This window comes from Quercus suber, unplaced genomic scaffold (assembly GCF_002906115.3).
Source record: "Quercus suber isolate HL8 unplaced genomic scaffold, Cork oak 2.0 scaffold_690, whole genome shotgun sequence".
NCBI lineage: Eukaryota > Viridiplantae > Streptophyta > Magnoliopsida > Fagales > Fagaceae > Quercus > Quercus suber.
Window position 1 is genome coordinate 124399 of NW_027070131.1, and position 54358 is coordinate 178756.

Here is a 54358-nt window from a genome sequence, read left to right on the forward strand (position 1 = left end):
ATGCCATTTAACATCCTCTTCCCCTTCAACCAATTTTCAACCAATTTCATACACAAAACAAAACGATTCATAAATGGCCTATAAATTCTTCTATTATTCTTGCCTCCAAGTCAAGGAAGTCAATACCGTACCGGAGGCTGTACCGGTTTGGCCAACAGTACGATATATTTCGGGTACCGGTCAATACCGGTGTACTGTTTCGGGTTTACCGCTATATATATAAAATTCTATATATATATATATATTTTTTTTTTTTTTTAATTTAAATCCTATCTCTTTAAGTATATTTAGGCCCAATTCATTATTATCTTTATCCTTCTACAATGGCCCAATCCATCACATATAAATCTAAATTATTTAATCATTATATAAAAAAAAAAAAAAAAATTGTAAAAGGTTCAAACAGTCAAAGGTCCCACTAAACTCACGTGAATTTTGATAGAATTCAATGCCTTACTGCCTTACTTTAACTTTTACCACAACCACACGTTATTTTCAAAGAGAATAAACACAGCCACATGTTTTGAAAACACATTGAGAAGCCAAATGCTCAGAGACAAGAAGGCTGGTGTTAAGCGAAGAAGAGGAGAAGAAAGAAAAAAAAGTAAGAACGAGAGATGCAAATGAACAGAATGAGGCCATGATGCAGCGGCAGTCTCCGCCGAAACTTCGTCATTGTCTCAGTGTCACGAATCTACGGGTTTTTGCAGTGGTAGGCTCTACCGGAACTTTCAGCCCGGTATCCATTTACCGGCCGAAACAGCCGGATTTCGCCGGTACGGCCGGTATTTTTTCCGGTATGAAACAAGGGAGGAATTTGTACCGGTTTACTGGCCGGTGCGGTATATACCGGCTGTTCCGGCCGGTACAGTACGAAATTCACCACCTTACCAAATAATAAACGACAACATACCCAATTTTGAAATTTTGATGATGTTCCTAATCCCAATATGATCACTCTCTCTCCAACATCACCAGATAGTGCAGAAACAGAATAATTAAATTCAGAAATAGGTATGCATCTGTTTCTGTGTCCTGCTTTGGCCTTCTTGTGTTTGGTTCTATGCGGGTGATTGTTTTTCGTTAATTATCTATACTTCTTGTGCATTGTGCTTGTGATATATTCTTCAGAATGCATGAAACCAACAAACAAATATGCTTTTAAAATAGATATGGCGTTGTAATTAAATTGAAGATGCACGTACAAAATATGAGTTTAATAGATAAAATTTCGGTGTCTAAGAAATTACAAGAGTTGGGTCAATATTAGAAATCTAAAGTTGAGTTATCCAAGGACCACGGTCGTACATAGTTATGTATGTATTAGTTATTTACTTAAAAATGTGAGTAAATTATTAATATTTTGGGAGAGATAAATAAAATAATGCCTGCAAAGAAATTTTTAATCTAATTTCTTTTCTTAGATTTTTTATATCAACATTTTTGTTTATATATATTTTATATCATAAAAAATTGAATAAATCATATATTATTTAGTAATTGAAATATTCGCAAGTGTTATATAAAAAATTAAATTTAAATAAAGTATTTATGCGGTATTAGTCATATATTTTTTTACTTCACTGAGATAATCTTTGCATTATTCATACTTTTAACTGCTTTTTTTCTCCAAAAAAAAAAAATCTACCTTTTTAAACTTAAATTTTTTTTAAAGAAAAAATTACGTAATTTACCACTTACGATACTAACAAACCTGGGGAACACACTAAATGATTAACAATATGTAACAATTATTTGACCCACAAGTAACAAAGCAGTACAGCAATGAAGATTCATTTGAGAAACTATCATTCTAATTGATATCTAAATAAAAGTAAAAAAATACTATAAAATAAGAAAAATAATAATCAATTGAAGAAAAAAAAATTTACTTAAGAAAATTATTATAAAAAAAAATAAAAAATAAAAAAAACTATGCATGTTAAACACATATTTTGAAGTGATGAATTGTTGGAACTTAATTAGTAGACAAAACTTAAAGTTAGACGATATTTATTACATGCAGGGACACAATTTGTGGCCCAAACCCAAAGACGAATGGGGTGATGGCCCAATGAACCTAATACAATAAATTTATAGAGAGTGGGATGAAGAACTAGGCCCTAGTGAATTTAATAACAGCTAGTATGGATTTAGAAGGTGATCAAGCAAGAGTGAGGCACATAAGACTGGGTAAAATTCACTGTCCGAGGAGATAATTTTGAGTATAAATCAATATAACTGTTTACAAGTACAACTTTGATTATTACAGTATTTTCTCTTCCTCTTTCTTCGACCCCTTTCTCATGGGAGGTCTCTCACATTATATATTTTCTTTTAGACCATCCTAGTTCTACACTTGTTAATCATCTAAACCTTCACTTGAGTACAGTCCCATCAGACATCCTCTTAGGCTTTCGGTGAATTGTAGCAACTGAGAATGCACTGTTCAGGGGTCTTCTCCACATAAATGCGGCCAAAAAAGTAGCTGCAATGCATTTAATGTGGTGATAGCAGTTTTTCCTTTAGATATTTCTGAGTTCTTATTACTCCTATACATGCATGAAGCTCATATTTATCGTGGAAACCTACTGGTAGGTCACCTAGGTTACTGGAATATAGATTTGAATTGTATTCATCGCGTTCGATGAGGAGTTACTCCTCGGACCGTTCTCCATCTGTTCCTTCTTTACGAGACTTTCAATTTGGAACCTTGAAAGGTTATTTATCCCTCCTCAGACATTCTCACGCCCTCGGACAAAGCCCAAGGCCCAATATACAATTTTGAACCTTTATCCCTACATTACATATACCAAATAAGTATTTTATTTTGGATTTAACAATAAATTTTTTTAGTTATACATTTAATAACATTGTATTAGAATCACTTGAGAAATTTCATGTATTTTTTTGCTTAAGTAATGATTTTGAGTGGGACTTTTATAAAATTTGTTTAGTTTATTTGTAATCTTTTTTCTTTTCCTTTTTTTAATTTTATTGGTGAATCTAGCCTTTTTTTTTTCTTATTTATTTATTTATTTATTTATTTTTATTTTAAGAAACAAACACACACAAGAGAGGGAAACTGGGAAAGGGGTGAATCTAGACTTATTGTAATGAAAAGGAAAATTCGTCTTCTATATCGGTCATTAGTGGATTTTTTTTTTACAAAGCATGGCTATGGAAATAACGATGCTGCTAGTCAGTCTTTTATAATTTTATTATTAAATAGAATTTCGTTAGTTGACAGCGAAAAAAAAAAAAAAAAAACTTTGACCAACTTGCTTCCCAACAAAGAATAGTAATATTCTTTTTTAAAAAAAAGTAATATTTCTATATATTAAAAAATAAAAAATAGAAAGATTTAGGGTGCGTTTGGTATACTGAATGGAAATTACAACAGGAATTGTAATTTTTATTACTAGTAATAAAATGTGTTGTAATGTAATAACTAAACCTATTCATTAGTTTGGTTGTAAGTTATAACATTAGAATGAAACTTAACATTTATTTTAGGAAATATCTTATTCATACAATTAAATTTCCTTAAAAATTGTTATTTTTAAATTTAAGAAAGATATGTGTTATTTTTTATAATTTTTTATTTTTATAATTATTAGATGTATATGGAAGGTTTGTTTATTTAGAAATATATTAAGTTTTGAAATTAATACACTTACTAAGGAATAACTAATACAACCTTTTAAAGAGGAATAATTATTCCTCATTTTGAAGAATAGCTATTCATAAGGAATGACTATTCCTTGTAATAAAAACATAACCAAACTAAAGAATAATTAAATCATAGGAATAACTATTACGTTATAGCGCCCATTACAGTTTACTAAACATGCCCTTAAAGTTTCCAAGTCAAGTGTTTGTGTTGAGAGTTTAATGAAAGAGTATTTGGGGTAATTACACTTTATTACCCTAAACTATATATCAAATTACACCCTGCACCATGTATGGTAAGAACTCTAATTAAATTATAATTAACTTGTGTTACACTTTGTACTCTATCGTCAATTCTACTTATGTCTTGGATGGAAAACCAAAGTTTAGAATGTAAAATGTAATCGGGAATATAGTTTAAAGTGATAAAAGTATAATTTCTTCTTTGTTTTTAAGGAATTGAGAGACGGGGTAATTGTGTCTTTTCACATGATGTCATGTTTTTCGGTCTAAGTTAATAGCTCAGTTGATGGCATGATGCAAAGTGTAACATGAGTTATAATTTAAAGTTCTAATTGTGCATTCTAAAAGGCTAATGTGTAAAGTATAATTTGGAGAATAGTTTATATATAGTGGTAAAGTGTAATTTTTCACAATGTATAGGATACATATATATGGGATAAGACCTACATATGTTGTGAGAAGAAGTATCACGAGACTATCTCATAAAATACTTTTTTTTAGCTTAAACAACTCAAGTTTGGTCAATATGACCAAGGGCCAGCTTGTAGCTTAATTAGTACTTTCTTATGCACAAAATGCTTGAGATTTAGAGAGAAAAGGATTTATGCTACACAATTAGTAGCATATTATAACTATTTCAAAAAGAAAAGTTTGGTCAATATGAACACAATCTTGATTTGATTTTTATTTTTTTATGAATAGAAATTCTCTACTGTATTTTGAGTGTTTCACTTCATGTTTTACAAACTACAATATCCTATGTGTCTAATTTTTTTTTATAAGAATTTATTTGTTTTAAAAGAGAAGAAAAAAAAAAAGGGTATTCAGCTGGCATATTTTTATTCATTTTTATATATGTTCATGTTCAGCTCAGCTGCCATTAAACTTGGGTACATATCAAAATGATGGTGACATCAAAGATAAAAAAAAAGTTCGGTACATATTTATCAAAAAAGAAAGTTTGGTACATATCAAATTGATGGTGACTTTAAAAAAAAAATTATTAATATATAAAAAAGACCGTGACTTAAAAAATAAAAAGTCACCATCATTTTTATACTTACCAAACTTTAATAGTGGTTAAGCTGACAATGACGGTGCTTCGCTGTTCAAAATTTTAAGTACAGAGACGAATAAGAAAAAAGGAAATGACACACATTCCATTTGCATCCATTTTTCCTTCGCGTTTTCAGGCTGGTGGTGGTGGGAGTAGACCAAACTTTTTCCCTATAAAAATCCACATTCCGGCTCTCCATTCTAAGCAGTCATAGACATTTCTTACAATCTCATTAAGAACTATGGTTTGCTTAATAATATGTCTCTCTCAACTCTTTTTCCTCGTGTTTCTCTTGCATTCTCAACCTACTTCATCATCATCTTTCTCCTCTTCTTCTACACTATCGTGTTCCCAAGAGCAAAGCTCCGCGTTGCTCAAATTTAAGCAACTTCATTCTTATCCAACTTCTTCTTCTTCCAAATATTCTGATCACTGTGATCAAAAGAAAGAGTCTTGGAAGGAGGGCAGAGATTGTTGCTCATGGGATGGGGTTACGTGTGATACAATGGGGAGAGACGTGATTGGCCTCGACCTTAGTTGCAGTGAGCTTCAAGGCACCATTCATTCCAATAGTAGCCTCTTTCTTCTCCCTAACTTGCAACAGCTCAACCTTTCTTTCAACTGCTTCAATTCACCGATTTCATCTGGGTTTGGTCTGTTTGCTAAGTTGGAAAAACTTGATCTTTCTTCTTCTCAGTTTTCTGGTCAAGTCCCACATGAACTATCCAAACTCTCCAAACTGTCCTCACTAGATCTCTCTGGCAATAAACAAGTTAGTCTCAATACATCTGTCATGAGGAGGCTTGTTCACAATCTGACCAAGCTAAGAGAACTCCGTCTTGATGGTGTTCAGATGTCCCTTGTTTCGCTTGATTCTTTGATGAATCTGTCCTCTTCTTTGACAGTCCTTAGTCTAAATGGTTGTGGATTGCATGGCAACTTACCATATAACATTTTCCGCCTACCGAGCCTGAGGGAGCTCAGTTTAATTTGCAATCCTGAACTCAGAGGGGCTTTCCCAACGACAAATTGGAGCAATCCCTTGATGTTTTTGGATGTCTCTACCACAGGTTTCTCAGGACCATTGCCAAATTCCGTTGACAATCTAAAATTCTTAAAGCATTTGGGATTATCTCAGTGCAATTTCAATGGCTTGATACCTGCGTCATTTGGTAACCTTACGCAAATTACTGAATTAGATTTATCAGGTAACAATTTTGTTGGTGAGTTGCCATCATCACTTTCAAACCTCAAGAACCTGTCTTTCTTGAATCTCCGATGCAACAACTTAAGTGGTAAGATCCCATCATCACTTTCATGTGGGCAACATCCAATCCTTTAAAATACTTTTGAATCTAATGGAATTGCAATTTTACAGGATCAATACCCGAGTCCTTTGGAAACCTCACGAAAGTTACTTATTGTTACCTTTCATCTAACAGCTTCATTGGCCACATTCCATCATCACTCTCAAATCTAAAGGATCTCACTTTTCTGGACCTCGGAGGCAACAATTTTGAAGGTACACTTCCAGATTTTTTGACCAAGCTCACAAAACTCACAAATTTAGACTTAAATTCTAACCACCTTATTGGTCAAATTGGTGAATTCCAAAATGCCAAGTCATTGGAGATTCTTTTGTTATATAATAACAGGCTAAATGGCTCTGTTCCAAAGTCAATCTCAAATCTGGTGAAACTTCAGAAGCTTGATATTTCTTCAAATAATCTGAGTGGCACTATAGAATTTGATATGTTCTCAAAGCTCAATGAAATCGATTTTCTAGACCTATCCTATAACAGTCTGTCTTTGAGCATCAACAACAGTTTAAAGTATACCTTCCCCAAACTCAAATACTTGAAACTAGCATCTTGCAACATAACTAGATTTCCATACTTTTTAAGAACCTCAGATTTCTTAGACACCTTAGACCTATCTAACAATAGGATCAAAGGCCAAGTCCCAAAATGGATGTTTAAAGTGCTAGGGAATTTGAAATCATTAAATCTTTCTCATAACTCTCTGACAAGTATAGAGCAAATTCCAGGAGAGAATTTAGAAAATCTTGATCTTCATGCCAACTTTCTTCAAGGAACTTTTCCTGTTCCACCATCTTCTGTGGTTTTCTTTTCTATCTCAAACAATAAATTGACCGGGGAAATCCCTTCTTCAATTTGCAATCTAACCCTCCAAATCCTTGATATCTCCTTTAACAATCTAACTGGTACGATTCCACGATGTTTGGGATACTTGAGTGATTTTCTCTCGGTGATGGATTTGCGAACAAATAGATTCCACGGAACCATCCCTGAAATGTTTGCAAAGTGCAAAAGCTTGAGAACTCTTGTCTTTAATCACAATCAATTGGAAGGGTCATTACCACAATCTTTGGTCAATTGTAAAAAGTTGGAAGTTCTAGACTTTGGAAATAACAAAATAAATGATTCATTCCCCTATTGGTTGGAAGCGCTTCCAAAGCTACAGGTTCTTGTCTTGAGGTGCAATAGATTTTATGGTCAAATTGAAGATTTCAAGGCCGACTCATCTTTTTCTATGTTGCGAATAATTGACCTTTCTCAGAATAATTTTATGGGTCATTTAACTTCCAGTTTTTTTGAAGGATTGAAAGCTATAAAAACAGTCAATGAAAATGAGGTTTCATTGAAATATATTGGGGAAGACTATTACCAAGACTCAGTAATGGTGGTATGGAAAGGGCATGAACGTAAGCTAGAGAGAATCTTAACCATCTTCACTACCATTGACCTCTCATGCAACAAGTTCCATGGGCAAATTCCAAAAGCACTTGGAAAACTTCAGTTTCTTCGAGAGCTCAACCTCTCCCATAATAGCCTAACTGGCTATATCCCATCATTGTTGGGAAATTTGTTGGTACTTGAATCCTTAGACCTCTCTTCAAATATGCTCAATGGCTCCATTCCAATGCAATTAACAAGTTTAACGTTTTTAGCTGTTTTAAACCTTTCACAAAACAAACTTACAGGACCCATACCTCAAGGCCTACAATTTAATACATTTCAAAACAACTCATACATTGGGAACAAAGGATTGTGTGGATTTCCATTGTCGAAGAAATGTAGGATTGTTGAGCCACCACCATCTGAAGAGGACAATGATTTAAAGTTTACAAGTGGATTTGGTTGGAAGGCTGTGATGATAGGGTATGGATGTGGATTCGTGTACGGGATAGCTATGGGATATCTTGTTTCCAAGTCTAGAAAACCTCAATGGCTTGTAAGCTTGGTTGGGATATCTTGTTTCCAAGTCTAGAAAACCTCAATGGCTTGTAAGCTTGGTTAAAGGAGAATAGTATCTAAAGAAGAGAGGGGAGTAATAATTAAACATCAAGAAGAAGAAATTAAAGTAATTAATGGTTGGTTGATGTGTTTTGAAAAAAAATTTCTCTAGAATATTATTGTACTATTGTTTTATATTTGCTTGTCTTAGAAGTTGCGCAATAATTTGTTTGTATAGAAGTTGTTTACTTCTTCATAGAATAATCGTGCTCATATATGATGAGCATATATATGTATATATATATATATTTACCGGAATTCCATGTTTTGTTTGTTTTTTTAGATTGTGTGGCATGTTGGAATTTAGTTATAGGATGGTCTTGCGCTGGCTTCTAATATTTTTCTTTATATAAATGAATAATTGATTTTATATCAGAAGAAAAAAAATGGAATATTTCAAATCATAATCATAAAAATACTAGAATTCAAAATGAAAAAGGGTTTAAACATGGAAATTAGATCTGGTCCTTGAACAGGCACTTCTTTGCCCAAGACCCATGAAGGCTTATTTTACCACTTCTTTGCCCAAATTCTCAAGGCCAATATAGAAGGTAGAGCTTACAAGTGTGAGAGATTATCGTTAGAACTATGGTCATTGAAACCTATTAAATCAAATATTTCAAAGGTATTTGGGATTATTTCTTAATGTGTTGTTTGAAAGATTTTATTGTGGTGAATTTGGTTTTTGTAGATATCATTGAGGTAAGCTTGTATTTCTCTTAATTGTAGTCTAAGCTCAGGTTGTGTGATAAAACTTGAGTAAAAGATCAATGTAACTTGTTGATTATAGTGGATCATTCCAAACACGACTTGTCTACGTAGACTTTTGGATGGAGGGGAGTAGAAAAAAAATGAAATATTGAGGGTTTAATAAATCTTATTTGGAATTTTTTAAATTGGGGTGGGGGGAGGAAGTATTTATGCCTATGTTGTGTATCCTCCCAATTTTCATTTTATTTTTTTACAGGGTACCTTAATTTTAATTTTTTAAATAGGAAGAATTTGGAAAAGAGGGTTGGGATTCCATTTATTTTAAAATTTTAATTGCCAATTTACCCCTATGTTGAATTAATAACATATATCAATTTATATGATCATTCTCTTCTGCTCTCCTCACCTACTTAATTTTTAATACAACTAGATGATCATCTGTTCTCATTTTTCTTAATTTTTAAAATATCTCCTATAAAAAAATTTAAAATATCTAATTGAGGGTAACCATTCCTCTCCCGTCTCCTCTCCTCTACTTTCTCCCTTACTCTTTACTCTCCTTTCTCTCCAAACTTCCAAACATACTAATGGTATTGAACCTCTTAAATATTGTATGCATTGTTTATGCCTTCTATGTGTTTGATAATTTGTCTCTAACGATACAAAAAAAAAAAAAAAAAAAAAAAAAAAAAGTCCTCTGTGAAATTGAAATCTATTAATAACTAAGATTCCATATTACATATGTTCTTAGCTTAGTCTTGATATTTCTTATCGGTAACTTCCATTAACTTTGTGTTGGTAAATCCATTTCTGGTTGACAATATTGATTAAGGCTCTTACCAAGAAGCGGTTTGTTTTAACCAACATCTTAGACACTTATACAAATCATCATCCATTTTACCTTCTCAACAATGTGGCATTTGGCGATCTGCCCACAGGTTTTTTGTCTTTAGTATGGCTTTGATGTTTCTACAAGCTGTAAGTACCCTAATTTATCGCTAGGATGCCCTTCCACAATTTAACTTTTTAGGATTTTTTGGTTAGACTAGAGAGTGTTGAAGGAGAACAACCTCTTACCTTTCCAAAGTCTTCCTTCAAGTTATTTTTACAACCAATCTAGGCAATTACGTATGGAAACTTGGGTTGTATCTCATGGTGCATACATTGAAATTGAAGTGAGTTGTAGCGATTTTGAGCTATAATGCCAAAGCCAGCAACTGACATTTGATATAAAATTAATGTAGGCTGCATTAGTTTTTCTAGCCCTTCTAAGTAACAAAAGAAAGGTGATCTCATGAGCATTAAATATCATTTGTGTATTTTTTTTTTTTTTTACTTCATTTAAGCTACCCCACAATTTCTTTGACCATTTGCTTGGCAGCTTGGGAGAGAGAGAACTCTTGCAAGTAACTGTATTTTGTATTTGTAGCCTACATATACTTATGTTTACAAGATCTGCAATTCATCTATATAATACATAAAACCTTAAGATAGTATTTATTATTGTTATGCTCATGTTGAACCACATCAACATAGAATTTCGGTCCATTCAGTTCATTTCAGTCCACTTCAATCCATTCATCCATTCGTTTTTTTCGATTCACTTCAGTCCATCCGGTCCACTTTAGTCCATCCAATTTGGTCCACTTCTGATCAATTCGGTCCACGTTTGTCTATTTTAATCTATTTTAGTCCATTGGTCCATTTCGGTCCACTCTAGTCCACTTCATCTGTTTAGTTCACCTTAGTCCATTTTGTCCTCTTTGATGATGCTTTAGGAGGAGAGGTGTATGTTAAAAGAGGAGCTGTTTAATTGACAATTATGTCAAAATTTTAGTGTAATATTGATAAGTATCTTGATAAAATTATATTTTTCTTATGTTATTAAAATTTTGTATTTTTTTTCCCTAATATTAGGTGATGGATTTGCTTATACATGTTTCCTTCTTTAGCCATTCAAGACGTATAAAGGATAAACTATTTGTATGGAGTACTAGAAAAAAATCCAACCACACATTAATTTATTTACAAAATACCTCGCATTATATTATAATTGAATGTAAAATATATTATATTTTCTTTAAAAAAATACAAAATTTAAAACACTTTCTAATAACAAATATATATATAGATAGCTTAATTTACAAAATCTAATATATATTGTATTGACTATACTTTATTAGAAAATAATCATTTCATTTTAAGAAGGGATTGAGACTAATACTTATAAGTCTCATATACTATTTTATTTTTTACTTAACAGAAAAAAAAAAAAAAAAAAAAAAAAAAAAAAAAAAAACATCAAAAAACAAAAAAAAAAAACAAATCGTCAAATTTTTTTTGGAGCATTGTGCAGATCTGCTATTAGTGTTTATAAAGCCTGCATGTAACAAAATTACAAAAATATTATTGAACAACCATAATTCACTAAGCACTTTTCTCAACAACAAAATAATAATAATAATAAAATCTCCAAGCACTAAAAGTGTTTTTAATGGATTAAAACGCCAACACCGCAATAAAGTAACATCTTACTTATCAAAATATCAGTGTACGTACGAACTTGACATAGGATCAATGGCAGAGCTGGGATTTAATTTCAAGGGTGGCAAAATTTTAAAAGCAACACACATGTCTGATGTACACATACACGCAAATACTTGATACCAATCTGAATAATGACAAATCATTCACGTGAATACCCAGCTATGTTTTAATGTAGACAAAGTTATAAGATAACAAATTTTTATATGATGTAAATTTGTTAGGTGTTTGTGAATTTTTTAAGTCAAAATTTTACTTATGATTCACATTAAAGGATTATTAGTAGGTAGACAAATCCAAATTATAGCTCTTGTTAGATCTGATATTTTGATTAATTAAACTCATAAAATAGTCCACTCCCAATATTTTTTAAGACTAATATAAGAGCAGTTTTAACTGCTGATACGGATGTTTAGAACTACCATCAGACTTGATGTTATTTTCAGTCTGAGTTGTCTTATAAAATTGACTTACCTTCTTTCTCAAAAAAAAAATATGAGACATTTAGAGTTTGTAGTTCAATTCTCTATTTATAACATTTATAAATTTTTATCCATTATAAAAAATAAAAAAAAAAAAATGAATATATGAGTCTAGTTAATGAGTGCCCTAGCGCTTTCATTAGGTTGATTTTTTAATTGCAATCAATTTCCTTTTTATAAGTACTCAAGTCACTTCAACCACTTCCTAATACAAGCATTCAGCCAAAAAAAAAAAAAAACACTATACAGTGGGATTCGTTTAAAGCCTCCTTAATAAGTGTACAAGAGCATTGGTTAACAAAAGCTAAAAAAAATTCACGAGTAAAATTTTTCTTTGAGAACTTCTCAAATTCACAAAAATTCACATGAATCCAGACTTCTTTCCCTGAGTTTTCGAGGCTACTGTTAGCTAGAACGGTATCTAGTCTTACTGCATTTCCATTATGCGTTTGGTGGTATCAGGGATCCACTCAATCAAAACTATTCTGCATCAGCCTCAACCATTTATTATAAAATGTTGAAGTGAATACTCTAGCTAAGTTAGCTTAAATAGGAAAAAATTGAGGTTTTAGCTAGTTATAGTGTACTAAATTGTTTTTGAGGCTGGTGTGAATGGGTTATGAGCTTAGTTACCGAAAAGAAATAAGTAAATGGGAAGACTTAAAATCAAGTACAAAGACTAAGACTTAAATTGTTAGTGTTTGTGAGATACCCATTTCATTAGTGCAGAAGAGGCACCCATTACATTAGTGCTTCTTGAGTCATTAGCCAAAGTCATGATAGAATATAAGAAATCAACGAACCTGCCCTAAGAAATCAAAGAATCTATGATGGCTTTGTTGAGAAGATAAATAAAAATTAAATAAAATTAATAAATAAAAAAAATGAAGATACAAGTACAACTATGAGGTAGTTATCGTCACCTTTTCATATAAAATATACACCTTCCAGCTCTTCTTTAAAGACATATATATTTACTTCTGATCTCATTTGGAATTATGAGGTGGTTAATATGGCTCTCTCAACACTTCCACCTCTTACTGCTCTTCTATTTTCTTTTTACTTCATCATCATCATCATCTTTTGCCTCTACTATGAAACCACCGCGCTCCCAAGACCAGCAGTTAGCATTACTCCATTTTAAGCAATTATTTACCTTTTCAGAATATGCTTCTTATGATTGTAACCTTTTGGGTTATCAGCATTCTTATCCAAAGATGGAGTCTTGGAAAAAGGGCACTGATTACTGCTCATGGGATGGGGTTACTTGTGATAGGGTGAAGGGAAACCTGATTGGCTTTGACCTCAGTTGTAGCTGGCTTCAAGGCAGCATCCCTTCCAATAGTACCCTCTTTCTTCTCTCTCACTTGCAACATCTCAACCCTGCTTACAATGACTTTTATTTTTCATTGATTTGCATCTGGGTTTGGTCAATTTACTAGGTTGAGATATCTTAACCTTTCAGGTTGTGTGTTTTCTGGCCAAGTCCCACTTCGTTTATCGCACCTCTCCCTATTGGCCTCACTAGATCTCTCTACTTTTTTTTTTTTTTTGTGCCTTCATAGGTAGTCTCTAAGTTTATTAATTAATCAAATTAACATGCAATTGTATGTGGCAACACAAACAAATCACCAATTAATTAAAATATATAGCGGAAAATAAATTGACATGTTGATTTATTTACGAATGGGGAAAACTTACACGGCAAAAATCCCACCAAGTGATTTTAAGGTCACCACTCCTGAGAATCCACTATTATCAAAATAAGCGGTTACAAATAAAGGAATCCCAGTACCTTATACGAACTTACAATTGAATCCTTACCCTAATACTCAATTAGACTTGTTCTGCAGTGGCAATCTCTCCTTTTTAATGCACGGCTTCCAGTACATAACTAACTAATTGCACGGATCTCAGTACGTGACTTGATCACTAACTAGAGAAGGATGTTGGCTGCAAAGTTCTTTAATTCATTCAGACGATGAAGATCATGAAGTTGCTTGGTCACAAAACCCTACAGTATACAAACACAGTAGCTTCTTCAAGAACTAGGGCAAACTAGGTTTCCGATTACACTCTTCTTCACACTTGTGAAATTGTGCTCTTATGCAACTTTTGTCACCTTTTACGGCCATTAAAATAATCCTTATATATGTTTAGGGTTGTGAGAAAAGAAAGTCCAAACATACATTCACGGATTGGATGAACATCAGCTTGAAAAACTGAACTTCATAAACCTCAATAGATACCCTATCTATCAAGCTAGTTGTCGAGCCACAAGTTTCAGCAACTTTTATACCTCGATAGATGCTAGCTGTCAAGTTTTAAAATCTTTCACTTCATTCCTTGATTCTTGGACAGACTTGCATGGTTTTAACACTTGAACTTGAAACCTTGTTTCTTGAAGCATTAAACACATCGTAGAACTATCTAATTACAAGTAAAATGCGTTTTGTCAAAAGATTAGCCAACTACATAAAATAGTGATGTATGTTCCTAACATTGAATCACATATGTCCTAAAAATATCACCAAAAAATTATTACGAATCTCTAAGCATCTTCATCCCTTTTATTTGAGGTAAAAATTTCGAATCTTTTTTGTGGGTTTTATACTTTTGATTGAGGTTATTTTAATGTAAGTTTTGATAATGATATTCATATGATTTACGAGCTTTGTAAGTGATATTCACGTGTTTATATGTATGAGTTTTGTCTTGGTGGATTTATTTGATGAGTGGGTTTATGCTTTGTACTAATGGTGGCTATCTAAGGTTTATTTATGGTGGAAATTTAGGTGTTTTGAGTTATATAATGTGATAGATGGTAAATATAATTTTTATTGATTATTTGGAGCTAGTTAAATATTCAAATTGTTTGTCTTGGGGGATATTATGATTTTGGTGTCATGGGTCTTAAGATGATGTTGTGTAAATCTTATGAAAGCTACTCATGAATTGTTAAGATTTTAGTATTAGGGAGATGATATTGAATGGATTAATTTTATAAATTGGAGCCTATGCCTTGTGAATTAATTTGTTGACAAACTTTGGAAGTAGAATACATTATTTGTGAGGTTGATATTAGGCTTGCCTAATTAAGTGCTAATTTGACAATTCCTAATTTGTAACTAGATACAATTTCAAGCTTTAAGCTTATTGTGATAGGTTTGATTGATATTGTTTAGGTTCTAACTAATCTCTTTTGAAGCTTGGAGAATTATGATTTTTGCGGGTTGTAAGGTAAGTAGCTTTCTAATGGGATTTTTAGAAAATAACCATGTCGCATAAATGTTATTTTTGGATCAAATACATTTTGGAAAATTATTTGGGGAACTATGTTTTACTAAAAAGTGCATCATATTTGGTATTGCATTTGGGGAAATACATGAACTATTGACATGGAAAATATTAGCATCTTTGATTTAATTTTTGATAAGGAATTCATAGATTTTATGGTATATTGGAAAATTTAAAGGTGTCTATCTTGTCTTGTATTACTTGGGAAATTGATAGAAAATCTTGTTGACAAGAAATGAATTTGGAAACCTTACAAACTTTGTGAAAGTTTTGGTTATTTAATGTTTTCTGAAACTACTTAGATATAAACTATGTGTTTCAAAGTACATATAACTGTGAGCTTCATGTAGTTTTAACCCTATGCCATGTATGATTTCTCGGTGATCACCCAATTTGATTTCCATAGTCTTTGTAACAATGGTGTCAGATCTAGGTTAGTGCTCTTTCACTTTGAATGATGTGTTATTCCCTGCTGCCCATGAAGGGAAGAGGTTTCTTAACTGTGTGTGGGTGAGGCTACTGCTAATGGGGCCAAAAGACCACATGTAAAAGAGGTCCTATTTGACACATTCTCCCTGTTGCCCATTCGGGGAGAGAAAAAACCTTGAGGGTATGGGTTAGGTTGCTTCCCAGAGAGCCAAGAGACTACATACCAAAAAGGACAATATCATGCCAATTATGAATGGATGGATCCCCTGACAAGTCTATGTGGGAGTGTGGTATCTTTGTGATAAATTACCTTATATTAAGTTTTACGGCTTTGGAATTATATTGTTAGTACTCACAGATTATAGTATATAGTTTCATAGTATTTATTTGAGAAACTTTGTGTTTCATTATTTAATTATTTTTGTCATATTATTATTATTAAAAATGATCTTGCAATATTCAGTTAGAAATTTTCCAAACTAAAACATGTTTTGTAAACCGTTCATCATCATGAAACTTGCATTTCCTCCACCCCAATTAATTATGCTACTTATTGGACTTTGTCTCATCCTATTCTTTTACAAACTTATTCAAAGTATGCAACAATCATTTTGAGACAGGTTTTTGTGGCTAATAGTAGTTAGACTAACTACTGATAGAGGCTGGACTTTTGTGATGATGATATTTAGATAATGTACATCCTATAGTGGGCTTGACTCATTCTTTTATATCTAATAGTGGTTATGACTTTTATTTCCATTGATAAAACAAGTTAATGATGTGTAATTATATTTATTTAGATCTCCATTTTTTTGTGGCCAATGGTTCTTATAATTATTACATAGAATTCTGACTTACTTTGAGAGTATCTTTAATGAAATTATTATGAAAAATTCTTGATGTTGGTACTTGGTATGAATTTTTTGGGTTGAATTGTCAAAAAGGAAAAATCTCTCGGTACTTTTGGGATGTATTTCTCATGCTTTAGACCCTTTTGGATTTGGGGCAAGGTATGTGTAATAAATAGTTAAACACTACCTTATAACAAGGTGTGTGCAATAAATAGTCCATACCATAACCGTTTAACAACCAAACAAGGGCAAACGTAATCTGCAGCAAAAGCCAAGAACACACACACACGTGTGTATATATATATATATATAGGGACATGGAATAATTAACCCTCGAAATGCATGCTTATTTACAATATAAATACTTAAAAGATACATGCATGCATTTTAATTTTCAGCTTAGAGCTTGGTGCAATCCGTTGGCTTGAAAGATATTGTTTTCTCCACAAGGTCATAGCCTACCAACAAGTTGGACTGGGCCAAGTAACCGAAGATGGATGGTTCACTAGCAGCGAAAGCTAAGCACACAATTCCATAAGTAACTGGAACGAAGGTGAAGGCTGGATTCAGCTTCCCATCTGCAACGCTAAAATGTGCTGCGATAATTGGAAAATACATATCATCTGAATTATTGTAGCAAAGACTAAGTTGGTGACTTGGGTCATCAATGCGCTCAAAATTAATTTCTTCTGCTACCACTGATTCAAACTTGGAGTAGAACTCTGTTGGGAACGATATCAATGTGGAACCTGAATCAATGATAATATTGCCCTTTGAACCTCCAGAGCCAGAAGTACCGCTCAACTCCAATCTTTTGCTGCCAACACTCATTGCTTCGAGTGTTAGGTTGTAGAAGGTGTCTGAGCGTTTGTATTCTAAGGGAGTCGACACGGTTCCAAAACCAGAAACCAACGCATGACTACCGAAACTCAATTTGCTTGAGGCATTGTCTAGGGAATAAATAGATGGCACCAAGCTGTATGAGAACTTCCCACCAATTGAAGAATGCAATTGGGACACAAGGAAAGCCTTGCCGCCTCCAAGGCCAACAATGCCAGTAGATGCTTTGCTTTCACCAGTGTCATTATTATCGTGTCCACACCCTATGATAGTTTTAGGAAGAGTCACAGAGTGGCCTGTAGTCGATCCCAGAGTGATAGTCTCTACAGCAATGTCTCCCTTTGAAAATGATTCATCTCCATACTCCACTGAATATTGGCAACGTGTTCCATCGATCGAGCAGGAATTATATAGAGACTTACATAGTGATGAAGTGCAGGAAACGGTTTCGTAGGTTGTGGACATTCAGGATCAAAATGTGGAGCTGTTTGATTGTAGCACTCAATGCAAGGCTTGCACTGTAGCCTGAATCACTACCACTATCCACAATGGCTAGTTTTGGGACTGGTGGTGTACCAACAGAGTAGTTCAAGAGGTATCCACCGGAATCTGAGATCAAATCTGTTTGGAGTGAATTGGGAGGGACTGAAGAAGTTGGCTTAAAACGATTGAGACGGTTAATGGAACAGCGCAAGGCCTTAGCTACGCGCTGTGAATGAGTTTCAGAAGCGTTGTAGAAGGGAGAGTTGGGGGAGTCACGGTGGATGAAATCCACGGTAAAGCCGCCATTGAGAGCCTCAATGGGAGAGAAGCTACAAAGCAAGATAATGGAGAACGTAGTTGCCAATGCAGCAAAAGAAAGAAGTGAGTGATGATTAGATGCCAAGATTGATTGATTGTTGGAGAGGTGATGATGAAAATGTGTAGGGATTAAGTGTATATATATTGTGAGCCTTAGACCATTGCCTAATTGGGCAAATGGTTTAGAGACTGTTTGATGTAAGAGGTTAAACACATATTTTTAATTTTTAAATAACATTATATGTATTTCTACACACTTTTTTACTTACATATATTTTTTTTTAAATACAAATAACAGTATCAAACGGCCCCTTAGCGGTTGCTTCTCTCAACATGTGTGGCCCCAAATCATACAAGAATTTGACTACTCATTTGATAATGGATTTTCATTAACGGAAAAAAGGTTGTGGTAGTCACTACAAATGCCCCTACTTTTATGAGTGAGAACAAGAGGTTGGATCCAGTAATAATAGTCTAATAGATAAGCATGCTTAAATAATTCATCGCCAGCATCTTAGTCCTCAAAAAGGTTTACGTTTTTTTTTTTTTTTTTTTNTGTTTGTTATGGGCCCAAAGCTTGCAATGATGTTGTAGCAATTGTAAATGAGTATGATGTGATGTGAATTTCATGGTGAATAGAGTCAGTGATTAGATTATTATTATATGGTATACGACCATCTTCTTTGGTTCAAAACATTTCTGGGTTTGTTACTGTGTCTGAGATCTGAGCTTTGTTTATTCTAAAAGCTACTTGAACGCTGATTGTTTTGTTCATTCTGTTCTTGAAACAGGGAAGCTGTTGGGTTTGTGATTAGGTAAAGTATGTGTATGTGGAGGGAGGAAATTACACAATTCGAGTTTTGGTATGTTATGCTAAAATTTCACATTGGGTTGTGAATCTGATGAAGTGGGAAAGCTCTCACAGTAGGAGAACTAGGAACTAGGAAGTCTGTGACTTGTTTTTTGTTAGTGTAAACTGTAAAGTTCATTAAACTCTGGGTGTTTTATCCTTTTTTTTTTTGGTACAACTGCTAGCAGCTGATTCAGTAACTTTAAAGTTGTGTTTTTGTTTTCCGTAAAAACTGAATTTGAAGCCCACTTTTGGATTACCGTTGTGTTGCCTCGGGCAAAACCCATCTTTAATTAATCAATCAATATATATATATATATATATATTTCCTTTAGAATCTCACTTGAGCTTGATAGTAAACAAAGTAGTTTACTACATTGCTCAATTATCCATCCTACATTTAACTCTCTTTTTCTTTTATTTTGTTCAGTGTTGTTGTATTTTAATAATATTAAAAATGATAAATAAATTGTAACTAAAAAAGGCACTGTCTTGAGAGATTAGTTGGGTTTGATAAATAAATACCTGAGTTTTAATTTGTTAAATAGAGAGTGAGTGGCTTGTATTTTAACACCTAATCTTTAATTTTACAAACTCACTGCATGGCAATATATGATATTTATATGAACAAATAAGTTATAATTCCAATCACAAAGGCACTTTCTTGAGAGAATATAAGGAAAAAGTATAATCTCAAATGACAAAATCATTAATTGGCAAGACCATACCTACTTTAAAATTTAAAAAATAAAAAATAAAAACCCTATATAGGGAAGTATTACTGTACAACTACAAAAGTCAGCTCTATGTACCGTTCTCAATAGAAAATTATTGAAGGAATCGTTCATAATTCAACATTTGAAGCATCCTCCAGAAGAAGAAGAGGTAAATTTCTAAATGTTAGATTCATAAAACAATTCCAACTAGGGTTCATAATATTAAGACTAAAATGCAAAACTAACCCTCTAATTTTCTTCAAATTTCATTTTAGTCCTCTAACTTCGCTTTCGTTCATTTCAATCCTCTTAGTTTCAAATTTATTCAAATAAGACATTTTTGTTAAATTTTTTTTTTAAAAAAAAAATTGGAAAATATTTTTCAATCATTAATTGAATTTTTTTAATTTAAAAATTTGAAGAAAATTTTATAAAATTGAAAAATTAACCACAACATATATCAAAAGTTGATGGAAAAGCCTTAATTAAATAAACTTGAAAGTTAGAGGATTGAAATTAACAAAAGCAAAGTTAAAGGTCAATTTTGTATTTTACTCAAAATTAATTAAGGGAAAAGCAGAGTACCAACATCCACTTATAAGAACCAATTGGCTCATACCAAGCAAGCATTACATTATAAAAGAGTAGGAAGAATAACAAAATGAAAAAACTGGTTATATAATAAAATACAAAGATTACGAGACCAACAATATTAAACATTAAATATCAAATAATGGATTGTTAATCATTCGTTCATGAGGACCAGGGACACCCAGAATCCACCTTCACTTCATGCTCAAATTCTTCTTCCGACCTGTTCTTCTTCCGACGCACATTTAGTTTTTTCAGTGCTACAACCACTCGTGTCATTATATCACTTCGATGAGCTCGAGACTACCAATATGAAGATAATAAATATATCAACAATTATCATAAGCAAGCAAATAAATAGACTAACAGTTAACATTCAAGTTTCAGAAAAATTCTTTCTCAAAAAAAAAAAAAAGTTTCAGAAAAAAAAAAAAAAAATCATTCAACATGGATACTTATTACCAGTTTACCACCATCCAATTGATAGTTGAGGTAATTTACAACTAAATCAACTAAAACAATTAAGAGAGAGAGAGAGAGTCACAAACCTTTTTTACTTGTTGAAGGGTATTGGGTGGGGGCAAAGTTAAATACCGTGGAAGATGTGCCTGAAACCACGGGTGCTCGCGAATCTTAGGAATTTCTATCCTCTCGAATGGGTTCCTTTCAAGCATCCTTGATATCAAGTCTTTCACTTCCGGTGATAAATGACTTGGAAGAGTGTATATCCCATCCTACAATGCAAAATTGTGTAAGTTCACATTACCTTTGATCTCTTTGCAAAAGCACGACTCTTAACAATTCGAATATAATGCATAGCAAGCAAAAAGAATCAACAAATAAACATAGAAAAGCGCACACACAATTTCTGGACTTACCACTCAACCAGTGATATAGGAAATAAATCTCAAGAATAAACAATAAAACCACTTGATAATGCTAAAAAAAAAAAAAAAATCATTCAACATGGATACTTATTACCAGTTTACCACCATCCAATTGATAGTTGAGGTAATTTACAACTAAATCAACTAAAACAATTAAGAGAGAGAGAGAGAGTCACAAACCTTTTTTACTTGTTGAAGGGTATTGGGTGGGGGCAAAGTTAAATACCGTGGAAGATGTGCCTGAAACCACGGGTGCTCGCGAATCTTAGGAATTTCTATCCTCTCGAATGGGTTCCTTTCAAGCATCCTTGATATCAAGTCTTTCACTTCCGGTGATAAATGACTTGGAAGAGTGTATATCCCATCCTACAATGCAAAATTGTGTAAGTTCACATTACCTTTGATCTCTTTGCAAAAGCACGACTCTTAACAATTCGAATATAATGCATAGCAAGCAAAAAGAATCAACAAATAAACATAGAAAAGCGCACACACAATTTCTGGACTTACCACTCAACCAGTGATATAGGAAATAAATCTCAAGAATAAACAATAAAACCACTTGATAATGCCGGATATAGAGAAATTAATTGTTGAAAGGTGAATTGAACTAGAAACAAAGAAGATAAACCCTAGGCAACCACATTAAGAAATGTGAAAGCAATTAAGCCCACAAAACTTGAGAGTAGTTGCTGGAATGTATATAGTTTTACTCTAAATTTTGAACGGTTACATTAAACTCTAATAGCAATTATATAAGGAACACCTAATCCTTTCCATCTAAGACAATATTCCCACGTAAAAAAAGGGGAAAAGTAACTATTAAACATAGTACAAAACAAAGCAGAAACGAACTTCAAAACAAATGTTAAACTAATAGGTTTGTAGAACAAACCAAATGAGATTTTTATGACATCATAATAATAACATAATAATAAACACAGCCATAAATACACCCCAAAAAAAAAAATCAGAAAAGAAAAAATAAACTTCAATAAAATTACATTTCCCTCCTAAAAAAAGAACACAAAAAAACATGTATGAGATCAAATACAAACTTTCAAGTAAGACAAACTATTGTGAATCACATATAAGAATGATGCACACCAAACATGCCAAACTGAAATTATGATTTAAAATAACCAAATAAATGATTGTTTTACCGTTATCTTCTTAAAAACGCTACAATTGTTGTCCGCAACAAATGGACGGGTGCCACATAGTAGAAAATATAGGATGACACCACAACCCCAAACATCTACTGGAGGCCCCTCATAGAATCCTCCCGAAATTACCTAAATAAATTGATAAAGATAGTAACTCATTAGATGATCAAGAAAAATTTAGCTAAATTTCCTATGCAAAAATGCCACACATTGATACCTCAGGGGCAAAATAGTCTGGACTTCCACAACTTGTCGTAAACTGACCATCAGACATTATATTGCAGATACCAAAATCAGCAATCTTCACATTCCGTTCGGAATCCAAAAGCAAATTCTCAGGCTTAAGGTCTCTATGAACCACCTTATTCTCATGACAATACTCTACACCAGAGATTATCTGCTTCAAGACACATGGATTAGCATACTTTAAATATTAGAGTAACTAAGAATTAGAGGAAATTTAAAAATATTAGCTAATTCTACCTGCTGAAAAATTTTACGAGCTTCTTCCTCCTGCAATTTTCCAATTGATTCCATGTAAACGGCAAGATCCCCCAACTTGGCATACTCCATCACAAGATAGATCTTTTTTGGGGTGTCTATAACCTCATAAAGTCTAATTATATGAGGATGCCTTAACAATCTCAATATTTCGATTTCTCTTTTCACTACAACAATTTAAAGGAAAAAATAAATGAATAAAAATTTTAAGCTAAAAACAAAGAAAAAAGAAAAAAAGAAAAAGCAAAAATTTTATATCTATAGCCAAGATTAAAGTAACCATAAAATAACCATAAGCATGGAGAAACAAAGTTAGAAATTTTTTAATTAATTCCCTTGGAATAAGTATAAAATGTTTGCTTTTCAAATTTCAGAAATAATCTCTAAATCCATTAAGCATTGTAAATATGATTGTGATTCAATACATCATCCCTGATTATAAATTAAGTTATTTGAAAGAATAAATGATCTAGCCCAATTGTAAATTCATTCAGATAGACTACATAATCTTGCAAGAATCCAAACAAGTAATACAAACCTCTTTCTTCCATTTTCTTTTTCTTCATCGTCTCGTGGACAAGGATCTTTACAGCAACCTCACATGTAGTATGGATATTTGTTGCAATTCTCACCATACTAAAGCCACCACAGCCAATTAAGTCTCCAAATTTATATTTTTGTTTAAACTCATTTGGACAATTGCCACCTTGTTCAGAGCTATCCATTTTCTACATAATAAGCACGGATAAAAAGTAAGACAACATAGAAATTTTAGAAAAATTTACCCACCCAGAAGATATGAAGTTTTAGGATTAGGAGCATTGTTAGCCCTGAATCAATTTATGAGAAGTTTTCATATCACTTAGTTTGTTGTTACAAACTTACAATCAAGATGGTAACATACAAACAATTTGAGGATTTTAATAACTGAGACATTTTATGTTGGCTAGGGTAGAATCCAACAAACTCGATGAGAAAGTAGAAAAGTGATAACTACTTAATTATATGGAGCAAAATTTGTACAGTTAGCTGATATGTAAATGGTTTGTGATGCTGAAATTATATGCTTACGTATGTTAAAATAATAAAAATCACCCCAAAAGAAAAACTTTCTTTGGTGGAAAATTCACAGCAAGACAAATAAATAAATTAGAGGGCCAAGCAACATGATCAAACAAACCCATCTGCAAGTTATATATAGTTTTGAGCACATTCCACTTAAAAGTTAAAACATATTTATATGCTTATAAGTTATATCTAACCTGTTAATTAACGAGATTAACCAAACTGCATACAAATATCACTTAGTGTAAGTAAAAGTAATAAAAATCACCAAAAAAAGAAAAACCGAGTAACTAGTTAATTAACAAAAACTACATTCAAACCGTGTAAGTAATATGATTTGTATATATATAGTTTAAAAATAATATAATGACAAAACAAATTAGTGGGTAGTTCAAACTTATATGAAAATCACAATTTCAGAGACAACCAACCATAAATCTACACTCAAAACTCAGAATAACTAACAAAACTGCATTCAAACATCACTTCAGGTAAAGTAAAATCAATGAAATCATAAAAATAAAAATAAGTTTTGTTGGTGGAAAATTCAATGAATCCACAGAGGGTGAATCAAAATCAAACCGACTATCCTAAAACAAAACGTGAAACAACAACAGATTACAGAGCTAAGAATTCAGTAATAAAAGAGAGAAAACAAAAAGGTTTAAGGATTCTAAGAATAGTTACCTAAGCTTACTCTCTATTCTGTCTATGTACTCTGTCTCAGTCTCTGTCTCAGCCTCGCTTGCTCGCTCTCTCTTCCTGACAATAAAACTTTTTTTTTGGAGTGTGTGTATGAATGATGGTGCTCTCTGCTGTTTATGTAGACGTAGATACGAGGGTAAATTAGGAATTGTGTCTTTTACATAAACCACCATGACCGGAATTAGGATTCCTATTCCTACTTTGATTTGGATTTGGCCCATAGTCGGTCCAACTAACCACACCCGTGTATTAAGTATTAAGTGGCATGCATTAACTTGATAATCTAAAATTGGAAAAGACTATAATTATCATCAATTTTTTTAGCTTACAAATTGGTGTGTCAATTACATAATTATTATTACTTATCAAAAAAAAAAAAAAATTACATAATTATTAAGACTATAAGAAATTATATATAAAAAATTGTCAAAATTGTTTTTTTTTTTTTTTTTTTGGTGTTTTTGTTTTGATTCAGTCTAAATTGAACTGTGTCTTTCTCACGGAATTCCAATTCCTATATTATTTCTGTTTCAGTTTCAGAAGTGCAAACCAGTGGTTTCCCCCTCCTACGAATTGTTTCAAAATTAATTTTGACGGAGCCATGTTTACTGATATAAGGAAGGCGGGTTTGGGAGTAGCTGTTCGGGACTGCAATGGCAACGTGGTGGCTTCACTATCGGAGCAAGCTCCTCTGCCGTTCTCTCCAGACATTGCCGAAGCTTTGGCTGCTGCTAGGGCGATCACATTTGCTCAGGAACTCGGTATCAGACCCTTCCTACGTGAGGGAGACTCAGAGGCGGAGATCAAGACCTTCCAACCTGCTGAGGACTCTCTTTCAGTTTTCGGTGTGGCTCCCACCCTACCTTTATTTTGTTCTTTTCGCCGATAATGGCTAATAATCTTCTTTCTAAAAAAAAAAGTACATAACGCCCATTCCTTATTTTAATTCACTCTTTTTATAAACTTCCACATACACGCATGCAGTACAAACAAAGAGATCACTGAAGATTTTAAAGCTATGAAAGTTTTTTCAGGATGAAAAGAACACACACATGAGGGGATCTTAATTACTTTGATATTGAGGTGATTTAAGATGAAAGAAGAATACAAGTATGTGGACAACAGGTTTCGTGTAGTCCTTACTTTAATTCAATTGGTATTTGGTGCAAGCCCCTTAGTCTGCCTAGGCCCTAGGGGAACATAAATTTGGGGGAGTGCCTAAATGATTGGTCTATATGTATTTAGGGTTCTGCTACCTTTTGGTTTGGTTTAAGGTCATATTATCTGCCCCCAACATTCTGCTCTTGCACTGTGATTTTGTTCTTACTACATACTTTTGTTAATGTTTGAATCGTAGTATCTTGATACCTAAGATTCCGTTTATTACTTGCATACACATGGTTTTGTGAGTAAAACTAAAAAAAATTCCATATAAATAGTTTGATTTGTGTGATACATAGACTATAGAATTATGTCATAAGTTGTGAAATTTGCAACATTTAATAAGGACCTCCTTGTAGTTGCAGAACTAAGAACATTTCTACATAGTGACTCAAATGTGTTAAGGTAGGTTTTGTCAAGGTGTGTACTTTCATCCTGGACAATGTACTTGCTTTAGGTGTATTATATGTACAATGTGATACTTATTGCCACCTATATGGTGCATGGTAAGCTATATTCTGGAAATAGTACTAGGAATTTGTTTGAATGTGGTTTATAGTTTCTGAAGTTTCATAAATTTTAATCTTAGAACTACAATTATTTTTGTTTGAAATATGAAAATGAAGTGTTTTGTTTGTTAGACTTATGGTTAAGTGATTAAATTCACAATTTTTTAATAGTTTAAGCTTTTGAGACAATCAGTAATTTAACATAGTATTAGAGCAGGAGATCTTGAGTTCGATCCATGTCTTCACTTTACCTCTCATTTAAAATGTTAAATTCCCTCTTGTTGGGCCCTCACTTATTAAGGGGAAATTTAGGCCCACAAGTAAGAGGGAGTGTTAGACTTATAGTTAAGTGATTAAATTCACAATTTTCTAATAGTTTAATCTTTTGGGACAATCGGTAATTTAACATTGTTACCCCCAAGGCCTGTAATTGATTGAGGTGATTTTGCATTTTCAGTTTTAGTTTTAACTTTAAATGATATGTCATTAGCTGTTCCTTTTTTTATGTACAGGCATTTTAAAGCTTGTAAATGGTGTGTGGGAAACACATCTGGATTACTCAAATACACCTTAAATTATTAACAATGTTCACTTTTCTTGTGATGCGTCTGATTGCTGTGTTCATTGTTGATTGCAATTATTGCTAAAATTCCTGAGACCTCTCATTTAGCTATGTTGATAAGTAATGCGGAGCTTGGCATATTTTTCTCACCTAAATATGCTGTGGATGGTATAGTGAAAGATGCATTGTGGCAATGGGCTCTTTAAAGGTCAAAATCCTGTACACCATGCAATTCTAGGACACTATTATCACACTGCGGCTTAACTTCTTGAGAACGGTGCGGATCCTAATGCATCAAATGAAAATGGGGAGACTTCTCTGCATTATGCTGCATGTACAGGTTAGCTATATCTCTTTGCAAAAAGGAAAGCTGGTCTCCTTCACCCTCAAAATTTTTTCCCTATTCAGTTTTGGATCCAGATGTCAATCAGTTAAGGAGAATTAAAATTTATACATTTCTGTTTTGCTTGGCTATAATAGAAAAATTAATTTGGATGCTTGTTGAATGTTTATCGGATGTAATGAGCTTTAGCTCAAATGACATTTATCCTGTAAGAATGGGTGGAGGTTGCAATCATGGATTCACAACCCACTGGGTGTGTATTGTAACTTACCAATAAAAAAAATTTACATCCACAACTCTTTAGTATATTCACTTGTTAATTTGCATGAGTATAAGAAAAGAATTCAAAAACTATTAGCTTACATAAAATAACATGGCTGGAAGGATGATAGGTTTGGGACAAAAGTTTAACTAGAAACTGGATATGCTTTATTATCTTTGCATTTGCATTTGGTTATTGCTTTTCCTGGGGACCTAGAACTTCCATGTCAATATATATATAAGCAATTGTAGTTATTGTGGCTCTACCATTATGGTCGCCAAGTGCAGTTTTTTTTTGCTACCTTAAATTGTCAATATAAGTGTTTTGATTTGTTCATTTGATGGGATCTCTAATGCAGAAATTGCTTATTGTCATTCAAATTTCTTTCTAATGACCAAGAACCTAGTAGCTCAATTGACATCTCATGTTTCTAACAAAGACATCGAGGGTTCAAATCCCCCTTCCCCATCGTAAATATTGAATTTTCAAAAAAGAAAAAAAAAAATTCTAATGCTACATGAATAATTAATATGTTAAGGGAATTTACAAAATTTCAACTGCCTCATTGTAAATTACTTTTTGTGGAGCTTCTTCAATGTTAAATAATTACAAGGTGGTGCCTAAAATTATGAAATGAGAATAATACCTTCAACAAATCAAGTACTATGTTGCATAACAAGTATCTACAAATTTAATGAAATGGTTTCCTCTGGTGATGGAAACCAGACTGCAATATTAATGGAAGTGAGGAAAAAATTCAAAGTATTAAATAAATAATGGGAAGATGAATAGATTGAATAGATGGATTAATAAAGATGCAGGATGGTCAGTAGAGAGTATTAAAAGTATGTGAGGGAGAAAGAGGAGCTTTATTTTTCAGATTAAGCTATAATCAGAGAGATGGTGCATAGGGTAATTCTTGTCACTATTTATCATTCTGCCTAACATTAAATCTCATTGATTGTATTCTGACTATTCTCCTTGTTTCTATGTATAGCTTTTGGTTTATTTATGCTTTATTATCACTTATATAGTTACACAGTTGCAGGGATTAAGAGAATTTTACGCCTTCTGATTTCAAAAGGTGGCTAAGTGGACGCGATTTCTAATTGTGGCACACCATTACAAAATGCGGCAGCTCATGGCAAGAAAGATTCAGTCAGAATTTTGTTAGAAAACCATGCCAATGTGAGCAAGTTTGTTTTTTAATTTGGAAGAACTATTAATTATAACCTGTGTGTTGTTGGTGGGACTCCAAAAAAGGATGGATTGGAAAAATATTATGTAAAACCTAGCATATAACTTTTGTCCTAACCTTGACAATCTATGAGAATATTTGTTAGCTTCCAAATGTTGGAAGTTATAGTAAAAATATCATTAGAAAGTTGATGTCAGTATTAAATTAGGATTGGATAACCGCTATTAGAAATAATATTTCCTATTTGTGTTAAATAAATTGCATATGCTATTAATCCATAGGTAGTTTTAGATATTTTGTAACTCTGTAAATTCAGCCAAACTTGTTGAGACGTTCGTGTTAAATTTGGTTGGACTATAACTTACTTTCTGAGTGTGCACTAACTTTTACCTTGATTTATGTTTTTTCAAGGTTTTGATATAAGCTTTTATGCACTAGTTCTGTCATTTTTGTTTCTTTTAGTTTAAGTACTATGTCTTTGACAATTGGCTTGTTGTGATCACAGTGTACTCTACCTTGATTTATATTTTTTGAGTTTTCAACATAAACTTTTATGTATTAGTTGACAATTTTCTATTGTTTTAGTTTAATTACTATGGCTTTGACAATTGGCTTGTTGCAATCACAGTTAATATATATATATATATATAGCCTTTTGATTAAATAAAAATTATGTCAAGTGGAAGATTTCATATTAGGAGAGGAAAGCCTAGCTAAATTCACATATTAGTCTGACGACCGTTTGGAATTAATTGTTATTTGATAACTCTTTTGCAGCCAAATGTAATTTTCCATAATCGTTTACCTCCTTTGGTGATGGCTTCAATTGAGTGTGTTGAACTTCTGCTTCAGGTACGTTCAAATTTTTTTTTTTTTTGTTATACCATAGCATGTATATATTTTGTTGCTAGTTTTACTCAGTCACAGAAGTTAACATGAATGTGTGATGCATGTCACTATAATCCTAGAGTTTCTCTAGCAACGACCATGCAAATGAGGTTGTTTAGCTCACTGTCATAAAGTTTTTTCAGTCTTTTAGTTTTCATTCAAAATTATATGATTCATGACATCTTTTTCTATGTAATAGCTCTTACTTGTTGAAGTAAATGTTGTCTGGAAAAAAAAATTGATTAATTAAAATTTTAAAAAGCAAAATAATCGGTAACAATGTCTTCTCCAAAATTGGAATTATTATATGTTATCAATATTTCAGAAAGATGAGAAGGCTCATATTGGCTTCTCAACATAATTATTTTTTGTGTCAAATTCTTAGCTTTCATGCTTCCCACACAAGAATGCTGGGTGTCACCAGCCAATGAGTGTGATTATTAGTTGACCTTAAAGCTCCTTATATTATTCTAAAAAGTTCAATTTTCAAAATAAACTCCAGTTATATTATTTTTGTTTACAAAAAGGGATCTATGGTGGCTGTTTCCCTTTTCATAATTTAGTCTCAGAGATACCATCATTACAAGTCTCATTATTTGATATATTTATTTTTTGTTGAATTATATTGCGACAAGCTGTTTGTATATACCAGCACTTATATTCTGATAGTTATGAGTAATTGATCACAGAAATTTCAAGTTTTAGAGCATTTGTGCAATTTCAATAGGCAGGAGCTGATCCAAACATAAGCAAGCATGGAGTGACACCTCTAGAAAATTAGAAAGTGCTGCTTTTGAAGGGAGAAATTATCAAATGCTTGTTGAATGCTGGAGCTGATCCCAATGTTACCAGTTTTGTGAGTACTTCCTCTCTTGGTTCTGCATTAGTCACGTTTTTAAACGATTATGCTGGCATCTTCCCACAATTTTTATGATTACTTCCTCTCTTGGCTCTGCATTAGTCACATTTTTAAACGATTATGAATTCAATGCTTCTTTAAATGGAATTTTTTCTTTTAGATATATTGCAGGCCAACGTATGCCTACTTTGGGGAAAAAATGCTGTCCAGCAAAGTTACTGGCCGTTTCTCCCTGAGAAAATACCTTGTCCGACTTATTTTCACTTCCATTTACATGGCTCTTATTGCTGCGGCCGTGCCCTTTTTTGGGGACTTTGTGTCCTTCTCTGGCGCAATTAGGTTCACTCCACTGGATTTTGTCTTCCCTTCTGTAGCATATTTGAAAGCGGGAAGAATGCCCAAGGATGCCAAATGTCATCTTTCAATGCAGCTCCTTAATTTTGCAATAGCTACCTGGTTCTCAGTTGTTGCAGTGTTGGGTTGCGTTGGTGCAGTCAAGTTTATCATAGAAGATATCAAAACCTACAAGTTCTTTCACGATATGTAAGCATTTACATTGTTATAACTTGTAATTGTTTTGTAATCATTGTACTCTTACATTGTTGTATCTCTAGATGTTTTATGTTTCAATGAGTTATGTAATTCAAAATAAATATAACAATTTCAAGAATTAAGAGTGGAAGAGGAGAGAGGGGGGGGTTTTTTTTTTTTTTTTTTTCTCGGATTTGAGCCAACGAGGCTCGATTCGCGCCGACGAGGCTCGATTCGGCCAGAATCGGCTTCGATTCGGCCAGAATCGGTCAATATCGGCCGTATCGGATCATATCGGCCGGCGACCGATACGGCCGATACGGCCGAAATATGCCGGAAACGGCCGAAACAGGCTGATATCGGCCTTGAAACTCGCCGGAAAATCCGAAATTATGACCTCAGAGGCATTGTAATGTGTTTCTTGTCTTCTTCTTTCTTTGTTTTGTGAATCAAGGCATAACAATGTGTTTTTTATGAATATTTTAATAGGAAAAATATATAGAAAATATAAATAAAAATATTTTTAATAATTTTTTAATCGCCGAGTCTTGCCGCACCCGCACCCTACTTTTTCAAAAATTACCGAGTCCCGCACCCGCACCCGCACCCGCACCCGAGTCCCGAAACGCACCCGTGCTTCATAGGGCAATGGATGGCTTCCTTTTTTCATGAAAGATTTTTACTATTACTAGTGACTTGGGTTAGAGTATGAGAAGTGGGTGTTGGAGTTGATGACAAACTCATGCATTGCAAATTATGCCATGCCATACTTATCATATGCTATAGCTCTAATATTAGCAAGGGATAGAGACAAGTCTAGTGGTATTTATCTTTGTGTTTATTTATGTGCAGCTGTTTGTTTTCTTGTGTTTTCCATTTAATGTTTATCTAAACTGATAAAAAAAATTCTCCACTGTTTAGCCTGTTACATTTAATCTTCCAGTTCCTAGAAAGTAAATGCCTCCTCTTCCCCAGTTTGAAAATGGCAAAACATTGCAGTAATAATGGCTGATATGAGTAGCAATAGCTTGGTGACTTTTTATTACTTTTGGTGGTGTTTGTTGATGGCACTAGAATAATTTTGTAGTTTAGTATGGTTTATTTGGGGAAGTTGAAGGGGTCCCAAAAGTTTGATAAAACTGCGTGGTCAGTAGTCATTGGACTTTGGTAGTGGACTAGATTTCTTGCAAAGAGAACAAGATCGAATAACAACAGTGCATAATCTACAATATCAAGATTACACATACTAATTAATGTTTTTTTTTTTGATTGAATCACACCCTAATTATCTCAAACAGTTGTGTTGTTCTGAGATCTGTCCAACTTACTTGGAAGGGATAAACATTAAACACTTGTAAAGATTAACTTTTTAATTTTAATTTTACATTTTGGATGATAAGCCTTAAGATTGTATATTAAACCCTTGATATAGTTTAGCAAAAATTAAAGAATCCCATGATTTGATTATGTTAATAGTTTTTGGATTTTTTTAGGTACCATCAATTACTCCTGAAAGAATGCCTCCTCACCCGTCCAAGAGAGGGGAAAAAATTGTGGAGGTGGCTCTTACAACAAAACATCAAATTTCACTTACAGTTGGAATTAGAAGGATTTAATTATATACACAAGGTTTCTGGCCCTGCATTCTAGTTAGATTTCATCTACAAAGCCTAAGTGATACTAATTGAATTACAAAGCTCTTAAACGGTTAAGGTCTAATTAAGTATGTAAATGAGTTTATCCAAAAAAAAAAAATTACAAAAATGGGTTCAAGTTATTTTAACCGATAAATTTGTTTGAATAATCTATGAGAGATTAAATCCCACCTACATAAAATATAAATCAATTGATATCTTAACATGATCGTAGTAAAATGTATCCTTATATTTCAAATTCCAATTAATTTGGATTCTTTTTTCTTTGGAGACATGCACTCCAATGAACCTCACGCTTTTTTAATGAATACATGCACGAGTATTGAACATCACTCCAATTTTCTTCCTTACCTTATAAGCATAATTACTTGTCTCTTGCATAAGCTTAAGAAGGAAAAATTGGTGTGCAGTTGAAAAATAATCCATTCAAAGTTGTGAGCTTTAGCTAATTTAGGAAGGTGATATTACAATATCTTTGCAAATAAGGAGAATTAATAGGAACAAAGAACAATATAGTTATAGTTGTTGGGCTGGAATTTTTGAGCATATCATGTCTTAATTACTTTACAACTTAGACGTTGCGAAGCATATGAAAACATACCTTCAGGCCTATATAAATTTAAGTGCAGCACCTATATTAAACATTGCACCTAGTGAGTTCTAGAAAAGGAGTTAAACTAGAAAGTGAAAATCATGGAATACCCTTCTTCGTTTTTTTGAAAATTTTCATCTTCATGATGAATGCTCAACTTATTAGAAATATTTTTGGTTATAAGGAGTTTTGTATCAAAGCTGATCAGAATCCTAAAAGAAGGTCTTTGTTTATGTTAGAGTATCAATAGAGCTTTTTCTAACTTGGATCTTCCCTAAGCAACAGGTAACCAATCATGTTTTTATTGTTAGTTGTTATTAAAAATAATTTTGAGTTCTTCTAGTAAAAATGTTAGTTCTTTTGCTTTAAATTTGGTTTAATGTTGTTTCTTTCACTACTGAATATTGTGTTTTCTTGAATGTGGCAGGAAGATTATGAGTGTAATGAAAGCTTGACTAGAAATACCTCATCGCTAATCTTAATTTTTGTACATTCTGTGGAAGATCATTATTGTAGTTGATATTCTCTCGCACTAGTTGGACAATTCCTTCAAATGCCAAGTTGCTGCGCAACCCTATATTAGAGTCTAATGATTTTATTTAGCATTTTAAGGTTTTTATTTTATTTTGCTATGGCAGCCATGACTTTTCTCTCTCTCTTTTTTTTTTTTTTTTGGTGAATTTAAATTCTATTAAATTCTTATTTGAGTAGGATTTATGTATGAGGTTAGTTTGGGACATCAAAATTTTAAAGTCTAAATGGAGGAAGCTCTTAAATAGTAGTATCGATAATGACTTTTCTTCTCCCTTCCGCCTCCCAAAAATGTGATTTTCTTTTCTTGTTTATTTTTCACTAGATTCTAACATTTTGAAAAGGACATTTCAATTTTAGTAGGGTTCAATCCAAAGACCCCTTTATAATTTAATTTTTATATAAACAGTAAAGAATCAAAATTTAGCAAATGAAAAGTTTTGTGGGACTAAATTGTGAAAGATCATAAAACCAAACCACAAGAGGATAGGTTGCAATTGAAAGTAATATGTCGAATCTTCTAATTTGTTTTCAAGGGTAAAGAACGATAAAAATAAAAACTTATTATATTGTGAACAATTTAAACCTAAGGCATGTCACGCTTATAGTTAAGTTTTGTTATTACAAATCAAAGTTCACATACCCTGGTCATTTCTCATCATACCATTATTTTACCAATTGAAATCTAAAAAAAATTAATAATAACTATAATAATATAGTGATGTAAAACCATAATCTATGATAAGTAATGTATTCAATATGGTAGAAGTGGTTTATTGTTGAGGTAACATTAATCAAATTTGTTGTTACATCAATTTTTTAACTAAATTATTATGTATGCATCTGTGATTCTAAGTGCCTGTTGAAGGTTTTATTCAAGTTGAATTCAATATCATGTAGAAAAAGTTGGTACACCGCAAAAAAGTTTCATGTAATATTTTATACAAAAAGAAAAGGAAAGGAGAAAAAAAAAAAAAAAAACCTTTGTTTGGAACAATCTCTATTTCTTGAAGTTGATGAAAATGACACATGGTTCTCTATATAAGAGCGAAACTTGATCCTTCAACCTATCTTGAATATTACATTAGCACACAAATATAAATATAGTGGTGAAATTAGATTTTTTTTTTTCCTAGTGAATATAAATTAAAAATAAATAAATTGTTTCTCTGCAAATGTTTGTATTATGTAAATATATTTTCTATTATAGATTACAGTTAGGTTCAAGAATGTGTAAAGTCATAATAGTGAAAAGTGACCGGATTGATAAGTTATAATTAGTTTTAAGAATGAATAAAGACACAATGCATTACTATAAATTAACATTTTACATTTTATTATAGGTCTAATTTACTTATTAATAAAATCTTGTATAATGCATTTGAGTCATGCACATAACATATATGCTAAGGAAAAAAAATGAATAACATGTGTAAAAAAATGCAATAAAATTCAAACCCTTTAATAATACTTAGTAGTATTATATTTCTTAGGAAACACATATAAAAAAAATTACTTAAGGTGTCTAAAGACATTTATAAATTAAAAAATAATAATAATAATAATAACTAGTAAAGAGAACATTCAAACATTGCTACAATATTTTGTAATGAAACTTGTAAATCATGGATAAAAGTAAAACTCATAAATATCGTTCACATTCCTATTAGTTCTCACTTACTATAATCAAACATCGAAATACAATTTCTCAAAATCATGGAAGATGTGCCTGAAACCACTGGTGCTTGCGAATCATGGGAATTTCTATACGCTCCACTGGGTTCACTGTAAGCATCTTTGATATCAAGTCTCTCGCTGTAGGTGATAAATGACTTGGAAAAGTGGATATCCCAGCCTACATAGCAAAATTGTGTAGAGCAGGATAAATGAGATTGCATCATCATAACAATAATATGGTACAAAGCCATAATAAACCAAAAAACAAAAACAAAAAAATAACAACCTCTAAAATTACATTTCTCTCCCAAAAAAGATACGTGTGGAAAAAGAAGAATCCAAAAGAACATGTATAAACTCAAATACAAGTTTGGCAAGACAAACTATTGTGAATCAAAGATGACAATGGTGCACACCAAATATACCAAAGTGGAATCATGATTGAAAACAATAACCAAACGAATGATGCTTTACTAAAGAAAATGTATGTATAGCAATACATTTATTTTCTTATAGAGGTTTGGAATGTTTACTTTATTGAATGCTGGAAACTTGCCACATAGTAGATTGTATAGGATGATGCCGCAACTCCAAACATCTACGTGGGGCCCCTTATAGAATCCTTCCGAAAGTACCTAAAGAAATTGATAGAGACAGTAACCCATGAGATTGAGATCATGAAAAATTTACCTAAATTTCCTATGTTAAAAAAGCGAAAAATTTATACCTCTGGGGCAACATAATCTGGACTTCCACATCTTGTAGTAAACCCTTGACCATCAGACATTATATTGCTCAAACCAAAATCAGTAATCTTCACATTTTGTTCAGAATCCAAAAGCAAATTATCAGGCTTAAGGTCTCTATGAACCACATAATTCTCATGACAATACTCCACACCAGAGATTATCTGATTCAAGACATAGGGATTAGCACACTTTAAATATTAAAGTACCTAAGAGTTGGAGGAAACTGAAAAATATTTGTGAATCCTACTTGCTGAAAAATTTTACGAGCTTCTTCCTCCTGCAATTTTCCCATATCCAAAATGTATTCAAGTAAATCTCCTTTCTTTGCATACTCCATCACAAAGTAGATCTCTTTTGGGGTGTCTATAACCTCATAAAGTCTAATTATATGAGGATGCCTCAACGATCTCAATATTTCGATTTCTCTATACACTACACCAATTTAAAGGGAAAAAAAATTAATAAAAATTTTAAGGTAAAAAGAAAAGAATAAGCAAAAATTTTATATCTATAGGCAAGATTAAAGTAACCATAAGCATGGAGAAACAAAGGTAGAAAACCTTTAATTAGTTCCCTTGGAATAAGGATAAAATGTTTGCTCTTCAAATTTCAGAAATACTCCCTAAATCCATTAATTTTCTTATCAGTTGAAATCATCAAGGACAAGCATTGCAAATACAATTGTGATTCAATACAACATTCCAGATTATAAACTAAGTTATTTGAAATAATAAATGATCTGGCCCAATTGTAAATTCATTCAGATAGATCACATAATCATGCAAGAATCCAAACAAGTAATACAAACCTATTTCTTCCATTTTCTTTTTCACCATCGTCTCACGGACAAGGATCTTTACAGCAACCTCACATGTAGTCTGGATATCTGTTGCAATTCTCACCTTCCCAAAGGCACCACGGCCAATTATTTTTCCAAGCTTATATTTTTCTCCAATAATTGAGCCCTCCATTTCCTATATAATAAGCACGGGTAAAAAGTAAGACAACATAGAAAATTTAGAAAAATTTACCCACACACATGATATGAAGTTTTAGGAGTAGGAGCATTGTTAGTCTAAATTAGTCTCAAGTAATTTATGAGAAGTTTTCGTTTCACTTAGTTTATTGTTACAAACTTACAATCAAGATAGTAATATACAAAAAATTTGAGGATTTTAATAATAGAGACATTTTATGTTGTCTAAGATAGAATCCAACAAAGTCGATGAGAAAGTAGAAAAGTGATAACTACTTAATTATATAAATTATCGGGAGAAAAATTTGTATAGTTAGCTGATATGTAAATGGTTTGTGCATAATTCTAACATAGATGCTAAAACTATATGATTACATCACTTGATGTATGTTAAAATAATAAAAATCACCCAAAAAGAAAAACTTTCTCGTGGAAAATTCACAGCAAGACAAATAAATATATTAGAGGGCCAAGCAACATGATCAAACAAACCCACCTGCAAATTGTATATAGTTTCGAGCACATTCCACTTAAAAGTTAAAACATATTTATATGGTTAATTATATCTAACCGGTTAATGAGATTAACAAAACTACATTCAAATATCACTTAGTGGAAAATCACAAAAAGTCAAACAAATTACAGGGAAAATAAAATCAAACTGCAAATCAGAATTTCAGATAAAATATGATTTTCCACTTAAAACATGAGTAACCAGTTAAAAATCACAATTTCAGATACAACCAACCATAAAACTTCACTCAAAACTCAAAATAACTAACTAAACTGCATTCAAACATCAATTCTTAGGTAAAGTAAAAACAATGAAATCATCGAAAAAATAAAAGTTTTATTGGTGAAAAATTCAATGAATTCATAGAGGGTGAATCAAAATCAAACAGACCTATAGACCAACTATCTTAAAACACAACATGAAACAACAGCAGATTACAGAGCTAAGAATCCAATAATAAAAGAGAGAAAGCAAAAAAGGTCTAAGGATTCTAAGAATAGTTACCTGCAATCTCTCAGTATCAGTCTTGCTTACTCACTCCCTTTCTCTCACAATGAAACTTTTTTTTTTTTTTGAGTGTGTATGAATGTGGCACTCTCTGCTGTTTATATAGATATGGAATTGTGTCTTTCTATTCTAAGAAACTTGGGATTCAAGGCATTAACAAACCGACTATGATAATTGGTGCATATATATAATAAAAGTGATGTTAATGATAAAAAAAACAAAATATAACTTTCATGCTACTTAATTAAGTCTGGTTAATGGTCTTGCTGATTTCCCATGTATCTCATCATCTTACAAGCAGCTCCATGGTACAATTGCACACGAGCAGAGATCACCAAATTCTATTATTTCCCACAAATGATGCTGTTAAGAGTATCTTCAACAGTCTCTTCAAATTTTTCAGAGACAACCAACCATAAATCTACACTCAAAACTCAGAATAACTAACAAAACTGCATTCAAACATCACTCAGGTAAAGTAAAATCAATGAAATCATAAAAATAAAAATAAGTTTTGTTGGTGGAAAATTCAATGAATCCATAGAGGGTGAATCAAAATCAAACCGACTATCTTAAAACACAACGTGAAACAACAACAGATTACAGAGCTAAGAATTCAGTAATAATAATTATTTTTCCAAGCTTATATTTTTCTCCAATAATTGAGCCCTCCATTTCCTATATAATAAGCACGGGTAAAAAGTAAGACAACATAGAAAATTTAGAAAAATTTACCCACACACATGATATGAAGTTTTAGGAGTGGAGCATTGTTAGTCTAAATTAGTCTCAAGTAATTTATGAGAAGTTTTCGTTTCACTTAGTTTATTGTTACAAACTTACAATCAAGATAGTAATATACAAAAAATTTGAGGATTTTAATAATAGAGACATTTTATGTTGTCTAAGATAGAATCCAACAAACTCGATGAGAAAGTAGAAAAGTGATAACTACTTAATTATATAATTTATCGGGAGAAAAATTTGTACAGTTAGCTGATATGTAAATGGTTTGTGCATAATTCTAACATAGATGCTAAAACTATATGATTACATCACTTGTTGTATGTTAAAATAATAAAAATCACCCAAAAAGAAAAACTTTCTTGTGGAAAATTCACAGCAAGACAAATAAATATATTAGAGGGCCAAGCAACATGATCAAACAAACCCATCTGCAAATTGTATATAGTTTCGAGCACATTCCACTTAAAAGTTAAAACATATTTATATGGTTAATTATATCTAACCGGTTAATGAGATTAACAAAACTACATTCAAATATCACTTAGTGGAAAATCACAAAAAGTCAAACAAATTACAGGGAAAATAAAATCAAACTGCAAATCAGAATTTCAGATAAAATATGATTTTCCCCTTAAAACATGAGTAACCAGTTAATTAACAAAAGCTAAATTCAAACCATGTAAGTAATACGAAGACAAATAAATAGAGGGTCGTTCAAACTTATCTAAAAATCACAATTTCAGATACAACCAACCATAAAACTTCACTCAAAACTCAAAATAACTAACTAAACTGCATTCAAACAACAATTCTTAGGTAAAATAAAAACAATGAAATCATCGAAAAAATAAAAGTTTTATTGGTGAAAAATTCATTGAATTCATAGAGGGTGAATCAAAATCAAACAGACCTATAGACCAACTTTCTTAAAACACAACATGAAACAACAGCAGATTACCGAGCTAAGAATCCAATAATAAAAGAGAGAAAGCAAAAAAGGTCTAAGGATTCTAAGAATAGTTACCTGCAATCTCTCAGTATCAGTCTTGCTTACTCACTCCCTTTCTCTCACAATGAAACTTTTTTTTTTTTTTTGAGTGTGTATGGATGTGGCACTCTCTGCTGTTTATATAAATATGGAATTGTGTCTTTCTATTCTAAGAAACTTGGGATTCAAGGCATTAACAAACTGGCTATGATTCGAATTAGGATTTCCTATTCCTACTTTCAATTGGATTTTGGCCCATAGTCGACACAAAAGACTATAGTGATGAGAAAAATATTGATCATCGGCAATGCTGATCTACGTTTGGTCGGTCCCCCTCAATGTAAGCCATGGGGACTGGTTAATTTTTCCCATAGGTTTACATTTTACACACATCCATTGTCCTGATATTGTCACATACGCTTGAAAATATAGGAGGCCCTACCATCAAAGTCTTTTGGCTTTGGGAGGTGTCAAAAAGCTCTGGAATCTTGAATCCCCCACTCGCTATCAATAAACTATTGATAAGTGTTCTTACTTATCAATAAACTATTGATAAGTGTATTTTCATTTTTTTAAACATATGCTTTATAGCTTGTAATTAAATATTTATTATTTTATAAGACGTACCTTAAAGGATTCGTTAACAATACCTATTTTTTGTATCACAAGACTATTTGATAAAAATCTCAAAACACAACATTTATCACATCTAAACTTAACATATTGTAATTGGTGCATATATATTAAAAGTGATGTTAATGATAAAAAAACAAAATATAACTTTCATGCTACTTAATTAAGTCTGGTTAATGGTCTTGCTGATTTCCCATGTATCTCATCATCTTACAAGCAGCTCCATGGTACAATTGCACACGAGCAAAGATCACCAAATTCTATTATTTCCCACAAATGATGCTGTTAAGAGTATTTTCAACAGTCTCTTCAAATTTTTCAGAGACAACCAACCATAAATCTACACTCAAAACTCAGAATAACTAACAAAACTGCATTCAAACATCACTTCAGGTAAAGTAAAATCAATGAAATCATAAAAATAAAAATAAGTTTTGTTGGTGGAAAATTCAATGAATCCATAGAGGGTGAATCAAAATCAAACCGACAATCTTAAAACACAACGTGAAACAACAACATATTACGGAGCTAAGAATTCAGTAATAAAAGAGAGAAAACAAAAAGGTTTAAGGATTCTAAGAATAGTTACCTAAGCTTACTCTCTATTCTGTCTATGTACTCTGTCTCAGTCTCAGTCTCGCTTGCTCGCTCTCTCTTCCTGACAATAAAACTTTTTTTTGGTGTGTGTATGAATGATGGTGCTCTCTGCTGTTTATATAGACATGGATACGAGGGTAAATTAGGAATTGTGTCTTTTACATAAACCACTATGACCCGAATTAGGATTCCTATTCCTACTTTGAATTGGATTTAGCCCATAGTCGGTCCAACTAACCACACCCGTGTATTAACTATTAAGTGGCATGCATTAACTTGATAATCTAAAATTGGAAAAGACTATAATTATCATCAATTTTTTAGCTTACAAATTGGTGTGTCAATTACATTAACTTGATAATCTAACGTCCACTTCCAAGCAAAGGATTTTAAATCACAAACCAGCCAAAAGCTGCTGGTTTTAATCACTTATATTATATACCTCCAAGCATCTTGTCATTTGAACAAAGAATATCTGTCACAAGAATCACAATAACAAAAGCCAGTCCTAATGAATAAAAATAATAAATTGCAATTCACCTTTATCTTTTGAAGCCAAAATATTCGGCATGTCAATGGAACCTCACTGGTTTTCAGGTACTGAAAATTCCCAACCAAAATTGAAATCATACACACTCCTTAAAAGTGACCTATGATAGAATCTGAACTGATGCACTCATCAAATTTTCAAGTTTACAGGACTTGTTAAAAACATAGCTCAAACCCGTAACCAAGTTTCAATAACACCATCCCAGTAAGTGAAAAAGCCCCCACAACCTTTCTTAAAAGCATTCTGCGCTAAATAGTAAGTGAAATTGCACATGTGGATCAATAAGCAGAAGGTGATTCCTCACTAGAATCTTCGAATTTGCACATGTGAATCAAGGAGCAGAAGGTGATTCCTCACTAGAATCTTCTGAATCTGAACCGTCAACCATCTTCTCAAGCGAATCCATATCCCCAGCTTCAGAGAGAGTGTGTATCCTAAGTTTGTCTGCATCATCACTGAGGGAGGAAAAAACAAAAAATGATTGAGCACCTCAAACAATGATTTTAAAGTATCACAGAAAGAAAACTGCAGAGTTAAATGTGTCAAAATGACAATTTATAGCACTTTTAACTCCTTTGTTTCTTTATGAGAACCAAAAAGTCCAAAATTAAGGATCGAGGCATACTCTGTAACCCCAAAAATTTCCTTGACAACCAAGGAGCTATCTCTTGAACAGAACTCCGGCAGCTGGCCCAGAAAGTCAAACAAAAGTATGATCAATTTCAATGCATTAAAATCCAGAGCAAGCCACAAATTAAGTTCAAAGTAATCAAGTCAGTTTGAAACTACTTGTTTGACCAAAATTTTAATTAACCAGAACAATCATATGCAAGTTTAGTGCACAACAATATACTGGGAATTCTTACATGCAAATTGGTTTGAACGACCCATCCCCTTTCACCCACAAAAGAACATAAGCTAAAAGTCAGAATTTAGAAATTCATAGTAAAGATATTTAGATCTGTTGCTGATTTTAATGTTTTTCCAACAAAGGATGGACTTAGCCGGCACAATCATATGCAAGTTAAGTGCACAACAATATACTGGGAATTCTAACATGAATGACAGATATGTACTATGCTTCATTAGGAATAAAAATTCAGGATCATGGAGCCCAGTGCCAAATCTGACATATACGTGTCTTCTTCATTCAGAAATCAAAAACCATTTCTATTCAAGAATGTTTTGAGGGGCCCAATAATACAGTAAAGCTGGTTATCCATACTTTTAAAGCCATAAACCTTAACATCTACTGATCTACTCAACCATTTGAAGGTATAAACCTTTACTTGATATGCTTGAGACAGGCAGTTTAACTCTTGCAAACTTGTTTAAAACTTCAAAGAGGAACAAGGGCCAAAAGAATTCCAAGTAAAACTCTTGTTTTCCCCTTTCTTGAGGCAGTTTTTCAACCAGTCACAGAATTAAATTACATTGAAAAATTAACATAAAAGGGTAAAAAAGTACACTATACTAACAAGAGCTAGATATATGCATTAATAACAGCAAGCAATGTAGTGTTGTTAAAAAGTCAATGTAACGACTGTTAAGCCACTTACCTCAGACAGATAGAAAACCTTTCCAAAAAGGGCCTGAACAGCTAGTTTTCTTTTGAAACCCTTTTCAGAATAACCTGACATATCCATGACAACTGGGCCTGAAAATCATAGACAAGCCATAAGTATCCAATAGCATAGCATCAATTGTGAGGTATTTCTCTAACTCAATTCTCATTTTTCAAATGTTCCTTCAAAAGGTTAAGTTGGCAAATTCAATTATATCAAGTGCACAAGGGGAGGAGAAAGTCGGCAATGTAGGCATCCCATCACTAGCAAAGGGTGAGAGAAGAGAAGAAGAAATCAAGAATAAAATGGAAGAGAAAAAAGCATAAGCTTTCATTGCAACAAAGGTCTCCTCCCCTTGGTTTGCTTCCAAGTAGCTAGTTTTGTAAAGCATGTCTTGTATTAGGTTGTGAATAGCTTTAACTAGAATAACAAATCCTAGATTTCAGGGCCTAGAGAGAAAAAGAGTCCCAATCAAAACACAATACAGGGTCTACTACCTATGATGCTGCCTACTAGCAATAAAGTTACAAGGAGCCAATGTGCTCTAACTAAAAAAAAAAATGGCACTTCTTCCTCTCAATAGTGTGGGTGAAGGTAAGGCCATAGGTTCAAGACTCATTGTGTGCATGTGTAAGTTACTAATATAAAAAATAACGTTACAGTGTGACCTTAACAATCCTTAAGCCCCAAAGGAAGAGGTTCACGGTTGATCAATTGACCATAATTTGCATAAATAACTACAGCAGTTTCCTACAAAATTAGTAATTAATATGCGTACGCACATTTGTGTACATGTAAAAGTTAGCACATATACAGAAGGGAAACTAACTAGAATAAGGAACTGAAAACAGAAGAAGTCATAATTAGTCCAAATAAGAGAACAAGCAAGTATTGCAGCAGCTAGATTATAAGTAAAGGCCAGTGTGAAACTCTATATAGAAAGGGTATGGTTTTTCCCTTGAAGATGTTATAATGGCAATCCAATCATATGGTAGTAAATTGCAGTTTCAGATTCTCGAGAATAAAAAAGCACTACTTGTTGCAAGCCATAATCACAAGAAGGTCTAATAGAAAAACTTTTGACACTCTCATTAGTGATACTGATTACTACAAGCAGCAAGCATGAAATAATACAGTCTTGAATCTAGAAACGTACCCTTATCGCGCACAATCCGAGCAGAAATGTCATTTAAAATGGAAGCAACCTGGGAATCATCCAACATAGAAGCTTTGCGGAGGTGAATCAGATGAGCAACCAAGTCAGGGTTGAAGGGTTTCTCATTCAAAGCATAGCGAATGTACTTTCGCAATATTTCCTGCATCCCAAAACCTGTCTTTTTCTCGAGTGCCTTGAGGGCATCGGGCGTTAAAGAGTGCAGTAGTTGATCTATGGATTTGCAGAGGAAAGCGTTTTTATTGACCAATTTCCTGCGCTTTTCTCTGGGAGAAGACAACTTTTTGACAGTCTTAACGAAGGCGATGACGAAGGTGAGACCCGCATAGGCTAAAGGGAGAGCGAGAATCCAAGGCAAAGAGCTGGTGCCAACTCTGGGACCGGGAATGGCCTGGGTCACGGACCCAGTGAACTCAACCACATCCAAGGCCTTCTCTTGAAGCCAAGGCAAATCCTCTTCCTCTTCTTCTACTTCTACTTGTTTCTTCTTCTTGTCGCTGTTTTGGGACTGGATAGCATTGGAATCTTTCTTCGCCGCCGCAGCAGCAGCAAAGGAAATTGACAAACGACGATATCGACTTCGATTAGCAAATGGAATTGGAAAAGGCAATGTTGAAAACTTAGGGCGGGGAAGCAATTGAGAAGAACAACTACAAGTAGAAGTAATAGCAGTAGCAGTAGCCAAAGCCATTATCAATTTCTGATTTCTAAAGAGAGGGCTTCCTTTTCCTTCGACTCGATTCGATTCGATTCGAATATAAAATGTGCTTCCCCTTCCATTTTTGGGCGGACTTTTTTTTCTTTTCCTTTCTTTTCTTTTTTATTTATTTCCCTACTACAATTACTTTATTTTAGGATAAAATTTGGAAAATAATAATCAACTTGATTTTCTAATGCATTTTTTTTTTCTCACAAACTTTTTCAATTCTAATCCCTGAATCCCATGCACACCAACACGTTTCAATTAAGAATGAATACAATTACATATTATACATATTAAGTTTTTGTATTTAAGCTTAGTAGTTTTTATTGAATTTTTATCTATTATTGAAAATTAATATTATTTGATAAAGAATGTAAATGGTTCATTCTTTAATATTTTTTTATTTTATTTCATGAACAAAAGAAGATTTAATTTACCAGCCTATTTATATACTTGTTTCTCAAAAACAAAAACAATTTATATTTAATGTAATTAATTTATTTAGTATTTACATTTTACTAATAGGTAAAATTTTGAAAATGATCAACCAATTTTTATAACGTAGTAAATTTTTCATTGAAATTTATACTTCATCTAATAATAAATTTTGACATTCCTTGAGAGTTTTTCAAAATAAATAAATGGCAAAAATGTAAAATTAACCTTCTAATTTTTAGTTTTTGTCATTTCAGTCCTTTAATTTTCAGTTTTGTCATTTCAATCCTCTAAGTATCAATTTTTTTCAATGTAGTATTTTGTTAGGTTTCAGTTATTGCTAACTTTGACCCCCCCCCCTTTTTTTTTGAAAATAATTTTTGTAATTAAAAGAAAATAAAAAAAGCTTGGAAAAAAAAATGGAACTTTTTTTTTTGTTGCTTGGAAAAATCAAAGCAACAAACCTTAGATCTCGAGCTTTCAGTCGGTTTGGAAAGATGGCTTGACTCCTCAAAGCCATGGCCCTCGTTTGATTTCATCTGGGTTTTGGTTTATTTTGGGTTTTGATTTCATCTGGGTTTTGCCTGGTTCTATAATGAGTTATTGTTAATTTTAGTTTTGGGGTTTTTGTATTTGGGTGATACTCCCTTGATCGAAGATTGAGGCTAGGCTAGGCGGTGGTTTTATTCTTGGGTTGGGGCAGCAATTTTGTATGAAGAGAGGAAGAAGACAAAGAGGAAGAGGAAGACAAAGGGGAAGAGAAAATTGAGGAAGAAGATGAGTAGAATGGGTCAGTAACAAAGTGCGAGAAAAAAAAAGAATTAAAAATTCATTTACAAATAAATAGTGATTGTGGATATATGTGCAATTATTGTAGAAAGATGGTATATTTACACATCTTTACATACACTAAAGTGGGTGCTTTTTGGGCCAAAATATTTATATATGACCATTTTTTCTATTTTAGACTCGCTGATGTGAGTGCTCTTACGAGTTTTAATTTCCATACATCACACTATTGGTCTATTATTAGTCCATAGGATTTGGAAAAATTTCTTTTCTCATGAAAGACTTGTTTGAACTTGTATTTAAAATGAGCCATGATATTTAGAAGTCCACATCTTTTTTTGGATTTTTTTTTTGAGGAAAAAAAAAGGTGACCAAGTTTTATCTCAACACATCAAAGTCTTTTATTTGTACCATTACTAAGCCATCTTGAATACTCACTCTCTCCCCTCTTGAGGGCCTTGCCCCTAGTTCAAAGATTTTCGTCAATTGGTTCTAAAATATTTCATCTTTTAATCCTTACTGGGCTCTGAGCCTACCCATGTCTTTGGGTTTTAGGGTTTCAAAATTTTCCAAAAACATGGATGGGTCCAACATCTTTTCAATAATGTCTATGACATACTCATGATTTTGGGTTCTCTTAGTTTTGAAAAAGATTTTTGAATTTTGATTCAAAATCCAAGGTATGTTATGACTTTATGGCTCAATATCTTCCTCCAAAGTCTATGGTATACTCATGATCTTAGGCTTTCTTGATTTGAATTTTTTTTTTTTTGAATGGGCACAAAACTTAGGGTATTTATATGTTTAAATTAGGGTTTTTAGACTCATTTAAAGGGTTTTGTGTAGGTTTTGTGTTATATTCATGACTATATAATTATAAATTTGCTCTTATTTGTGATAGTGTTGTTCTAATGCTCAATTTAGTAATAATAATAGTAATTAAAAAAAAAAATTGTTCAACCCAACCCACCTGAGTTAGACCCTTATAATGAATAGAGTTGGGTTGAATTTTTTTAAATTTACCTTAGTGAGTTGGGTTGAAAAAATCCCTCAACTTAACTCATGCTTGATAGGGATTTGGGCCCATAGTATCAATGTCTGACTTTTGGTTTGGGCTAAAGCAATTAATACAGCCTACAGCCTACAACAAGTGGGTTGATTGAGTTTTGCCCAATTCGGCTTGCACCAACCCATGACCACTGTCCGTATTGGAGTCCGATTCAGAGAGTTAATTCCGAAAGGATTAGTGATTAACTTAATAGAATGGGCTAATTGACAATTTTACTTTAGAGCATTAGCATTGAAGAATGCTAATGCCAAATCTAAGGGATATTTAGCATTTTATGTCTCAAAACTAGCTGCATCAGAGGATTGCAAACAACACTATGGCAAACTTTTTTTACAATATTGCTACAGTACAATTCTAAACATAGAATTGCACTGTAGCAAGTATTGTATCAAAAATAATATATTTTATGATGTTCCCCCTGAAACTAGCTCAGTTTGCGCGTAGAACTGAGACTTCTTGCATGTGGAACGGGGATACCCCATCTGTGGTGTCTAGGCTAGTTCAAAAGGATCTTTTGGCGTTGGTATAGCTTCTGTTGTATTTGTTGATTGCTGTGGCCTTTGTCTCTTGTTGTATTCCTTGTTGGCTTTTATGTTATAAAGTTTCCACTTCAAAAAAGAAAAAAGAAAAAAAGAAAAAGAACCCAGCAAAATGTGACCGTTGGAAATCATAGGTAAGCTGAAAAAACTGAAAAAAAAAAAAAAAAAGTGACAGTTAAGAAAGAAATAATAAAAAAGATTAAAAAATAATATTTTAATAAAAATAGTGTTTTGGGATGCTGAAGGTAAGCTGAAAAAACTGAAAAAAAAAAAAAAAAAGTGACAGTTAAGAAAGAAATAATAAAAAAAGATTAAAAAATAATATTTTAATAAAAATAGAGTTTTGGGATGCTGAAAGTATTGTAAAATAATATGGTATAATGATAAAGTGAGGTTTTGGAATGGTAAAATAGAGTAGCATTAGCATTTTCTAATGCTAATGCTCTTAGAAGCCCAGTTGTATATTATAAATATAAGTTCAGGTTTACCTATCTCGTTGTCAGTGCTTTTAGAAACCCCAGCCGCTGGTAATCTTTCTCTAGACGTTGCTCCCTCCTTTCCTTCGCCTCCTGCTAATCTCTCTCTCACGCAGTTAAAAAAGACTAGGGTTTTGTTTGATTATCTGTTTGTTTTATAATAGGTACTAGAGACCTTTGATGATATTTAGTATTAAATCAAGGGAAAGGACGATTAGGGTTTTATAATTTGTTGGCTTTGTCGGTTGCTAGGCGATAATTTGTTTAATATCCTCTGCAAATTGACAAAATTATTCGATTAATTTTAATTGTAACCACGTTTGTCTTCTGTATGTTTACTCAGATTTTCAATCGGATTTGTATAAATCTTTGTTGTATTAGGTTTTGTTGAAGCTTTCAAAGTTAGACGACTTTTGTAATTAATAGCACATTATTTTTTATTTTTTCTGTTATGATTAACGAACGACACAATGGAGTTGGTCACAGAACCAATGGAATTGGACGCAGAACCAATGGAGTTGGTCGCAGAACCGGTCACAGAACCGGTAGAGGCCTTTTCGAAGTCCATGTAATTGTTAATACTTTGTTCTTAATAATTAAATGCAAATAAACATGAATGAATTTTTTTTTAATATTCTTTATTTAGATGTTTCGACTTATTATATATGTTTATTTGTTTGTTGTTTCAAGATGCGAGTTGAGCATCCAAGAATCATCATCTGAAGAAGAAGAAGAAGAAGATTCTGATGAATCATCAGAAGGATTGTGGTCTGATGAATCATCAGAAGAATTATCGACTGATGAATCAGATAACAAAATACATCCTCCTTTGCGGAAAAAGAAAAAGAAAAAGAAAGGTGTGACAGAAGAAAAAGAAAGGTGTGACAGAAGAAGAATTTTAAGCCAACTGAATTTTAACTATTTCATTCATCCCTTTTAATTATTTATTTATTATAGGGTCTCCAGTCCAGCTTAATCTCTTTTATCCTGACTGGATCACCAGTTACATTCTGAAGAAAAAAACTTATAATTAGAAGTAGTGGTCTTGATCTTAAAAAGGTCGATGATGAATTTGGCCAACTGAAGCTGCCACCAAAGTTTGATACTCACTGTATTCTTCAGTTTACCTACTGCCCGGTACACATCGCTTCTTTTTATTACCTCTTCTTCTATATTAATATTACGTATGAAAAAAGTTCTGGCTTGTATATAACCCCTTCCCCTCTCTCTCCCTTTCTCCTATTACAAACTCTCTTTTCTTCTAGAATATAGATGACTGTGTTCCTGCATTGGACATTCTTGTGTGGTTTTGATTCACTTTGAGGCATTCATTAATTTATTGACTTCTTTGTTTCCATTTAATAATAATGGTCCTCAAATACATTTGTGTGATATTCCCTACTGTCATGTTATGTTTGAATACATTTGCTTTGCACAATTCTTTTTAAGATTGCACCGCCATTATATAATAATGAAGTCTGACCCCCTTTTTTTTTTCTGCCCAGGGAAAAAGCTTTACCTTCAATTGGGTTAGACAATGTTTTGGTATGGCCTCTAAGATTAACTTCCAACTTAGCTCATTATTTGGTTGCCCCTCTTTGAATAGTTGTTTTCTCCATTGTATTTTTGGGTATATCATATAATCTCACTAACTAACGCTTCTTGACTTTAATTTAACGTATGNTTCTCCATTGTATTTTTGGGTATATTATATAATCTCACTAACTAACGCTTCTTGACTTTAATTTAACGTGTGTTGGATTAATTGTAGGTGAAGAAGAAATGATGATGATGATAAGCCTATTATTGTCAGAGATGTTTCTGACCGTTTTGCTCTAAAAATGCCTTATCTTAGCAAGGATCTCACGCACTCTGTCCCCCTCAATGTCCCCCCCAATTGGGGAATGGAATCTGATGGGAGTAGACGATTATGAGCGGAATGAAAGCTTCGTTGAGTTTCACAGAGGCTAAACCCAGGTTCATTTCTCAAGTGGTTGAGTTTTCAAGTTGACTAGTTTGAGTGGTCTGTGTCTTGATTCAGCACCATTCATCTAGGCCTTAATAAATTTGGACTTAGGGCTCCATGGAAACATATTATATTCCATTAAATTAGTTGTGACTGATTGTGTGTTCTTATGAGCATAAATTCATGATGAAATAGACATGGCTAAGAATGCCAATTTTGCAAATAAGATGAAGGGTATACTAGTTGTGCGTTTGGCATTGACTTAAAAAGCCAGTTTTTTTTTACTATTCAGCTTATTTTTAGTACTATCATGAATTCCACTGCACTTTTTGGTATTATTCATAGGTCTCACTGTACTATTTTGGCTACTTTTTAACTTTATTTACCGTACTTTTAGTAACAAGTTTTCAGTTTCAACCAAACGGACATTAGAAAAAATTTCCAAAATGAGTCTCCTTTTTTCTAGTAAGCATGGACTGATGGACACAGATATGAGTATAGATATGAGTAGGACACAGTGATACAAGCAATTTTTAAAAAATTATAACATGATATGACAGGTACGACACCAGTATAACACAAGTATGACGCCCCAAATGAAATATCTGTGGCCAGAAAATTAAAGGAAAAAAAGGGGAAAAGAAATAAAAAGCCCGCAAATGTTTGTCCACGTTAAATCATCATAGCAACTTGCTTTGTTTGAAGATCAACTGATAGAGGCAATCAACAAAAAAAAAAAAAAAAAAAGTAAAAAAGTGTAGCAAGGTCGACTGTACAATCTAATTGGAAACATTATCATCTAGTACTAGGTTCACGATTCAACTTTCACCAAATGTTAATAAAGAGTGAGTGGACCATTCATAAATTAACTTCCTGTATACATTTCATCTAACAAGACAAAAAGATGTGTATGTGCCTTACTTTTTACTTGGAATTCAAGAATCGAGTTTGACAAACTCAAGTTCCAAAAAGGGCTAGATAATAAAATAACTTCGAGTAGAGAATTTTAAGTAATATATATTTACAAAAAACTGAATATTTGGCCAAAAAAAATGCCCAAAGATCCCGTAATCAAAACTCAAAAGAAAAAAAAAAAAATAATTACAAGTGGTCCATTTGCAGTGTTGCAAGAATTCAAATGCGGTGGCTTTATCCAACCATGTCAAAGAGTCTTTTTATATTTAAGCTACAAGTTGGTCATACATTGCAACGTTTCTTACAGAATAACACTAGAGATACATAAAATAATATAATTTGTGCTACAACTCGTTCATGTGGTGAGTTATAAGTGGTGTGGTGAGTTATAAACGGTAGAGGTGTGATGGTGAGTTAATGTGGGAACACACCTTTACTATTCACTACTCGCCATGTGGACAAATTGTGTCATTTTATGTAACTTTAGCATTACTCTTTTTTACATGCAAATGGCCTTCTCTACTTTTCACTCGTAATGTTTCAATGACATCTACTATTGCAGTCCTAGAGAAGCAAGAAATTTTGCACTTTATGATAGAGCAACCAAGTGACATTATTTCGTTTTTTTTTTTTTGTTCTCTCTCTCTCTCTCTCTTTAATTTGGTGGGGGCTGCAATGCCAAAAAGTAAACTATTGCCCGCTGATGAACTAAATTATTTTCTTAAGTTTTAGTCTTGAATGATCAGCTTGCAAAGAGGAAGTTAGGTTACATTATCATTGGTGAATGGCTAATATGTATCATTCAAAATGGCAAAAAATTAAGTAAACTACATTTCTCCTCAAGAATATTGGCCGATCTGATCACATTTATTTAATAATGGTTGATTAATACGTTACATATTTATATAAAATCTAATATTTGAAACATAATATTTATTATTGCTACGCTTTTGTTGAATTATATTAGCGGTCATGTTATTATTTTCTTTTCATCATTTTTAATTTATATATATATATATATATATATAATTGTAACTTACCAATCATAATAGGTTCATCAATTTTTATTACCAAGACTTTACATATTCTTAAACCGTAATGTAACTTATAATAGAAAATACAAGTAACACAAACATTTTTGGTGGAGACTTTATTTTATTTTTTGTTTATACTCACTTAAAAAAATAAATTTTAATTTTCACCACTGTGTTAATATTCATATGCTAATGTAGTATTTAAGGCCATTTTGAAGGTTCCAGTTCTTTTCCTACTTAAAGAACCATATGTCATTTTCATTAATTTAAAGAGAAAGAGATAATAAACATCCACTTTGGTCCAATTTAGTCCATTTCGGTCCAAGTAGGTCCACTTCAGTCCAATTCAGTTCACTTTGGTTCATTCAGTCCACTTTGATCCAGTTTGGTCCATTTCGTTCCAATTCTGACCACTTCAGTCCATTCAATCCACTTTGTTCACTAGGTCTCTTTGGTCTATTTTGGTCCACGTCGATCCCTTAGGCCCACTTTAGTCTATTCAGTCCGATTAGGTCCTTTTGGCCCATTTCAGTCCATTAGGTCCACCTTGGTGCAACCGGTTTATCCAAAATGTATTCAAGTAAATCTCCTTTCTTTGCGTACTCCATCACAAAGTAGATCTCTTTTGGGTGTCTATAACCTCATAAAGTCTAATTATATGAGGATGCCTCAACGATCTCAATATTTCGATTTCTCTATACACTACACCAATTTAAAGGAAAAAAAAATTAATAAAAATTTTAAGGTAAAAAGAAAAGAATAAGCAAAAATTTTATATCTATAGGCAAGATTAAAGTAACCATAAGCATGGAGAAACAAAGGTAGAAAACCTTTAATTAGTTCCCTTGGAATAAGGATAAAATGTTTGCTTTTCAAATTTCAGAAATACTCCCTAAATCCATTAATTTTCTTATCAGTTGAAATCATCAAGGACAAGCATTGCAAATACAATTGTGATTCAATACAACATTCCAGATTATAAACTAAGTTATTTGAAATAATAAATGATCTGGCCCAATTGTAAATTCATTCAGATAGATCACATAATCATGCAAGAATCCAAACAAGTAATACAAACCTCTTTCTTCCATTTTCTTTTTCACCATCGTCTCACGGACAAGGATCTTTACAGCAACCTCACATGTAGTCTGGATATCTGTTGCAATTCTCACCTTCCCAAAGGCACCACGGCCAATTATTTTTCCAAGCTTATATTTTTCTCCAATAATTGAGCCCTCCATTTCCTATATAATAAGCACGGGTAAAAAGTAAGACAACATAGAAAATTTAGAAAAATTTACCCACACACATGATATGAAGTTTTAGGAGTGGAGCATTGTTAGTCTAAATTAGTCTCAAGTAATTTATGAGAAGTTTTCGTTTCACTTAGTTTATTGTTACAAACTTACAATCAAGATAGTAATATACAAAAAATTTGAGGATTTTAATAATAGAGACATTTTATGTTGTCTAAGATAGAATCCAACAAACTTGATGAGAAAGTAGAAAAGTGATAACTACTTAATTATATAATTTATCGGGAGAAAAATTTGTACAGTTAGCTGATATGTAAATGGTTTGTGCATAATTCTAACATAGATGCTAAAACTATATGATTACATCACTTGATGTATGTTAAAATAATAAAAATCACCCAAAAAGAAAAACTTTCTCGTGGAAAATTCACAGCAAGACAAATAAATATATTAGAGGGCCAAGCAACATGATCAAACAAACCCATCTGCAAATTGTATATAGTTTCGAGCACATTCCACTTAAAAGTTAAAACATATTTATATGGTTAATTATATCTAACCGGTTAATGAGATTAACAAAACTACATTCAAATATCACTTAGTGGAAAATCACAAAAAGTCAAACAAATTACAGGGAAAATAAAATCAAACTGCAAATCAGAATTTCAGATAAAATATGATTT

General features: G+C 32.6%; 6 protein-coding genes and 2 long non-coding RNA genes across 12 annotated transcripts; 3 read left to right on the plus strand and 5 right to left on the minus strand.

The window, feature by feature from the left end:
- Positions 1-5173: 5173 nt before the first annotated feature.
- LOC111985718 (receptor-like protein 6) lies at positions 5174-6834 on the plus strand. The gene has a single exon (XM_065766196.1). The coding sequence runs from the start codon at positions 5214-5216 to the stop codon at positions 6312-6314; it is 1101 nt and encodes a 366-aa protein (XP_065622268.1). The 5' UTR covers positions 5174-5213; the 3' UTR covers positions 6315-6834.
- A 109-nt stretch (positions 6835-6943) lies between these two features.
- Positions 6944-8263, plus strand: LOC112034992 (receptor like protein 22-like). Its single transcript, XM_065766199.1, has one exon. The coding sequence runs from the start codon at positions 6944-6946 to the stop codon at positions 8261-8263; it is 1320 nt and encodes a 439-aa protein (XP_065622271.1).
- An 8739-nt stretch (positions 8264-17002) lies between these two features.
- On the minus strand, positions 17003-19019 carry LOC111986922 (aspartic proteinase CDR1). Its single transcript, XM_065766200.1, has 3 exons — positions 18940-19019; positions 17945-18255; positions 17003-17811 (listed from the first exon to the last, which is right to left on the minus strand). The coding sequence occupies exons 1-3, from the start codon at positions 19017-19019 to the stop codon at positions 17003-17005; spliced, it is 1200 nt and encodes a 399-aa protein (XP_065622272.1).
- A 1356-nt stretch (positions 19020-20375) lies between these two features.
- Positions 20376-21339, minus strand: LOC136064448 (uncharacterized). Its single transcript, XR_010626062.1, has 3 exons — positions 21280-21339; positions 20950-21135; positions 20376-20704 (listed from the first exon to the last, which is right to left on the minus strand). It is a non-coding gene; the product is annotated as an uncharacterized LOC136064448 (long non-coding RNA).
- A 33-nt stretch (positions 21340-21372) lies between these two features.
- LOC112027276 (SNF1-related protein kinase catalytic subunit alpha KIN10) lies at positions 21373-24809 on the minus strand. Its single transcript, XM_024059949.2, has 6 exons — positions 24708-24809; positions 23494-23683; positions 22938-23122; positions 22672-22851; positions 22452-22583; positions 21373-21654 (listed from the first exon to the last, which is right to left on the minus strand). Exons 2-6 carry the CDS (start codon positions 23678-23680, stop codon positions 21442-21444), a joined length of 897 nt encoding a protein of 298 aa, XP_023915717.2. The 5' UTR covers positions 23681-23683; positions 24708-24809; the 3' UTR covers positions 21373-21441.
- Positions 24810-25152: 343 nt separating this feature from the next.
- LOC136064444 (uncharacterized) lies at positions 25153-31168 on the plus strand. 5 transcript variants are annotated; one of them, XR_010626050.1, is made up of 7 exons: positions 25158-25570; positions 25710-25835; positions 27132-27297; positions 28605-28750; positions 29538-29612; positions 30338-30504; positions 30668-31168. It is a non-coding gene; the product is annotated as an uncharacterized LOC136064444 (long non-coding RNA). The 5 variants fall into 5 exon arrangements; XR_010626049.1 differs by having other exon boundaries at positions 25153-25570; positions 25710-27297; XR_010626051.1 differs by having other exon boundaries at positions 25153-25570; positions 25710-27297; positions 30376-30504.
- A 4164-nt stretch (positions 31169-35332) lies between these two features.
- Positions 35333-41605, minus strand: LOC112027267 (SNF1-related protein kinase catalytic subunit alpha KIN10). The gene is made up of 6 exons (XM_065766197.1): positions 41197-41605; positions 37051-37216; positions 36490-36674; positions 36221-36403; positions 36027-36128; positions 35333-35671 (listed from the first exon to the last, which is right to left on the minus strand). The coding sequence occupies exons 2-6, from the start codon at positions 37211-37213 to the stop codon at positions 35531-35533; spliced, it is 774 nt and encodes a 257-aa protein (XP_065622269.1). The 5' UTR covers positions 37214-37216; positions 41197-41605; the 3' UTR covers positions 35333-35530.
- Positions 41606-41716: 111 nt separating this feature from the next.
- LOC112027262 (uncharacterized) lies at positions 41717-45285 on the minus strand. Its single transcript, XM_024059929.2, has 4 exons — positions 44476-45285; positions 43314-43411; positions 42380-42441; positions 41717-42209 (listed from the first exon to the last, which is right to left on the minus strand). The coding sequence occupies exons 1-4, from the start codon at positions 45182-45184 to the stop codon at positions 42086-42088; spliced, it is 993 nt and encodes a 330-aa protein (XP_023915697.1). The 5' UTR covers positions 45185-45285; the 3' UTR covers positions 41717-42085.
- Positions 45286-54358: the final 9073 nt, after the last annotated feature.

Bases quoted from the DNA above. Each gene is read 5' to 3' on its own strand.
- LOC112027262 (XM_024059929.2), bottom strand. From the start codon at position 45,184: ATGGCTTTGGCTACTGCTACTGCTATTACTTCTACTTGTAGTTGTTCT. The intron at 43,412-44,475 runs GTACGTTTCTAG...TATGATTTTCAG, and splicing joins TCGGATTGTGCGCGATAAGG to GCCCAGTTGTCATGGATATG. The intron at 42,210-42,379 runs GTATGCCTCGAT...TTCCTCCCTCAG, and splicing joins GAAATTTTTGGGGTTACAGA to TGATGATGCAGACAAACTTA.
- LOC112034992 (XM_065766199.1), top strand. From the start codon at position 6,944: ATGTTTAAAGTGCTAGGGAATTTGAAATCATTAAATCTTTCTCATAAC.
- LOC112027276 (XM_024059949.2), bottom strand. From the start codon at position 23,680: ATGGATAGCTCTGAACAAGGTGGCAATTGTCCAAATGAGTTTAAACAA. The intron at 22,852-22,937 runs GTAGAATTAGCT...GTCTTGAAGCAG, and splicing joins CTCGTAAAATTTTTCAGCAG to ATAATCTCTGGTGTAGAGTA. The intron at 22,584-22,671 runs GTATCAATGTGT...CAATTTATTTAG, and splicing joins CAGACTATTTTGCCCCTGAG to GTAATTTCGGGAGGATTCTA.
- LOC111986922 (XM_065766200.1), bottom strand. From the start codon at position 19,019: ATGAACAAAACAATCAGCGTTCAAGTAGCTTTTAGAATAAACAAAGCT. The intron at 18,256-18,939 runs GTTTTGAACCAA...CTTGCTTTGTAG, and splicing joins ACAGTAACAAACCCAGAAAT to CTTCTCTCCCATTGAGGCTC. The intron at 17,812-17,944 runs GTGCTACAATCA...GCCAATATTCAG, and splicing joins CAGTGCAAGCCTTGCATTGA to TGGAGTATGGAGATGAATCA.
- LOC112027267 (XM_065766197.1), bottom strand. From the start codon at position 37,213: ATGGAGGGCTCAATTATTGGAGAAAAATATAAGCTTGGAAAAATAATT. The intron at 36,675-37,050 runs GTTTGTATTACT...AAATTGGTGTAG, and splicing joins AAAGAAAATGGAAGAAATAG to TGTATAGAGAAATCGAAATA. The intron at 36,404-36,489 runs GTAGGATTCACA...GTCTTGAATCAG, and splicing joins CTCGTAAAATTTTTCAGCAA to ATAATCTCTGGTGTGGAGTA.
- LOC111985718 (XM_065766196.1), top strand. From the start codon at position 5,214: ATGGTTTGCTTAATAATATGTCTCTCTCAACTCTTTTTCCTCGTGTTT.